This window comes from Cetorhinus maximus, chromosome 2, assembly GCF_964194155.1.
Source record: "Cetorhinus maximus chromosome 2, sCetMax3.hap1.1, whole genome shotgun sequence".
Classification (NCBI taxonomy): Eukaryota; Metazoa; Chordata; class Chondrichthyes; order Lamniformes; family Cetorhinidae; genus Cetorhinus; species Cetorhinus maximus.
This window is the reverse complement of record NC_135880.1, coordinates 35,700,658-35,772,746: the sequence shown is the minus strand read 5'-3', so window position 1 is coordinate 35,772,746 and position 72,089 is coordinate 35,700,658. Positions and strand designations below refer to the sequence as shown.

Below are 72,089 nucleotides of genomic sequence, written 5' to 3'. Positions count from 1 at the left end.
AATCATAAGAGCAAACAGCAGGCAAATGAGGCATGATTTAAAATGGGTGAATAAGGGACTCAATTCTCCCACATAAAAAGAGTTATTTAAGCCTTGTTGGAAAATTAAAGAGTGAAATTGATTTGATGAGCTAAAGAAGTTGGGACCAAGTTTTTTGTGCTTGTGCCCTAAAAAGTAATCAGCACATTTCCACAAACTAACAGAATCACAGAAAATCACAGAGCAGAAGAGGCCCTTCGGCCCATCGAGTCTGCACTGACACGTGAGAAACACCTGACCTACCTACTTAATCCCATTTACCAGCACTTGGCCCATAGCCTTGAATGTTATGACATGCCAAGTGCTCATCCAGGTGCTTTTTAAAGGATGTGAGGCAACCCGCCTCCACCACCCTCCCAGGCAGTGCATTCCAGACCGTCACCACCCTCTGGGTAAAAAAGATTTTCCTCACATCCTCCCTAAACCTCCTGCCCCTCACCTTGAACTTATGTCCCCTTGTAACTGACCCTTCAACTAAGGAGAACAGCTGCTCCCTAGCCACCATGTCCATGCCCCTCGTAATCTTGTACACCTCGATCAGGTCGCCCCTCAGTCTTCTCTGCTCCAACGAAAACAACCCAAGTCTATCCAACCTCTCTTCATAAATTAAATGTTTCATCCCAGGCAACATCCTGGTGAATCTCCTCTGCACCCCCTCTAGTGTAATCACATCCTTCCTATAATGTGGCGACCAGAACTGCACACAGTACTCCAGCTGTGGCCTCACCAAGGATCTATACAACTCCAACATGACCTCCCTAGTTTTGTAATCTCTGCCTCGATTGATAAAGGCAAGTGTCCCATATGCCTTTTCCACCACCCCACTAACATGCCCCTAACATCAGAACTGGGGAAATTGTAACCCTCTCTCACCCGCTCTCAAACTTGATTGAGTAGGAAAAACATAGGCCGGAATTTTCCGGTCCAGCCCACAACAGGACCAGCCACTGGTGGGACTAGAATATCCCAGCCATGATATTGGTGAAAAAGGTGATACACTCCACTTAATAATTGAGTGAAAGGGAAAGTCTGCTCAGTTATTAACTGTACTTCCATATATTCCATCTTGTATCCACTGGAGTTTAGAAGAGTAAGAAGCGACTTGATTGAAACATATCCTGATCCTGAAAAAGATCCTGAGGGGCCTTGACAGAGTTGATGTGGAGAGGATATTTCCTTTTGTGGGAGAATCTAGTACTAGGGGCCACTGTTTTAAAATAGTGGGTCGCCCATTTAGGCAGAGATGAGGAGAATTTTTTTTTCTCAAAGAGTCATGAGTCTTTGGAATTCTCTTCCTCAAAAGAAGGTGGAAGCAGAGTCTTTATACATTTTTAAGGTAGAGGGAGACAGATTCTTGATAAGCAAGAGGGTGAAAGAGGGGTAGGCAGGAATGTGGATTTGAGGTTGCATTCAGATCAGCCATGGTCCTATTGAATGGCGGAACCAGCTTGAAGGGCCAAGGGGTCTACTCCTGATCCTAATTTGTAAGTTCGAATGTCCGTATATAGGAAATAGGAACAGGAGTAGGCCATTCAGCCCTTCAAGCCTGCTCCTCCACTCAATAAGATCATGGCTGATCTGGTTATGGTCTCAAGTCCACTTTGCTGTCTGCTTCCTATAACTCTTGACTCTCTTGTCTATCAAAAATTTGTCTAACTCTGCCTTGTATAAAGTCAATGACTCAGCCTCCAAAGCTTTCTGGGGAAGGGAGTTCCATGGGCAGAATTTACCCGTTGGCGTGCGGGGGCGGGACCCGCACGCCGACGCGTAAAATGATGCGCGGTGATGTTGGGCGTGCGTCCCGATGTCACTGCATGCCATTTAAATTTTCAGTTCGGCGGGCGCACAGCCAAAAAGCCAATAAAGCAATTTACTAAGCTGCCCGTCCAACCTTAAGGTTGGCGGGCAGGCAAAGAGCCCAGGCGGCCTTCGCATTTTTCATGGAACCTCATCCACGGGCGGGATGAGGTTTCATGAACGATTTTAGAGTATTTGAAAATTTTTAAATAAAGTTAATGGACATGTCCCAGCTCATGTGACAGTTTCACATGAGGGGACATGTCTTTAAAATTTTTTTTATTTTTTTTACCTTCATTTAATGTTTTATAAGTGAAAGTAATCTCCCTGAGGCACTCCCCGACTCAGGCAACCCCCCACACCCCCACCGCACGCACAGGGAGCGCTCAGCACTTCCGGGCGTGTGTCACGCTGGGCAGGCCCTAATTGGCCCACCCACATAAAATGGTGGCGCCCAGGCGATTGGGGGCGCCGATGGCTGTGCGCCTGCCCGCCATCCCCCCCCTCCCCCTCCCCCCCCAACCCCCCGCCCCCCCCAACCCAACCAGCCCCCACCCAACCACCACCCCCCCTAACCCAACCAGCCCCCACCCAACCACCCCCCCCCCTCCAACCACAACCCCCCCAACCCCCCCGATGGGGAGAAAAACAACTCTCTGAGAGAAAAAAAATTCTCCTCATCTCAATCTTACTCTAATATACATATGCAGTGAATTGAGTGATTTGGCCAAGAAAGAACACGCGTTATTGTAAAAAAAATTTAAAGAATGATTCCACAAGCTGTGGTTGTAATAAAATAGTTCAGTATGTTTTATGCTGGAATAGGAAAAGTCAGCTTGATTAAATCACTGAGCTGTACTTTAATCAGCTGTCAAATGATGCTGCCAGACCTGCTGAGATTTTCCAGGTAATTCTATTTTTGTGTCTAATGGTAGCCTAGTATTGTAATTTAGAACGTTACCTCAAATGGTGAACAAGGGGTAATTTAAACCTACCCCCACCCAAAGGAAAGTGTTGGAATCCATTCTGCCAGCTGTTTTACACTCAGCCCAACTTAACTTCCCATCTCTGTTGCAACTCACTTTATAGAGTTGGGATGGCAAAGGCAGTTTTCCTCAGACACATCCAGAGACAGATGTTAGGAGTAGGGTGACCAAGATGCCTGAAGAGGCTTTGCGTCTGCATTGGCTGACCCCCTGATACATTTCTCTTTTTCATTGCAGTTATGCAGAGTGTTGGGAATTGGCACAGGGTTATATCCAGCCTCACCTCCTCCTCAAAACACCAAAACCAAAAGACACCAAGTTAAAATATTAGTGGGAAGGGAAAAAAGAAAAATTGGAAAACCGCCCGGCAAACCAGCAAGTGTATGGAGCAATGGATACAAGGAAACAGCAACAACAAAAGAATTCCATGGGCAGAATTTTCCCGTTGTCAAAAAATGACACGTGGTGTCGTCGGGCAAGCGTCTCAACGTCACAGCGCGTCCGCCATTAATTAACGGGCCACTTAAGGCCCTTTAGTGTTCAATCGACGCCTGTGCAAACTTCCGGTCGGCGCTCGGGCGCAACGAGCAGGCGGGTAGGACACATTTGTATTAACCTCATCCACGGACGGGATAAGAGGGCTCACTGGGGTTGTGAATGTTCACAGTCAAGTATTTATATTTGAAAGTTTTTCAAACTTGCCTGTGTGATCCACACTACTTCAAAACGCACACCAGCTGCTTTTGCTGGACTCTTAACCTTCAGGTCAGCACTCTGCAGTGAGGAATCTTTTCTGGGCCTGCAGGTTTCAGGAAGCCTTCCCTTAGCTTGGGAATGGGAGCTGAACTCTCCACTGGAGGCACCTCCTCTGAGGAGGAAAGGAGGGCTAGAAGGGGGAGGAGGCCAGGAGTGCACATTCAGCCTCCAGGGGGAGCCACCTTTGGGAGGACAGGCGCAGGCACAAGGGGCGCAGGGCCAAGAGGTAGGGGGCCACAGAAGTCGCCACTATCCTGCTGCCAGGGTATACAGGCAGCGAAGAAGCTACCCGAATATGTCTGAGGTGCAGTGCCGAAGGAGGCTCCGTCTCTCAAGGGAGACAGTCAACTATATCTGTCAGGTGATTGGGCCTAAGATCTCCACTAACTGTGTGGGTGGACACCCCATGCCAGTGGCTCTAAAGGTCACAGCTGTCCTCCACTTCTATGCCTCTGGCTCTTTCCAGGGGTCGGTGGGTGATCTTTGCCGTGTCTCCCAATCAGCTGTCCACACTTGTGTCAAGCAGGTTACAGACACTCTGTTCAGGCGTGCATTGACCTTTATCCACTGCTGTTGGGACCAGGCAAGTCAGACACAGTGAGCCAGAGGCTTCGCGGTGATTGCTGGCGTCCCCCGTGTCCAGGGTGCAATAGAGCCTCCTTCGGCACTGCACCTCAGGCATATTGAGGTAGCTGCATGGCTGCCTGTATACCCTGGCAGCAGGATAGTGGCCATCAAGGCACCAGCAGGCGAGCCCAGTGCCTTCATCAACAGGAAGGGCTTCCACTCCATGAATATGCAGATAGTGAGTGATCACAGGATGCAGATTCTGCAAGTCTGTGCAAGGTACCCAGGCAGCTCCCATGACGCCTACATCCTCAGACACTCCCAGGTGCCGGGGCTCTTCAGTGCTCCAGCCCGGCTGGATGGTTGGCTGCTGGGAGATGAGGGCTATCCCCTCAGAATGTGACTCATGATGCCTCTCCGACGTCCAAGAACAGAAGCTGAGAAGCAGTACAATAGGAGCCACGCCTCCACAAGGGCTGTGGTGGAGAGAACCATCGGTCTTCTCAAGATGCTCTTCCGATGCCTGGACAGCTCAGGGGGTGCACTCCAGTACCCCCCAGACGGTGTGTCACTGATAGTGGTTGCATGCTGCAGTCTCCATAATCTTGCGCTGGAAAAGAGCGATGCTGTGGACGATGAAGACATCAACGCAGTGGCTGTGGCTGCAAACGATGAGTCCAGCAGTGAGTCTGAGGATGAGCACAGACAGGGAAATGCTGAGGGAGTAGACGCTGACCCAGGCATACTGCAGGGAGGCAGGGACACTCGTGAGGCTTTAATCCAACAAACCTTCAGCTAGCACAACACACATGGTCCACCAGGACAAGCCTGGGCTGTCAGCTCGACACTCGATACCTAAGTGCAAAATCTGCCAGGTTAGCAACAGTAACTAAGGGCCTTGTTAATAAAGCTGAGTGTCCAAAAAAGCACTCATTACATTTTTGGAAACCATCCACATGCAGAAGAAAAGAGGCACCCTCAGCCATGGTAACATATCTGAATTTAATGTGTCAAACAAAGCAGCTTATTATATAAAAAAGACAATAATGTTGCAAATCAAATGAAATCATAAGGGTCTCATCTCGGGCCAACACAAAAGCACCAGTGATAAACCCGTGGTGTGCCTAAGGTGCCTTATGTTTACATTGCCGGGTGCTACGTCCTGGTGCTGCCCCCTCGCTGGGACTGGCATCTGAGACAGCCTGCTGACTCTGCTGTCCTGTTGGCCTCGATGACCTTGGCTGTCATCCTCTGGCCCGTGGAGCCTGTGCTGGCCCCGCCTGGGAGGGAGCTGCCAGTTCCACAGCTGGCAGCTCCCCAGTCATCACAGCCTCACTGGATGCTACAGTCACTGGGAGAGGGGCGGAGGAGCTGCCGCCCTCATCTGGAGCGCCCTGAGAGGAGCCCGCAGAGACGACAGGCAGCTGCTACACTGACGTGAGGTCGCTTTAGACCTCCCTTCTCACTGTGGATGGATGGGCACCGAGCTGGGAAACTTAGTGCCCAGACCACTTCCCACATTGGCAATGACCGGCTGAGGTCAATGCCGATCTGAGGGCTTGCTGGTCCGAGGGCATCCCCAGGAAGCCCTGATTGTTCTCCTGGAGGAGCCTCTCCACGAGAGTCGCCACTCTCTCCATGGCGGACACATGGCGCTCGGACATGTGGCTCATTGCTTCGGCGATGGTCTGCGTAGACTCCTCCACCATGATCACCAAGCCAAGTATAGCCTCATGTATCTCCCCCAGATGGTCCCGCACACCCGACCGCATTTCCTGCCCCTGCTGCTTCACGGATGACTCCAGAGGCACATCATCAGGCACCGACTGAGCATGTGCCTGGTCCCCTGCAGTCCTCCGACCGCTGGTGCCATGGGCACTCGCTGTCTGTGCCAGCTCCTCCAGCGACTGTGAAGTGCTCTCATTGCTGTGCACTGGGACACTAGTCTTTGTTCGAATTCCCACCGAGGTGCTAGTATCTGTGCTAGTGCCTGCCTGGCAGAGATGGTGCGATGCTGGTGAGACTTCAGGCCCCTCAGGTGTGAGAGGGGGGCCTCTGCTGCTACTCCTCCCAGCCCTGCTCCGCTGATGCTGAAAGGAAGAACAAGGACATTGGATCAGTTAACGTGGAGACAATGCCAATGTGCATCCCTGTCCCCCGGATCATTATGCACTCATCCTTCCATAAGCAATGGTCAAGCCATGTTGCAAAATTAAATCAATTAACATTCAGCATTGCTATGGCTGTTGGAAGAACAATGCTGACCTCACTGTTGGGCATAAATACCTGGCCGTGGCACCCCAGCCTCACCGTCACCAGTGGACCTGGGCACATGGCGCCTCTCCAAATCCAGGGCCCCCTGCTCAAAGCAGATAAGAATGGCGATCTGCGCCTGCCCACCGCCAGTCCTCACACGCTCTGCAGCGTTATGAGCATTCGTCTCCTGAAAATGTGAGTCGAGCATTGATTTGTGCAAATTGTACCTGGACTCACTTCACGGATGGCCCATCCCAACCAGAGTGGGACATATCAGGGCTCCAGTGCCTCCTCACCCCACTGCTGCCGAACACTCACACAAAGATGCTGGGCCTGCTCCCCACCCCACCCTTGGACACATGATGCCTACATCACATTAGCCATGAGGCGCAAGCACATGGAGCGCAGAGCACAGCAGATGGTTCGTTGCCACGCCACCTTGAAGCTCCCCTCCCAGCATCTCATCACCCTGACTTGGACATGTCCTGGAGTTCAAACACAGCGCCCAGGTGCAGCTCCTCCAGGTTGCCCCCAAACCAGTCATGTGGGACTCGGTGTGACACATGGGGCAAAACACATCTCTTCATCACCCTCTCAGGCTGACCTCAGCATGGGAAATATCTGCTGGCCCACCCAACAAAGGACACATGCCGTCAATGATTCAATGCAGTCACTACACTGAGACTTGAAGGGGTGGTGGGGGGGCAGCAGAGGGTAAGCCGACCTGCTGGGTTAAATGCCCAATGCCAACATGATACTCACCCTGCCAGAGTGCAACAAGTTGTTGAAGAACTTGTGACACTGGATCCAGGTGCACCGGACCACGTCGTGGGAACTCACCATCTCTGCCATCTCCTCCAAGGCATGTTTCATCATGCGGGGGGCCTCCTCCAGGGGAACCAGCACCTCCCGCCGTGCGGCCAACTCTTCGAGGAGGGCAGCAAGGCAGTCAACCGAAAAACAAGGGGCACACTGGCCCCCGCCCTACCCTTTGGCCTGGCCTGTCCTGCTGGCAGCCTGGCCTGCTCAGCAGAAACCCTCTTCTGTGGCCTGGAACTGGCCATTGTGAGCAGCCTAGAAAAGGCTGCCAGGCCTTCATTTAAACAGGCTGCCGGGTCGCCATTGGACCCGGTGGTCTGTGCACACCCACCGTCGCCCGCCCACTCTCGCTATCTACGTGAGTTGGGAAATACGCTGGGTGGGCCTTAACTGGCCCGTCCACGTAAAATGGCAGTGCAGACCCGATTGCGGGTGGTAATTGCGTCCATGCCCACACACGCCCGCTCCCGTTCCGCACCCCTCCCCACCCCACCTCCCCCACCAACCAGGAAATTCAGGCCCAAATGTGCCTTTTGCCATGAAGAAGCCTGATTCAACAGAGTGGACCTTGGGATTGCAGTGGGCCCAGTTTTTATGTATGAAGTTTGCAGTGTGTAAAATTCAGTGAATTTCAAAGTGAATTTTAATATTTAAACGAAGCCATGTTAGTCCAATTTTACTTAAAAGCCAGACACTCATTTTAATTAAACTTTTAAGGGTGTCTTGAGATTCTGCAATTCTTGCAAAATGTGACTAATGGACAATTTATTTGCAACAAGTGTGGAAAGTTGAAGGTAACCCCTTTCACTCCTATGCTGTCTAACCTCCAGGGCCTTCTCAATATTTTTGCCATGTGTTTGGGAGCTCTGAATCAGAAGGATTGAAAAGCTGAAATTCTGGAAGGTTTAGTTATACCATGACGAATGAGTACCAGATTGTATCATCCTGTGGACTCTATTACTATTAGTTCATATGAAAAACATTTGCTGTAAGAATCCTAAAGATGATCTTTAGAAGATTCAATTTGTAACACTCACTGAGATTCTCATCGTTTCATGCCTTTTTTTTCTGGGAAATTCTGTTGTCTGAGAAGTTCCATTGTACTAAATCCTTGTGTGAATGGATGTGGCTCTGGCTCAATATCATTCTTCAGTCTCAGGTCTCACCCATTACCGTTGCCAGAGCAACTGCAGCTTCTTCTGCTAATTTAAAATGTCAACTAGTACAGCATTCTGTGTATTAATGGGTTATTGTAGAATCAGGAAGCATAGTAGACTAATGTATACTGACTGCACTTACCTTATATTCTCTCTGTGTCTTACAAATGTTAAACTTTGTACACAGGAAGGAAAAATGAAAAAGAGGTTGAGAGGTGATATAATTGCTGCTTTTAGGATTCTAAAGAGACTGGACAATGTGGACCATGACAAGATGTTTCAGTTTGTGCAGAACAGCAGAGCCTGGTGACACAGTCTGCACTTGAAGAGAGAATAAATTCAAAACTAATCTTCGGAAATGATGGGTGGTATTTAATGGAGGCGATGGGGGGTCTCACCCGCCAGCTGGGGAGCTGATGAGTGCTCCATGTTGCCTGTTTTAGGGAAGGCCTGCTGCATTAGGTACCCTCAGGCACTTAACTAGGCAGCAGCAGACCTTTCCTGGGATCAATCACCTCAGGGGTGGGAGTCAGAGGCTGGCAGCTCCATTGAACAACAGTGCCAATGGGGAGGTGGTGGCTGCTGCTGGTATGACACCCACCCAAAGCCTAAGATCATTGCTGGATCCCAGGCCATGGGTGAGTGATGGCAGGAGGGGTTTTGCGGGGTAGGCGTTGTAGGGGTTGTGAGGGGGGTCAGCAGCAAGGCCAGGGGGATGGCTGTCAGTAGATCTCCCTTCCCAATGCACAATTCCGCCTTACATTTCAGTAAATGAGTGGTGAGTCTATGGAACAGGCTCCCTTCCTGAACCGCTGAGGTTGACCTGATGGGTACACCCACAGTGCTGTTAGGAAGGAAGTTCCAGGATTTTGACCCAGTGACAGTGAAGGAATGACAATGTAGTTCCAAGTCAGAATGGCGTGTGGCTTGGAGGGTATCACATATGGTTGTGTTCCCACACATCTGTTACCCTTATCCTTCTAGCTGGAAGATACCTCGGGTTTGGAAGGTGCTGTCAAAAGAGCTTTGGTGAGTTGCAGCAGTGCATCTTGTGGATAGTACACACTGCTGGCACTGTGCATCAGTGGTGGAGGGACTGGCTGTTGAAAGTGGTGGATGGGCTACCAATCAAGCGACTGCTTTGTCCTGGTTGCTGTTGGGCTTGTTAAGTGTTGTTGGAGCTGCACTCACCCAGGCAACATAACCAACCAATACTCAACAAAGCCTATAGAAAGGTGAAGTTCAAAGCCAAAACAGTCAGAGGAAGTGATCAAGCATACATTATCTTGGTCAGCCCACACTTTGTGCCCAGTTGCGAAGGAACAAAGGAAGCATTCAAGCATTTAGAGACAGTACAGGTAAAAAGCCATGAGACTGATCCCTAGAAGTAAATTTTCAACTTTACTGACTGACCCATAAAGAAAAAGGAAGGTCTGCATTTGCGTAGCACCTTTCACGACATCAGGATGCCCTAAAGTACTTTGGGTTCACAATCTGTTCCTGTACAATCTCCAAATGTGTGCATTTTGCACAGTAGTTCACTGTTTTTGATTTTGGATTTGTTCACATCATCAGCAGATCAAAAGCAAATAATTAAATCCTCCAGAAAACAAAAGGTTTTAATATGGTTCACCTTATTGGTCCTGACTTGACAATGTGCTTTTGGTTCACAAGCAATAACAGCCCAATTTAGGAACATAGGAGCAGGAGTAGGCCATTCGGCCTGTCGAGCCTTCCCCACCATTCAAATAGATCATGACTGATCATCTACCTCTTCGCCACTTTTCCCGTTATCGCCATATGCCTTGATGTCATTGGTATCCAGAAATCTTTCGATTTTTGTCTTGAACATGTTCAATAATTGTGCTCCCACAGCCCTCTGGGGTACAGAATTCTAAAGATTCACCACCCACTGAGCGAGGAATTTCCTCCTCATCTCAGTTTTAAATTGCCCACCCCTTATTTTGAGACTGTGTACCCCGGTTGTGGATTTACAAGTCAGTGGAAACATCCTATCCACATCTCTGAAGAAGAGTCACACAGACTCGAAACATTAACTCTGTTTCCCTCTCCAAACCTGCTGAGTTTTTCCAGCACTTTCTGTTTTTATTCCTATCTACCTCTACCCTGTCACACCCTGTAAGAATTTTGTAAGTTTCAATGAGTTCTTCAAGGATTCTGTCTCCTGTATTTTCTGGAAATTTCCAACTTAACTTAAGGGGTGGAACCTTTAGCTGTCCCATGCAAGACAGGTACTGTCAGGCAGGTGGGGTCAAATTCATTTAGGCGAATTAGCTGCCCTGCCAATGACCCTATATACTCCAAATTTCAATGATTTATTTCTGTACACCCTCCGAACATGCCAGGAATTCCTGCTCCATTCAGTCAGTTGAGTGGAGGCACATTGGACTTCCAGTGGAGTCCAGGCTAAGGAAGCACCCCAGATTCTTAAAAAATCACATAAGACCATAAGACGTAGGAGCAGAAGTAGGCCATTCAGCCCATTGAGTCTGCTCTGCCATTCAATGAGATCATGGCTGATCTGATAATCCTCAACTCCACTTTCCTGCCTTTTCCCCATAGCCATTGATTCCCTTGCTGATTAAAAATTTGTCTATCTCAGCCTTGAATATACTCAACGACCCAGCCTCTACAGCCCTCTGCGGTAAAGAATTCCACAGATTGACTACCCTCTGAGAGAAGAAATTCCTCCTCATCTCTGTTTCAAGTGGGTGCCCCCTTATTCTGAGATTATGCCCTCTGGTCCTAGACTCTCCCACAAGGGGAAACAACATCTCAGCATCTACCCTGTCAAGCCCCCTAAGAGTCTTATATGTTTCAATAAGATCTCCTCTCATTCTTCTAAACTCCAATGAGCACGGGGAACTAGTGAGAACATGGCCAATCAGGAATGGGGAGAAGTTTCCAGTGATATAGGGCAGGCCACCTGTACAATACAAATGAGTTACCTTTCCACTGACCCCCAAACTTTGGCACAAATGGGCGTAGTCCCAGCATAACTGCAACCATCATGTGCTGGGGAAGTCAGACTTCCTCAGAGCACGAGTGCTCTGTCCAGAAGCAGGTCCTTAGCTCATTGTCTGCCAACGCTTCATTCTGACCTGTTTTTCTTGGCAGTGTTTGTCAGTTGTGGTTTTCCATTGCCTTCCACTCTCAGAAGCCAAATCTACCTCAGCCAAAACAGGAATTGAGAGCCTATAGTGTTAGCGCTATTCTGAAGCACACTCTAGCCAACTAGACAATTGAACTAACCAGCCTCCTGCTGAGGAAGTAACAGAAACCAAACTCTTATTTGAATAAAGTCTGCATGGAATAGTTAGTGTTGGTTAAAGCAACTAATGTGCTTTCTTAGTCAAATTTGAAAGTTGCATTTATATAAGAGGCTTTCACATCAAATCTCAAACTGCATCACAGAATGAATGAAACGTGCAGTATCTGTTAGTATGTAGACTATTGAATAACTATTTCAGTGACAAACATTCAAACGCGTTTTCAACTTTTATTTTCAAGGTGTCAGGAAAGCAGAGTGCTTTTCTGAATACCACTTCTGTACAGACAAACCTTCCTGATCTTCAGCCACCTCAGTGAATCTTTTCTCCAGTATCCTGTAACTTAAGTAGAGTTCTGTTCTACAGAACATATATTGATTTTTAACAATAGATATTTATATATTTGCATTGAAACAAGTTTGGCAATGAAAAACAGAAGGTAACAAGCTAGGGAGAAGGAGACATGGGAGGGAGGGGTGGTGATGTCCATTCCGTGGGTTCTGATGTCCATGTTTTCTATAATGATATGTAGAAGACCATTCACTGAAACTATCTTGTCGAACTAGTGTTTGTAGTACTAAATTTCTGCTAGAACTTGGGCATGAGGTCAGTGGAAAGCCCAAGAAATACATTGGAATCCAGATATTTCCTGTGCTCCTATTTTCCAGAGGTGCAAACTCCACCTACACCCAAAATCCTCAACGAGCCAGAATCCAAAAAGATAATTGACATCTGCTTTTTAACTAACCAGTTTCTTATAAAATGCCATTGACACAATGCCAACCAGAGACAAACTGATGGAAACCCTTCCTCACAATGTGGACATGGTTAGAACTTTATACCATTTCTGCTTAAATAGCCTGATTGCTCATTTGATTAATGATATTATTGGTGCCAGCTTTTGGAAATTTTACAAAACAAGGCTAGTCAACATATATTTTTTTTATTTTTATGGATTTTTCAGCCCATTGCGTAATATTCACCAAATGAGAACTTCACAGAAAAATGGGACTGTTACATTTTTTGCTACATACTCATTTTTTCCTGTCTAATTTCTAGCCACTGAGCAGCTTATTTAAACCATAAAGAATTGAGTCAGCCAAGTAATGTAAATGATGTAATGAGGAAATTCTTTCTTTTATTGCAAAAACCCAGCATATCCAGATGAATTTCTTTCCTTTGCATTATTTGAAGACACCCTTCTCCATTTTTGTTGCTTCACAGGTATCCTGTGCCAGAAGTAGGAGTAATGGGGTTTGTTTAGTGGGGTTCCAGAGAGAATGGTTGTGATGGCTAATGGCTTTGCCACCAGTCGTGGTGGAGCAGGGGAATAAGGACTGCATAGGAAACAAGGCCAGACAGTGCGAGAGGGGGCATAAGACTGCAAGATACCGCCAAGGTAGAGTTGGGGGAAGCCATGGAAGGATGTGAAGATGAGGCTGAGGGTTTTCAATTTGATTTGTTGGGGTACAGGAAACCAGTGTAGGTTAGTGAGGACAAGGGTAACAAAGTAGGGCTGAAGTGCACTAACCGTTGCAATAAAAAAAAGAATTTTGACCTGAAACGTTAACTTTGTTTCTGTCTCCAGACGCTGCCTGACCTGCTGAGTTTTTCCAGCATTTTCTCTTTTTTTTATTTCAGATTCCCAGCATCCACAGTGTTTTGTGTTTGAAATAATAATCTTCTTTGGCCATCTGTTTTGGCTGATTGGTTATCATCCCTAAAGCTGAAAAAAAGATGACTAACAAATGTGTAGTTCCAAAACTTTGCTTTTGACGTGGCCAATGAAACAGTCTAGAACATTTCAAAGGAGCTCCTCATTCTGAGAACTTTTTCATCATTTTTTCATGGGATGTGGGCATCATTGGCAAGGCCAACATTTACTGTCCATCCTTTTTGCCCTTGAGCAAACGATGGTGAGCAGCTTTCTTGAACCGTGAGGTGTATGTCCATCCACCTTTGAAAGAGTAGCGTGCTTACTCCTACACCCTGGCTTTTTGACAATAATGCTGTAAGCTCATCGACTATCTTTTCAACTCCATTTTAAAAGTCTCTGTGGAGTCAGCTTCTACCACTCTTTCAGACAGAGCGTGCCAGATCCCAGCAACTCTGAGCGAAAACGCTTTATCCTCATTTTCTATTTAGATCATTTGCCAAATCTTTCATTGACCCACTTGCCAGAGGGAACAGCCTTTCTCTGTCTGCTCTGTCAAAAGGAGTGCAGCTGAGCAAACTGGGTGCAGACTTGGAGTTTGGTAAGTCAGGGCATTTAAAGCATTCTTCTTAAATTTTGCTCTTAAAATTTAATCTAGTCTGTAATTAGCAGTAACTGGATAGTACTGTGCAAGCAGGCTAAATTCTTTTTTCGCAGCTTAGACAGGGTAAACTCACTCTCTGCTGAGAGAGCTGAGTAGTTAATCAGCTAACTGGTTGAATCTGGTTAGTCTAGCCCCAGTTGCCTATAAATAAAGGCCACTTTAGTGCAGCTAAGGTAAATGGAGTGCAGCTGAGGAAACTGAGTGCAGACTTTGGTGAGTGGAGAAGTTTGGTGAAGGGTGGGGGAAGGAGATGTACGTTTCCCTTTCTATCCTTCTCACCCTGTAGTAATTGTTTTTTATTCTACTACAGGAAAAGGAGCTAGCTGTTTGGTGAGCATCTGGTAAGTGTTTAAGGCCTATTGGTGATAAAGTTAATAAAATAATTTTACAAAACAAATAAATAAGTGAATAATATAATTAAGTAATTAATTAAAACACATTAAGGGTGGCAGGACAGGTGATGTGCCAAGGCTGCAGCATGTGGGAGCTCTTGGATAACATTGTGATCCAGGGCAAACATGTCGGCAGTAAGTGTTTGCGGCTTGAGGAACTTTGGCTCAGAGTCATTGAGCTGGAGGCTGAGCTGCAGACTCTGTGACACATCAGGGAGGGGGAAAGTTACCTGGATGCTTTATACCAGGAGGCAGTCACACCCCTTAGGATAGGGTCTTCTGATTTGGTCAGTGGTCAGGGCCAGGAGGGTGTGACTGTGAGTGAGGCAGGTAAGGGGACCCAGAGAGCAGGAGTGCAGGAGTGTGAGCCTCTGCAATTGTCCAACAGGTTTGAGGTTCTCTCAGCTTGTTTGGATGAGAGCGGGAGCTGCAGGATGGATGAGCAAACTAACCATGGCACCATGGTATAGAAAGCCATTCAAGTAGGGGGAGCAGAAACGAATGTAGTGGCAGTAGGGGACAGTATAGTGAGGGGGATTTATACTGTTCTCTGTAGCAAGGAGTGGGAGTCCAGACAGCTGTTTTGCCTGCCAGGTCCCAGTGTTCAGAACATCTGCTTATGGCTGGAGAGGAACTTGCAGGGGGAGGGGGAGGATCCGGTTGTTGTAGTCCACATAGGTACTGATGACATAGGTAGAACTAGAAATGAGGTTCTGCTTAGAGAGTATGAGGAGCTAGGTACTAAATTGAAAAGCAGAATCTCAAAGGTTATAATCTCTGGATTATTACTTGAGCCACATGCAAATTGGCATAGGGCCAATTAGACAGATGAACATGTGGCTCAAAGACTGGTGTGGGAGGAATGGGTTCCAATTTGTGGGGCTCTGACACCAGTACTGGGGAAAGTGGGAGCTATACCATTGGGACGGTCTACATCTGAACCAGTCTAGGACCAGTGTTCTAGCAAACCACATAACTAGGGAAGTAAAAAGAGTTTTAAACTAAATAGTGGGGGCAAGGAATCAAATATGGAAAGATGTGGTATATCAAAGAGTAGAGACAATGTAAAAGAGGAAAATAGTAATATGGGAAATGAAGATCGGAGAATGGCAGGACGGGACAGCGAGAAAAAACTAAGAATGCACCAAGAATCAAGACTAGATGTTACAAAGATAACAAAAAGACAAATTTAAAGGCTCCATATCTGAATGCACGTAGCATTCATTACAAAGCAAATAAATTGATAGCACACATTGAAGTAAATAAACGTGATCTGATGGTCATTACGGATAGGTAGCTGCAGGATGACAAGGATTGGGTCCTTTAATATTGGGTATATGACATTCAAGAAGAATAGGAAGCTAGGTAAAGGTGGTGGGGTAGCACTGTTAATCAAAGATGGCATTTGTGCAATAGTTAGAGATGACCTTGGTTCAGGAGATCAGAATGTAGAATCTGTTCAGGTGGAGATGAGGAATAGTAGGGGAAAGAAGTCAGTAGTGGGAGTGGTCTACAGGCCCCCTAACAGTAACCATGATGTAGGACAAAGTATACAAGAAGAAATATTGGGTGCTTGTGATAAAGGGATAGCAATAATGGTGGGTGACTTTAATTTACATATAAACTGGAAAAATCAGATTGGCTATAATAGCCTAGCTGAGGAGTTCTTAGAGTGCTTTTGAGATAGTTTCTTAGAGCAGCACATTATGGAACAACCAGAGTCCAAGTTATATTAGACTTGGTATGGCATAATGTGATAGGATTAATTAATTACTTCAGGATAAAGGCACCCCTAGGTAGCAGTGACCACAATATGATTCAATTTTATACCCAGTATGAAAGGGAGAAGAGTGGATCTAAGACTTGTATTTTAAACTTAAATAAGGGCAACTACGTGGGCATGAAAACTGAGCTAGCTGAAGTTAGCTGGGATACTAGGCCAGGGAATAGATCAATCGAGAAGCAGTGGCAGGTACTTAAGGGGATATTTCAGAATACTCAGAATAAATATATTCCTACTCTAAAGAAAAATTCTAAAGGGAGGGCCCACCATCCGTGGTTAACTAAGGAAGTTAGGGAAAGCATCAAATTTAAGGAAAAAGCGTATAACTGCGCAAAGATGAGTGGCAGGTCAGATGACTGGTCAGAATATAAAGAATGGAAGAGAATGACTAAAAGGTTAATCAGGAGAAAGAAATTAGAGTATGAGAGGAAACTAGCAAGAAATTTAAAAATGGATAGCAAGAGTTTCTACAGGTATTTAAACTGGAAAAGAGTAGGTAAAGTAAGTGTTGGTCTTCTAGAGAGTGAGAATGAGGAGTTAATAATAGATAATAAGGAAATGGCAGATGAAATGAACAAATATTTTGCTCCTGTCTTCACTATGGAGGGTACTAAAAACATTCCAGTAATAGCTGTAAATCAGGAGGTGGAGGGAAGAGGGGTTAAGAAGGCACATGGGATACTTGCCTTTATTAGCCGAAGCATAGAATATAAGAGCAGGGATGTCATGCTGGAACTGTATTAAACAACTGGAGTACTGCATGCAGCTCTGTCCACCACATTATAGAAAGGATGTGATTATACTGGAGAGGGTGCAGAGGAGATTTACCAGGATGCTGCCTGCGCTGGAGGATCTGAGCTATGAGGAAAGATTGGATAGGCTGGGGTTGTTTTCCTTGGAGCAGCGAAAGTTGAGAGGGGACCTGATAGAGGTGTATAAGATTATGAGAGGTATAGATAGAGTGGATAGGAAGGCTTTTCTTCCATTTGTACAGGGGTCAATAACCAGGGGGCATAGATTTAAGGTAAGAGATAAAAGACTAAGAGGGGAGTTGAGGAGAACTTTTTTTCACCCAGAGGGTGGTGGGAGTCTGGAACTCACTGCCTGAAAGGGTGGTTGAGTCAGAAACCCTCGTAACATTTAAAAAGTATTTAGATATTCACTTGCGTTAGGCTATGGGCCAAGCGCTGGAAAATGGGATTAGTGTAGTCAGATCTTGGTTGACTGGTGTGGACATGATGGGCTGAATGGCCTCCTTCGGTGCTGTAAATGTCTATCAGTCTGAGTCTGTGGGGTGCTGTTTTAAAATTAGAGTTAACCTTTTAGGACAGAGATGAGGAGAATTTTTTTCTGAGGGCTGTGTGACTTTGGAACTCTCTGCCTCAGAAGGTAGTGGAGGCGGGGTCACTGAATATTTTTAAGGCAGAGATAGATAGATTCTCATTAGACAAGGGAATCAAGGGTTATCAGAGGTAGATGGGAATGTGGAATTCAAAACACAAACTGATCAGCTTATTGAGTGGCAGAGCAAGCTAGAGGGGGAAAATGCCTTACTTCTGCTCCTATTTTGTATGTCCGTAAAAGCTCTCATCATCTTGAAAACCCCTACAAAGTCACTTTTAACCTTCTATGTTCTAAGGAGAACAGTTGCAAATTTTCCAACCTCTTCTCATAATTGAAGTCCCTCATCTCTGATAACATCCTGGTAAACCGCCTCTGTTTTTTTTACATTCATGGGATGTGTCTGTCACTGGCTAGGCCAGCATTTATTGCACATCCCGGCCCATGAGAAGGCTGTGGTGAGCAGCCTTCTTGAACTGTTGCAGTCCATGTGGTGTAGGTACACCCACAGTGCTGTTAGGGAAAGGTTTTGACCCAGCTACAGTGAAAGAATGGCAATATATTTCTAAGTCAGGATGGTAAATGGCTTGGAGGGGAACTTCCAGGTGATGGTGTCCTTGTCTTTCTAGATGGTTGAGGTCATGGGTTTGGAAGATGCTGTCGAAGGAGCCTTGGTGGGTTCCTGCAGTGCATCTTGTAGATGGTACACACTGCTGCTACTGTGCGTTGGTGGTGAAGGGAATGAATGTTTGTGGATGTGGTGCCAATCAAGTGAGCTGCTTTGTCCTGGATGGTGACAAGCTTCTTGAGTGTTGTTGGAGCTGCACTCATCCAGGCAATTGGAGGGTATTCCATCACACTCCTGACTTGTGCCTTGTAGATGTTGGACAGGCTTTGGGGAGTCAGGAAGTGGGTTACTCACTGCAGGATTCCTAGCCTCTGACCTGCTCTTGCAGCCACAGTATTTATATGGCTAGTCCAGTTCAGTTTATGGTTAATGGTAACCCCCAAGATGTTGATAGTGGGTGATTCAGCGATGGTAATGCCTTTGAATGTCAAGGGGCGATGGTTAGCTTCTCTCTCGTTGTTGGAGATGGTCATTGCCTGACACTTGTGTGGCACAAATGTTACTTGCCACTTGTCAACCCAAGCCTGGATATTGTCCAGATCTTGAGGCATTTGGACATGGACTGCTTAAATATCTGAGGAGTCATGAATAGTGCTGAACATTGTGCAATCATCAGCGAACATCCCCACTTCTGACCTTATGATGGAAGGAAAGTCATTGATGAGGCAGCTGAAGACGGTTGGGCCTAGGACACTACCCTGAGGAACTCCTGCAGTGATGTCCTGGAGCTGAGATGTCTGACCTCCAACCATCACAACCATCTTCCTTTGTGCTATGTATAACTCCAACCAGCAGAGAGTTTTCCCCCTGATTCCCATTGACTCCAGTTTTGCTAGGGCTCCCTAATGCCACACTCAGTCAAATGCTGCCTTGATGTCAAGGGCAGTCACTCTCACCTCACCTCTGGAGTTCAGCTCTTTTGTCCATGTTTGAACCGAGGCTGTAATGAGGTTGGGAGCTGGGTGATCCTGGTGGAACCCAAACTGGGCATCAGTGAGCAGGTTATTGCTAACCAAGTGCCTCTTGATAGCACTGTTGATGACCCCTTCCATTACTTTACTGATGATGGAGAATAGACTGATGGGGCGGTAATTGGCTGGGTTGGATTTGTCCTGCTTTTTGTGCACAGGACATATGTTGGCAATTTTCCACATAGCAGGGTAGATGCCAGTGTTGTAGCTGTACTGGAATAGCATGGCTAGGGGTGTGGCAAGTTCTTCAAGTCTTCAGTACTATTACTGGAATATTGTCAGGGCCCATAGCATTTACATTATCCAGTGCCTTCAGCCATATCTTGATGTCAGTGAATCGAATTGGCTGACGACTGGCATCTGTGATGCTGAGCACCTCCAGAGGAGGCTGAGATGGATCATCCACTTAACACTTCTGGCTGAAGATTGTTGCAAATACTTCAGACTTATCTTTTGCACTGATGTGCTGTGCTCCCCCATCATTGAAAATAGGGATATTTGAGGAGCCTGCTCCTCCAGTGAGTTGTTTAATTGTCCACCACCATTCACAACTGGATGTGGCAGGAGTGCAGAACTTAGATCTGATTCATTGGTTGTGGAATTGCTTAGCTCTGTCTATTGCTCACTGTTTATGATGTTTGGCACACAAGTAGCCCTGTGTTGTAGCTTTTCCAGGTTGACACCTCATTTTTAGGTATGCCTGGTGCTACTCCTGACATTCTCTCTTGCACTCTTCATTGAACCAGTGTTGATCCCATGGCTTAGTGGTAATGGTAGAGTGGGGGATATGCCGGCCCATGAGGTTACAGATTGTGGTTGAGTACAATTCTGCTGCTGATGGTCCGCAGCACCTCATGGTTGCCCAGTCTTGAGTTGCTAGATCTGTTTGAAATTTATCCCATTTAGCACGGTGGTAGTGCCACACAACACGATGAAGGGTGTCCTCAGTATGAAGACGGGACTTTGTCTCCACAACGACTGTGCAGTGGTCACTCCTACCGATACCATCATGCACAGGTTCATCTGTGGCAGGTAGGTTGGTGAGGATTAGGTTAAGTATGTTTTTCCTTCTTCTTGGTTCCCTCACCACCTGCCACCTGTACTCCTTCAAAGACCTTTTCACCTTTCTAAAGTGTGGTGCCCAGAATTGTCCCCATTTTTAAAGCTGAGGCCTAACCAATGATTTATAAAGTTCTAGCTTGATCTCTTTCCTTTTATATTCTATGCCACTTTTCAGAAGCCCAAGTAACCCATTTTTAACCACCTTAGCAACTTGCCCTACTGGCTTTAAGGATTTGTCTATATGGAAGCCAAGATCTCTCGGTGCATCTGGACTTTTCAAAAATCAGTATACTGCCTTTCCACATTTGTCCTTCCAAAGTTCATCACTTCATACTTCTGCGTCTAAAACACCACATGCTATGCTTCTGCCCATTTCATGATCCTGTCTTATTTCATCCTGAAGTCTACAACCAACCTCATGACTCATTATTATGTTGCCAAGTTTAATCTGTATCATCTTCATACTTTATAAATGCTGCTCCGTTCCTCCAAGTCTAGGTTGTTTATAAAAAAATTGAAGAATAACAGACTTAAAACTATCCCTTAGGGAACACCACTGCGAACTACCTCCCACACTGAAAAACATTTATCTACCACCGCCTTCTGCTCCCTGTTACTGAGCCAATATATCCATAGCCACACTTTCTCCTTAATTACATGGGCTTCCACCTCCTTAAAAAGTCTCCTCTGTGGAACTTTGTTGGATGCATTCCAAAATCCATAGGATCATAGAATGGTTGCAGCACAGGAAGGGGCAATTCGGCCTGAAGTGTCAGTGTCTGCAAGAGCAAATCACCTGGCCCTCTCTCCTGTAGCTCTGCAAATGTTTTTCTCTTTAGACAGTTATTGAAATCTCTTTTGAAAGCCTTGATTGGAATCTGCCTCCACCACACTCTCAGGCAGGGCATTCCAGATCCTAACTACTTGCTGCATAAAAAAAAGGTTTTCCTTATGTCACTCTTTTGCAAATCACGTTAAATTAGAATCCTCTTGTCTTCTGGTTCTCCCTATCTATTCTGGCTAGATCCTTCATGATTTTGAATCAAGCCTCCTCTCAGCCTTCCATATATACATTCATTATACTGCCTTGATCAACTTTCTCTTAACCTCAAGGAATTATAGACTCCTGGGAAGTTTACGGCACAGAAGGAAGCCACTTGGCCCATCATGTCTGTGCTGGCAGAAAATTAAAGCCACCAGCCTAATCCCACCTTCTAGCATTTGGTTCATAGCCCTGCAGGTTACGGCATTTCAGGTGCACAAACAGACACCTTCTAAATGAGTTGAGGGCTACTTCCTCTACTGCCCTTTCAGGCAGAGAGTTCCAGCACCCTACAACCCTCTGGGTGAAACATTTTTTTTCCTCATCTCCCTTCTAATCCTTCTACCGATCACTTTAAATCAATACCCCCTCCCTCGGCAAAGAACTCAACCAAGTTCATTAAACATAGGCCTGAATTTCACCCATGGCTCATGCGCAGGCCCGGAATGGGATGTGATAGCCAACTCCACCCTCGAGCGGCTCCCAATCCCGATTTTACGCTGGATAGAAGGTGAAACGCGTGCTGAGACTGGCTGAGCATTGCCGTTGGGGGCCAGAGTCGGGCGGTTGCCAGTTGCAATGGGGGTTTGGTGGTGGGGGGGTGTTGCAGGGTGGGGGTGGGGGGATGTGTGGTGGTGGTGGTGGTGGTGTTGGGGGCGGGAGGGGTGCAGTGCGTAAAAGTGCTCAGTGATCTCCCTGAAGGCTGACAGGTGGTGGCCAGGAGATTCAGGGAGCTGTCTGACAGTGCATGGGCTGAGTCCCTGCAACAAGTATGGCCTCAGGGCCTGCTGCCCATGCCAGGCAGGAAGGCAATGCCCGTGGGCTATCTGCCCCCTGTTTCTCGGATGAATGCCCACGGGTTATTCTGGAGGCAGTTGCTGCCCGGCAGGATATTTTCATACTGTGGAATGGTGAGAGGTGGCCACCTCGTCAGATGGAGAGGCCATGGACTGAGGCGGCTGCCCCAGGCTAGCAGGCATGATGTGGTTCGCCGCACTTGGCTCCAGTGCCACAAAAAGGCTCTGCACTGCCAGGGTGAGTACTGAGTTACTATGGCAGTGTGTATAGATGTCTGAGTGGGTGACAGGACTTCATGGCGCACACGGATGTACAATGCAGAGTGCCAAAGGGCACATATCCCTGTGCCATGAAAGGCTGGAAAATGTGCCCGGTTCCTTGGATGTGTGTAAGGGTGAGTTATACCAATTTAATGGGCACCTGAACCTGTGTCTCATGGGGTGGGGAGGTTCTTATGGAATGGCATGAAGAGGGGGGAGTAACGAATGTACTTTTCTCCTTGAAGCAGAAGAGAAGACATAATGCACAGGGTCACAGAAGAAGAGGTGGTGGGGTGCCCAGCCTTCTGATCCTGATGGGCGCCGAGGAGCAAGCCCTTGAGTTGGAATGGGAGTGTGGAGCCAAGTCCACAGGTCAAGGAGAGGCAGGGCTGTCAGAGGAAGGTAAGAGTCCAGTGGACAGGGAAGAGTTTTGGAGGATTTAAAACATGGAGGGCAGTGGGATTTGGAAAGTGCTGTTTAAACCAAATTGTTTGCCCATCTACGATGAGGCACTTGTCCATTGTGAGAAGCAGCTGGAGTGCATGCACTGTGGTTTTGTCATGAAGTTTGCCATTGACATTTTCTCTTCATCCCTCAGACGTGCCATCCTCACAACGCCACAGAGGCCCCGAGGACTCTCCTTTGACCCATAAGGAGGAGATGCGGACAGATGCACCTGCATCACATTCTCACTCTACAGCATGCACCAGCCCAGTCGGTGGGCAATATCATGCTGGATCAGATGGTCGTGCACAGTGGTGAGGGCACATCACATTTACCTGAACAGCTGACAGATACAGGGAGTGCCCAGGGCGTTGGCAATTGGAAGAGTGCTGGAGACCAGGACAATGCCGAGCCTGAGGCAGATGATGAGCCTCTGGAATCGTCCATCAGGCGGCAGATGCTGGATGTCCACCGGGATCCACGGGAAAATCAGGTGGAGATCCCAGAGGGTGCCACGGTCTCTGTCTTGGAGAAGTCCAGTGTGGAGCCTGAGCTTTGTTGACCTGGAGCTCTGGGCGCACAGCTTCCTCCATTGATAGAGTGGCGACTCTCAAGGAGAGGCAGCTCCAGGAACTCAATTATTGGTTTCTGGGGTTGTGCTCGGACCTGCAAGCCCACACACTGGCAGTGACCTACTGAGGTTACTGCCAGTGTGAGAGATGGATGAGGCACCTAGTGACTCTGCAAACTGCCCGTCCATCTACGGTGAGCAGGGAGGTGCAAACCAACCTCATGTTGGCGGATGAGCTGCAGGTCACATCTGCGGACACCTCTCAGGGCGCTCTGGATGGTGGCAGCAGCTCCTCCCGCCCTCTGCCAGTGACTGTCACATCTGTTGACACCGCAACGACTGATGAGGGCCCAGCAATGGCGCTGGACTCTCTCACCCAGACGGGGTCTACACAGACTCCGGCGACCAGAGGACAGCCACCAAGTTCATCAAGGCCGTCAGGCTGTCACAGTCAGTAGGCTGCCCCTAATGCTGCTGCCAGCGAGGGTGGAGGGTGAGGGGGTGGGTGGGGTGGGGGGGGGGGGGGGGCATCAAAACCTAGCAATCGGAAATGCAAACTTAAGTCACTTTGAGCACAAGGAGGGTTGTCACGGGTGACGTTATTTTATTTGAAACATGTGTTCTGTCATTTTGTTATTTTGAATCCACCGTATAAATGTCTCATGATGTGCAATGGCCTGATATTGTGCTTCACGGTTGTCATATGTGGTTGGCCTGGGAGTTGCGATTGACACAGGGGAAGGACTGCAAACCTTACTTCAGAGTTCGGCCCTTGACTAGAATGACAGGATGGCCTCATCAGGGGAGATCAGTAGGGATCCTCACATTGGGATCCTGTTCCTCACCTTGGGGCCCTTCAGACCCAACATTTGAATCGTCCTCTTCAACCTGTGGAGCTGCATCACGGGGCCTTCATCCTCCAATGGGTCCCGCCTTGACAGATCCAGATAGTCTGCTGCGCACTGTACAATCTCACAATATGTGAGATGCTCTCAGGAGGATATTGAAGTGCTCCCCCTGATCGGTCCAGGCAGCGCAACCTTATCTTCAGTAACCCTATGGTCCTCTTGGCACGATGATGTCAGGATGCCCTTCCAACATCACCACGTGCCATTTAACGCTTCATTGGGACCACCGCACGCTCGGTCCTCAGGTGAAATCCTGGCCGTAATTTGCCATTAGCAAATACATGCTGGTCCTCCATGATTAACCTGTGTCTTTCCAAATGAAAGCTTAGTTTGTCCTGATAATGTTTTCCAACACTTTTCACCACTAACTATGTTAGACTGACTGGCCTGTAGTTTATCTCTCTCCCCTTTCTTGAATAGTGTTACTGTATAACATTAGCAACCCTCCATTCCTCCAGCACTACTCCTGTATCAAATGAGGATTTTAAGATTGTGACCAACGCCTCCACTATTTTTTATTTTCAGCCACCTAGGATGGATTTGATGTACCAGGTGACCTAGTAACTTTCAGTCATGCAAATCTTTTTAGTATGTCTTCTCTATCTATAATTTCCTACTCTTACTATAACCTTCACATCAAGCACTTCCTCTGTGAAGATGCAAAGTACATTTAAATACTTCCGGCCTCTATGTGACGATTTCCATTTGGGTCCTTTAATAGCCTTTAATAATCTCTTACACTTTACGGCCTGGATTTTCACCACAATGAAGAGCCTCCCTGGCATGGCAAAAATGGTGGGTGAGCCTGCGCACACAGCACTTCCCATTTTCGTGGAGGCGGGAAAGGGAGTGGTTTGCCTTTCACGCATGTGCAGCTCACAGAGGCAGCTTCCTGTTTAAGCTGCCTCCACTCAAGTCAAATTTTGGTAGCCCAGGAGTGTGAAACCCAAGGTTTGTAAGAGCAGCTTTGAACTTAGTGCATTTCTTTGGATAGCCAAGGTACCCCTTTGGAGAGGTAAGGTACCTTGAAGTGGGTCTAAAGGGTTAATATGATTAATATGCGCTATAAAGTGAGTTACGTTCATGAATGCTGCCTCTCTCATCATAACCCTTGGACTACACACCTGCTGTTGTTTTCCTATGCGTACAGAGATGAAGTTACTATAGCTGATAAGTCCAAGCTGTTTTCTGTTTTTCTAGCCTGCTTATCTGTGAGAATGATTGTACATGTTTACGAGGGACACATGAAGCTATGAGCAGATAAAACACACTCAGGCATGGGGGCCAACTGAAACTGTACTGTGTATAAATCTATGTTATTGTAACTATTTTGAGAGATTCTGCAGCTTGAATCTTTCCCCTGCATGCTTGCAATAAAGAATATCTTTCCCTGACTAACTCCAGACTCTGAATGACATTTGTCCCACAACATACCCCTTTGGATCTGGCCCTAGGACACCTGTGGGGGAAGTCAGGGACCCTTTGGGGGAGATAAGGTGCCCTTTAGAAGCATTAAAAGTAGGGATGAATGTGCACAAAAGTGCATAAACTCATTTACTGACAAGCTCATGGGAACAGTCAACACACCTGTCAAAATCAGCTGTCAAAACTGTCAAGAGGATCTGTCAGAAGCACCTGTCTAAGAGACCTGTCAAGCTGTCAATGCATTTAAATGTCCTGCCCTTTAAATTGCCAAAAAGACTGTCTGGAGTAAAAAAAAAAAATCATTGCTTGCTATTTCACTCTGTTGAGGTAAGCCTGAGGGCTTCCATTACTGGATTATTGCTGCATGACTGATCTCACAACAATCCATTATCACAGTAGGGTGCTTGCCATTTCACAGCTTGATGTAATAGACTCTTGGAAGTGGGGCTATGAATTCCAATGCTTGTTGTTATAAGGGATTGTGCACATGAATGAAATGTTTGTTGTTATAAGGCTTGATTTTGTTGAAGGAATGTAAATGTGGTAAATGGGTTTTCATGAATGAGTTTTTTTTTCAGTTTAATTTTATCTCATCTCTGCATGGGTCCTGAGGTCTGCCATGGTGGATACTGGGTGATTTGGCTTGGTAGGTATAAGGGCAAAGGTTGTTGGGTAGGGGGCATGGGTTGACATGGAGGGTATGAGGGGCCATTGAGGTGGGTACATGAGCATAGGTTAGTATGGAGGGTATGAGGGTTTATGGGGATGGGTTGGATGGATATTTTATGTTCTATTCTCTTCTAACATTTTTGGACACAGTGCTGGAGCCCTGAAGCAGGCCTTCCACACACCCGCCTCTGCACCCAGCAGCCTCCTCACTACTACTAGGGTCGCCTGCCCCAACTCCTAATATAGCCCAATCCCCAGGTCGAAAATCTGACATCCGGGCAGACATTTTTTTAAGAAGTCGGGTTCGTAGAGCCAGGAATTTCCCTGTCTCTCTATACCCGACTCAGATGAAAATCTAGACCTATAGGTTTATGAATGGTTTTATGGTTCAATTTAATGTTGCCTGCTAAATCTTTGCTCCTAACCTCTCTTTGGCACCCGTATTAACTTTTTAAAATTCTCCCCTGTACTTTTTATAATCTTCCTGGTTAATGACTGACTCTTGATCCTGACATTTCTCGTAAGATGACCGTTAGCTTCGGGTGCTCTCCCTTATCTCTTTTGAGAAACATGCCCAGTTTGTACCCGAATGATCTCTTCCCTGAATGCCTTCCATTGCTTTGATGCTGCTTTACCCTGCAGGGCTACTGGCTTAAGGTGAAACAATTAGAATAGATAGGTGCTTGATGGCTGGCACGGATACGATGGGCCGAAGGGCCTGTTTCTGTGCTAGTAGGTACATGCCACTATTGTAGGTCTTGGATTCCACAATTCTATCGATTTTTCCCAGTAAAACATTTAAAAGAGTGGCCTTGATAATTAGTCTTTACTTCAGCACACCCTCCCTGGTGAAATAAACTGTTTCTGACTATGCTACATGCATATTAAAACACTTTTTTTGGAAGACAGCCAAAGGGCTGAATGTTAAACACTGCCATCTGACAGATGCCTCTTGTTGACCTTTCACCTCAAACACCATGTGCCGAGTTGTGAAACACAAGATCAGGTGTCAGGCATTTTAACAGCCAAAGTTTCTTAATTCTGCAATTAGCCATGCTCTGTTCATTATGATAGAATCAACAGATACAGATAATTATCCCTGCCAAAAAGTTCCAAATGCCATGTAAAATGCAGCAAATTTGATAGCCTTATTTTAATTAAATTGGGTCTACTGCGTTACATTCATCCTTTATCTGTGAATGAGACAATGTGAGCAAATTGCAATCTTGTTACTGTTGTGTGATAATTAGCCATTTAATAGGGAACAGAGTTGGTCAGATTCACAAAATTAAATATCTGTGCTCTACCTTTGTCCCATGTTGCAGACTCTAGGGCTGCTGATCAACTGTAGCGTGGGAACATAAACATGCCCTGAAGAAAATCGTATGTTCCAGACACATCATGGGTGGTGAGTTCTGCACGCAGCCTGCCTGAAACAATTAATTCCCTCACCTGTTTGTTGGAAGGGTACTTTCGACATGAAACATTTCTGAGCTGCCCCTGGTCCAGCAGATTTTGGTTAAAAAAAATTAAGAGAGGGGAAAGCGGAGATCAGTAATGGCACATCTGTGACTAAAAACAACTTGCCTATATACATGGTGCTTTTCATGTCCTCAGTGCGCCCCAAAGCGCTTTACAACCAATGAAACTCTTCTGAAGTACCAACATTGTTTTCCAGGCAAATGCAGCAGTCAATTTGTGCACAGGAAGATTCCACACACAGCAATGACACAAATGGCTAATTCATCTGCTTTTTGTTAAAGTGGTGTTCGTTGATGGATAAATGTTGGCCAGGGCTATAATTATGTAACAATTCAAAATGGAAGCCTATACAGAATAATAAATGTACATTTCTAGAAAAGTTGATATATATATATCTGCTCACATTAGATCGATTGTATTGAATATCCTCACCTGAATTTTTCTCTGTTCCCCCAAGAAATCAAGCAATATAGAGGAAGGAAACAGGGTGGCGGCCTACACCACATCTGAAGCCCCACCAGCACGGCGATAAGATTTCCCAACCCCACTAACTACCACAACTTTTGCCAATGGCATATAAATGATGGCAGGTATACACGCACTGGACGCAGCCAGCCAATATTCCTGCCTTAGACTGCAAATACCACCCACCCTGCCAGAAGTGGGTGCTGGAAATTCTACACTGGAAAATTTTGGGAGGGGGCTACTATCCCTCTGTTAAGGCCCTCTCATCTCTGGTTAGAGGCTCCTCAGCTCAAGCAGAGCCTGCTATAAATGCTTCCTTTCTCTTTTACAATGTCTCCTCCTCTCTCTGGTTCGTTTGGTAGGTGTTCCTGCTGCAACACATCAACCTTTGGCCCCTCACAGCAGTGAGCTCCATCTTGCTGGCAGAGACCCTGCTGGGACCCACCTTCCCTCAACTTGAGCAGGGGTTAGCTGAAGGTGGTGGGTGGAAGTTTCTTTTAACTCTTCCCCCAGCAAAGGTCTACGTTCCTGGCATGGTTCTTTGTCTCCCTGATTGGTTTTTTTTTTAAGGCCTGCATCAATGAATAAAATGACAGAAGTGTCGCAGTAAAAACAAGAATCAGCTGTGATACATTACACAAAAAAAGGACCTTTTAAAATCTTTATTTGGTTTTGACGTTTTTTTGTACATTCAATGTTGCAATAGCTGCAGAGGCTTAGAAAAATACATTACAATAAAAGATGTGCAACCTTCAAAAACAGTTTACATTCCAAAGTTGCAAACAAAACAAATAGCTCCTGAATCAGCCCTCTGTTGTCATCAACACAATATAATTATCATAGAATGATACAGCACAGAAAGAGGCCATTCAGCTGCCTATGCCAGCTCTTTGAAAGAGCCATCCAATTTGTCCTATGCCAGGCCTGCTCTTTGCACTAGCCCTACACAGATTTTTTTTCTTTACACGTATTTATCCTATCCCTTTTGAACGTTATCAATGAATCTACTCTGCCATCCTTTCAACTAATGCATTCCAGATCAAAGCAACATGCTGTGTTAAACTCATCTCTCCACTGGGTCTTGCCAATAACTTTCAATCTGTGTCCTCTGGTTACCGACCCTCCTATCAGTGGATTAGCGAAAAAGCAAATGACAACGGAAAGAGAAGCAGTGACATATTAGAAACTCAATAGTTACAGATAATTAAATGACAATTTTTTTTATGTATAAGACAATAGCATAAAAAAGATGAGAGTGGCCATCTTGATTAAAAACACATGTGCCAAGTGGTACAATTGGTGAGATGGTGACGTTGTGGTCATGTCACTGGATTAGTAACCCAGAGGCCCAGGTTAATGCCCTGGGAACATGGGTTTAAATGCCACTATGGCAGCTGGCGGAATTTGAATTCAATTAATTAATAAAATTTGATCTGATTAATTTTAAAAAACTAGTCTCAGTAACATGAAACTATCATTGATTGTTGTAAAAACCCATCTGGTTCACTAATGTCCTTCAGGGAAAGAAAGCTGCTGTCCTTACCTGGTCTGGTCTTCATGTGACTCCAGACCCACAGCAACCTGGTTGACTCTCAAAGTGGCCTAGCAAGCCACTCAGTTCAAGGGCAATTAGGAACGGGCAACAGCTGAATGGCCTTGTCAGAAATTCCCACATCATGTGAAAGAAAAAATAAAATTGCAAGCTGGAAAATGTGAAATTAAAGTCATTCTTGAAAAAAAAACACTTCTTGGATTGATGGAGGGTAGGTTGCAAAATATTCAATTGAATTTGTTTTAATACAAATCATCAAATATGAGCATTAATTTCTGCATATTTCCCAGTTTTGATTAATTTTCTGGGTACAGGTACCTCAAATCCAGAAACCTCAGGACCGTGTCCATGTCTGATATCAGAACTTACCAGCTTTTGGAAAGAAAATTGAAACCCTGTAATTCAGTGAATAGGGGACACAATGTGACCTTTCTCTCCTCTCTGGGTCGAGTGGGGTCAATGTTCACTAAGCCACTTGGGAGTGTGGGAAAAAATGTCAGGTGTTTGGACACCCATAGTTTTCATGTAGCCGAATTTGAGGTACTCCACCTACAATACATGTCTTAAGTATGTCGATGCATGTTTTTAAGAAAATTATGCCTGTCTAGATGTGAACTTATATTTTGCAACACACAGGGAGTCTATACAGAGCGATTCCCCCTTGGCACAGAAAATATTATAGGGATCAAAATATCTAACTCCTAACTGATCTTAGCAACAATATTTGTTAAGAGAGAAAGCCAAACATTGATTTCAAGAACACGTTGTAGTTACATCATGTCATTTTAAGAAGGTTTACATACCTATACTTCAGTAGCAAACTAATGTATTAATGGGCCCAAAATTGCTGTGCCTGACAGGGAGCTTAAAGAATGCAAGTTTGGAGAGGGCTGGAGCAGAACTTGGGACAGGACCTGGTCCCACAGTATTTTAAAGTCGAGAAAAATAAGTTCTGACAAAGGTGGGTATGGACCTTTCTGAACCCCTACCAATTTCAACATCTTAAGAGGCAGAACCAATGGGAGAATGTCACTGCCAAGAATCCCACACAGACTTGTGTTCTAGGTCAACATGCTGGCAGAAGTGAGTTCCACAATCCTGATCTCCTAACGGCAATTCTAAAATTCCAATTTATTTTTTAAAGTTCTAAAATCTAAAGCCCCAAATTCTGCTCTAAAATTCCTGGCTCCCAGCAGGATGGACACTCAGTAGGTGCTATAAAATGGCACAGGCACTTCATCCCATCCAGGAAGTACAAGATCATCATTGAGTCAGATTCCCAACCTTCCATTAGTGCATTGGCTCTCCAGGAATTTCAGGCCCACTGTTTGACATGGTATAACGTTGTTATTCGTATAGGATACCACATGTTCTGACTTACCAAGATTAGTGTATACTTGCAATATAAACAGAGAAATAGTGAGGGAAATTTCCTGACCTGGGAATTGGAGTGACTGTAAAAAAAAAGTCAGGCATCTTATTTATGGTTCTGACTTCCAAGCTTTTGCAAACCCAAGAGAAACTAAACTCAAATTGACCTCACCTTTAACTGTGAAACGGGTACAAATTCACTTCAGCAGCATTGTATAATAACACACTTCTACAACCCAGCACATTATCCAACTTGCTACAGGCAACTACAAGAGTCAGCCATTAATATACGAACATAGAGCAGGAGTAGGCCTCTCGGTCCCTCAAGCCTGCTCCACCATTCAATAAGATCATGGCTGATCTTATTGTAACCTCCCACCTACCCCCGATAACCTTTCACCCCCTTGTTAACCAAGAATCTATCAAGCACTGCCCTAAAAACATTCAAATATTCTGCTTCCACCGCCTTTTGAGGAAGAGAGTTCCAAAGACTCACGGCCCTCAGAAAAAATTTCTCCTCACTTCTGTCTTAAATGAGCGACCCCTTATTTTTAAACTGTGACCCCCTAGTTCTAGATTCTCCCACAACAGGAAACATCCTCTCCACATCCACCCCTCACGATGTTAAAAGTTTCGATCAAATCACCTCTTACTCTTCTAAATTCCAGAGGATACAAGCCTAACCTGTCCAACCTTTCCTCATAAGGCAACCCACGCATTCCTGGTATTAGTCTGGTAAACCTTCTCTGAACTGCTTCTAACATATTTCCTTAAATAAGGAAACCAGTACTGCACACAGGACTCCAGATGTGGTCTCGCCTGTGTCCTGTATGACTAAAGCATAACCTCTCTACTTTTGTGTTCAATTCCCCTCGCAATAAACGATAACATCCTATTAGCTTTCCTAATTACTTGCTGTACTGCTTACTAACCTTTTGTGATTCATGCACTATGGGACTGCGGGGAAAGAGCAGAGGAATGGGACTAACTGGAAAGCTCTTTTAAAGAAGCTGACTTGCCTCCTTCTGTGCTGTATCATTCTATGATGCAGCATTTCTTCTGCAATTTCTTATTATTCTACAAGACACTGAATTCCTAATTTCCTCTGCATCATTAGCCCTTTACTTCCCTGGCAGGATCAAGGGCAGCTGTCTATTAACTCTTCTTTTGTTGATAACCACAGTAATGAAGTGATTCTGCTCCCTGCATTCAAACAGGTTTTTTTGGAATGTTAATGTACCCACAGTGCCTAAATCTAAGACACATTACTCAGTTTAGAACAAATCACAGCCAGAAGTCCATTATCTTTATATTAAAACTAGATTAATCAGAATATTTTACTATCTGCCCTCCATTGCAATCAAATTTTTAAAAAAGATTTTCTTTCTAATTCCTGGCTATTGCACATTATGATGGCTGCACTGTGAGCTGTAAATCTGCAGGTCTGAGTCTACTTTGGCTCTCTAGACCTTTCATAAGGTCTCTGTGAAATTTTCAACATATCACTTCAAAGGACAACCAAGGCCTGTAACACAACGAACTCAATTGAGGTAACAACACCCTGCCTGTCATATTATCCTGATTGAGGTTAGATCATTGTCGGAGAGAATACGTGGGCATGGTACGAGTGGTCGTTACTGGACTAGAAATCCAGAGGCCTGGACTAATTAAATCAGAAAAAAAAAATCTCAAGGTGTCGGTTTGAGAATAATGAACTCAGTTTAAAAGCAAGCCACTCAGTTGTATCAAATTACTACAAAAATAATAAGAATCCCACATGTCCGGCAGTGGTTTTAGGTGGCCACCCACTCAACTAGAGATGGGCAACAAATGCTGGACTTGCTGGAGACGCAAACAAAAGATGGATACTTATGATACCTGGCTGGTCAAGAGCAGCCCCAAAGAGTGCCGAGGCCTCAGCTATTTGCGAGTTACAATAATGACATGGATGAAGGAACCGATTGTATGCTAGCCAATTTTGCTGATAATACAAAAATAGGTAGAAAAGCAAGCTGTGAGGAGGATACAAAGAGTCTGCAAAAGGATAGATAGGTTAAGCGACTGGACAAAAATTTGGCAGATGGAGCATAATGTGTGAAAATGTGAGGTTGTCCACCTTGTCAGGAAGGCTAGAAAAGCAGAATATTATTTAATAGAGACTACAGAATGCTTAAGTATAGAGGGATCTGGGTGTCCTTGTACATGAATCACAAAAAGTTAACATGCAGGTACAGCAAGTAATAGGAAGGCAAATGGAGCGTCAGCCTTTATGGCAAGGGGAATGAAGTATAAAAATGAGCTGTCTTGCTACAACTATACAGGAAACTGGTGAGACCACACCTAGAGTATTGTGTACAGTTTTGGTCTCCTTACTTAAGGAAGGATAACCTTGCGTTGGAAGCAGTTCAGAGAAGGTTCACTAGGCTGATTTCTGGGATGAAGGGGTTGTCTTATGAGGAAAGGTTGAGCAGATCGAACCTATACTCATTAGAGTTTAGAAGAATGAGAGGTGATATTAATGAATCATAAAAGATTTTGAGGGAGCTTTACAGGGTAGATGCTGAGAGGATGTTTCCCAGCATGGGGAAATCTAGAACTGGGGACACAATTTAAAAATAAAATATATCCCATTTAAGACAAGATTGAGGATGAATTTCTTATCTCAGAGGGTCATTAGTCTGTGGAATTCCCTGTGCAGTGGAGGCTGCTTCACTGAATATATTCAAGGCTGCGTTAAATAGATTTTTCAATGACAAGGAAGTCAAAGATTATCAGGGATAGACAGAAAAGTGGAGTTGAGGCCACAATCAGATCAATTGTGATCTTAGTGACTGGTGGAGCAGCTTCAGTGGCTTGAATGCTTCTGCCCCTATTTCTTATGATCTTATGAGTAGTGTGTGTATACGAAGGCAGACAAGTAACTCTGTAGAACAGCTGTGCATTTGCAGCTTTGTCACAAATGGTTGTTTCATTACTTCAACCATGTTACAACATGAGGGCAGAACCAAAGCATTCCACCTGTTCCAGGACTGATCTTTGGAGGTGTAAGCACCTTTTGAAACTTTCAAAATCGCCCCATGCTGTTAATAGTAGGTCTTCAAGTCAAGTGCTATGAGATTTAGAGATAAAAATCTCAAATAGAAACTGGGGAAGGGTGCAAAAGTAATGCCGAATAAATGCTTATTCTGCAGTAAGAATGAAGTTTTAAAAAGCATCCAGTGGTTACTGTGCTTTAGAAATTCTACTGTCAACAGCTTCAGAATTAACTTCTTTAAGCACAAACATTGGAGGAGTCAAGTATTATTTCCTCATCATGAGCAGAAAACAAGCTTATTTATATTTTACATCTCAATGCACCAAAAACTTATAGACAGTATTCCTAGTTTTATATTAAACCTGATTATACCCTACGAATGCAAAATTTATAAAAATTGTGCTTATTTACAAGCCCCATGCAACATCTGCTTCTTCAAACTGCTTTGTAAGCTTTTTAAATTAATTCTTAGGATTGAGTGTCGCTGGCAAGAGCAACATTTAAAACCTATTCCTTGCTGCCCTAAAGTTGGTGGTGGGCCTTCTCCTTGGACCACTATACATACGTATTTATACATCTTGTTTCTCAGAGCAACTTTTCCCCAGCTACCATGGCATACCTGTTCCTCAGAGTTACTTGCCTGCCTTCATACGCACACACTACCCTTGGGAGCTGCTCTTCTCAGCCCAAGTATGCGCACATAATCCTCAGAGCAACTTCTGCCCGCCTTTTTAGCTTGAATGCTCTTTCTATGTCGGTGCACAGATCTAGGCAGGCAAGAAGGCCATTTGAAAATGGAAATTTTGTTAACATAAAAAAATCCCCACCAAATTTGATTACACCAAAGAAACAGGAAATAAACACAAATTCAGACTCTGGCTGGGAATTCCAGTATTTATGACTACTTTAGAATACAAAAGGTTTTCAAGTTTAAAAAAAACCAGCAGTTGCATTGTACCTGATCAGGAACTATTCAATGACCGAGGAAAACCTCCTCTTAAATACAAATTTGAAAAATGTACACAAACATTTAGAGGCAGTCAGTCGAAGTTCAAGCCACCCAAAAGATGCTTTAGCTAAATGATAAAGTGCAGTATGCAGCATTAATATCCTGACTGTATAAGAAATATAGGTACCGAAACGTTAAATCAACAATATAAATATCAACCAGATTAGCTGTTACACAAGAAACAGAAGAAACGCCCACTCGGTTGCTGTAACACAAGAACAAACTGTGTTCCCACCTGCTCAAGTTACACCAAGAACGCACAAAACATACATACAAGCCATTAGTGGATTTGAGCAGCACCAATCAATTGAAAGTGCAACACTCAGTTACTTAGATATGAACTGAATACTATAGAAAGATAAAAGCAAAATACTGCAGATGCTGGAAATCTGAAATGAAAACAGCAAGCGTTGGAGATATTCGTCAAGACCAACAGCAGCTGTGGAGAGAGAAACAGAGGTAATGTTTCAGGTCAAACACGAGTTGTTCAGAACCGAAGGGAGTTAGAAATGTGACGGGTTTTATGCCACTGAAAGCTGGAAGGGGAGGAAGAGCAGAAGGGACTATGTGGGATAGGGTAGGGGGCGGCAGAGATTAAATGACAAAGATGTCATGGAACAAAAGGTAAAGGGGGTGGTAATGGTTGTAGCAAAGAAACAAAGTGTTTGTCCAGAGCGAGCGTGAATGGCATTGAGCTTCCCTGAAACACTGCAGCAGGACAAGGACAGAAACACGAGCGGACCTCTACTCAGTCTACAAGCATGACCCCCAGCTTCCGGCGGCTTGCCACTGAAATGCGCTACCTTGCTCTGACACTCACATTTCTGTCCTTGGCCTGCTGCTGGGTTCCAGTGAAGCTCGATGCAAGCACGAGGAACAGCACCCCATCTTCCAACTAGGCACTTTACAGCCTTCTGGATTCAACATCGAGCTCAACAATTTCAGACCATGAACTCCATTCCCCATCTTGATGCTGTTTTGTTTGCCATGTGTCAGTCCGAATTTCATTTCTCATGCTTTTGCTTTCAGACAGAGCTGTTCGTTACTCTGCCATTCACACTTTTGTTCTTCCTCCCGCTCCACCCTTTCAACAGCATAAAACCCATCATATTTCTATCTTCCTTCAGTTCTAAAGAAGTCATATCGACTTGAAACATTAGCTCTGGGCGGGATTTTCCGGCCCCAACCGCTGCTGGGATCGTCCGGTCCGGCCGAAAGTCAGCGGGCTTTTGGCCGGGCCGCCGAATCTCCCGCTGCGGCAGCGGGTCCCACCCACGACAGGGCCAGAAAATCCTGGCCTCAGTTTCTCTCTCCACAGATGCTACCAGACCTGCTGAGCACTTCCAGTACCTTTTGTTTTTATTATGGAAAGGCAGGTGGCTAATGGAAACTGGTTTGGTGTCTAGATCTAACTCAAAAATCATACTCAGAGCCTTGTGCAAATATTCTCAATCCTCAAAAATCTTAGAAACTGAATTTCTCACGGATATAGAAACGTACTGAAAACAATCATTCTTGCATTTAAACTGCTATTAGCAACATTTCACAGTACACTTGATATGAGGGCGTCCACACTGCAGATTGTGATTTTGCAAATGAAGTATTCTTGTGGAGAAGATTAAACATAGGACAGTATAAAACACAAAATGTACTAAACATTCAAAGCATATTTATGTACACAAAGACCTTTGTTAACATAATAATATGAGTTCTTTCTTTCAGCATGGGAACAATTCTTTTTAAAATAGAGCTATACTATATCAAGGCAGAATCTGAGTTTAACAAAAACATAATTAAAGGCACAATAATGTCCTTTTTCAAAAAGTTAGTTTTATCGTACTAGAATTGCAATTGAAGCATATTGTTCAAACTGACATTTCACTTATTCATGTACCAATTACAGTTTAACACACCTTTAAACCAAGTTACAACTTCTCTTGAACAATTGGGGTTCAAAAGATTTGGTTATAAACAGCCCATTAAAAATACTTATTCGGGTTCCACCCAGAAGATACTTCCCATTGCGCAAATCGAGATTAAATTCGACACAGTAACCCAAGTTAACCGATTCAGTTTTAGCTGCACGAAGTTTTCTGACTTCAGTTCACTGCAGCATCTGAACTAAATTTGATAGGGTACAAACCTAAACCAATTGATTGTTTTCTCATGTACTTCAGTTAGTTAGTAACCATTACATACATTCATGTAATAGAACAAAGTTCAAAAGCACATTTTTCTCCAAAAGCATTTGCTGCTTCTAAAGCCAAAAATGTTTTAAGTGCATTCTGATATTGCCCTTACTTTCTTACTTGATCTATGGAATTTTAGGAAAATAATATCCTAACATTATTTACAATACTTTAGCATTCTGTACTAAAGGTGACTCCACTAAAACCATGGAGTTAATAATGCATTGATCGAGGCCAAATAACTGCAGCCCTTTAGAAACATTACTTGAGGTACAACTTTTTCAGTTCAAACAAACTACTAATGAGAGCTATTAAAGAGTGATTATTCACTCGCTGCAAGACAGACAGCTTCTGTATAGCGTAGACAGCAGGACTAAAACAGTACAGTATTCTAGGAAATGCTGCTGCTTCCAGGTGACAATTGCCTCCAGAATTGGCAGCCACCTGGTCAAACCTTCAAAAACTGGCACATCTTACCTCCATCTATAATAAGTAGAGCTAGAACCCCGCCCCCCAACAGCAGTTGATTATCTGTTGGAGTTTGAAACATTTAAAACTTTCTAACGTGTGTTTCAAAAAAATTCAGAAATGTGCGTCTGAAATGTTATGTCTGAAAGGGCACTGTTTCCTGAGCTCTAGTTGCTGAATTGGAAACAAGAGCTGGTGAGTTCGCTGTTTTACGTGAAGCTTTCAGATATCCATCTTGGAAACATGTTCAGAGCAGCACATCAGATACCTCACCTCAAAATGGCGCTTCTTATTTCTCTCATTTCCCTACTCTTAGATTCATGGTCATGTTAAAGTTCTGTTAATTCAAAGACTTGCTGCAAATATATAGGCAATAAAAACAGTCAAGACAATCAATGGTGTGACGAGCAGGTTTCACTGCTCGCGGGGATCAGTTTTGAGGAGGTTGCACCTTGAGGTTTGTGTTGGGGGCTGTTGCGAAGATTGTCATCCATCTACAGAGGGGAAAAGAAAAACAAAAAAGATGTGATAGGTGTGTTTTCATGCTTATTATTGGATTTAACTTATACATTTAAAATTATTTTTAGATAATTTACATTTCTTAAGTTAGCATTATTGCTTCTTTCTACTTCAACAATTTTTTTTCCTAAACACTGTTCTTTCACAATCTGTGTCAACACTTTACTAGATCATACATGACTACAAGATGATGGGAATAGGGCATTATCCCACGTACTGCTGCAGATCAATACAACTATTATATTGTCAGAATGCCAATTAGATTTCAAAGCTGACTATTTGTAAGAATTAAAATATATTGTATGATTCTGTGAAAACACAGGTCCATTTACTTCAAGGTAGGTTATTTACACCAACAAATTTTAAATATATAAATTTAACCCTGCCATAATTGAAAGCTAGATACAGAAAGTGTACTGTTTAAGATACACCAATTTACTCTCACAACCCTCAACTCCTAATTCAGAATGCATAAAACATGGCGAGTTATTATAATCAGCAGAATTAGCGACTCTTTCCAGAAAGAGAGGCAGAGCGTGAGAAAGGATCCGCTTTGCAAGTAATTGAAATATGTGTTGGAATTTCCTTTTCCATTTTCCTTCCCTCTTCCCATGAACGTGTAATGCCTGCTGGCAGTTTTGCTTTCTAAACCAGCACCGCGTGAGAGTTTAGATAGTGAATGAGTTAGCAGGATATTCAACTGCTGGGGAGTCACAGCCAAGTTGGGTTCTGCCCTCACCACACTTGCAGGCAAGGGTTACTAGATAGTCATCGGAAACTGGAACTTTTGATGAATGTTCCCTTCTCTAGTACATGAACACAGGACAATCGTGGTGCTCGTACTTTTAATTCAGCACAAACGACACAATTAACCTGGAGCCTCCTTTGCCTCTATGACTCAGCATGCCACCAGGTAGTACATTAAAATTCAATTGTAATGCACTATGCAATAGACTCATAGGAAAAACTTAATCTAATATGCGCTAAATATGCTAAGTAGAATACGATGAATTATTATTCAAGGCACTTTATAGAACAGACTGGTTCAATAGAAAAAGCAATTAAAAGAATCAACCTTCTCAATCAGGTTGGATTCCTTGTTTACAAGCTGCGTCAGCTTCTGTAGTTTTGCATCCACCATATCTTCTAAGAGGCCAGCAGGAGAGAAAAAACAGGACAAAATAGCAGGAAGAAGAGTATTTCAGCAACAGTGAGACAAAGGAGTATGTATGCAATGAACTACTACAATCCCAAAGATTGGGCACATATAGAGCAACAATGTTTGCAAGTCCATGAGTGCAGGCTACATTTTTGATATAATGATAAAATATTTAGAGCACAGAAGGAGGCTATTTGGCCCATCATGTTCATGCTGGCTCTTACAATAGCAACATAACTTAGCTAGTCCCAGTCCCCTGTCTTTTTCCTGTAGCCTTGCTGTTTTCTTTCTTCAGATTCTTATCCAATTCCCTTTTGAAAGCCACAATTGAATCTGCTTCCACCACACTCAGGCTGTGCATTCCAGGTCCTAACAACCATCTGCAGAAAGCAAAGTTATTCCTCATGCCACTGTTGGTTCTTTTCCCATTCACCTTAAATTGCTGTCCTCTGGTTGTCAATGCTTCCACAATGGGAACAGTTTCTCAATATCTACTCTGTCTAGGCTCCTCGTGATCTTACCTCTATCTAGTCTCCTCTCAATCTTCTCCTGTCCAAGCTTCTCCAATCTAGCCACATAACTGAAGTCCCTCTTGAATTAAGTGCATTCAAAAGCAAACTATATACATAAATGTCTGATCTATCCCAAAAGCTCTTTCTATGCATTTCAGATTCTGCAACACCATCAATGCACTTTGGGAGTCAACAGAAAGAATCCTCAAGATTACACATAGGTATGAAGTCCATGGCCCGATTTCTATCCCTGTACAAATATACATTCTAAGAGGAAAGGAGAGAGAAGACAAGGTTTTAGAATTATGGAGCTCTTCTTTGGTAAGTCATCTCATTAACACTGAATTAAAATGAAAATTCAAATACAAACTTGCACTGCATCGTTAAAACTCTTGTCTTGAAAGGGATTATAGAATTAAATAAAAGAACTCTTGACAATTTGAATAAAACAAAACTGCTGAGAGAAGCAAGGGTGGAAACAGTGGAGGCTCAGGCCATAATCTTTCAATCCTCCTTGGAGATGGGAGTGGCACCAGGGGTCTGGAGGACTGCAAATGCTACAACCCTGTTCATAAGGAAAAGGGGAAAAGGGATAGACCTGGCAACTGCAGGTCAGTCAGTTTACACATCTGTGGTGGCAAAACATCGAGGCACAATAATCTAGGAAAAAGTCAACCAAAACTTCTGAAAAATAAAGGCAAATAAGGTAAAAGGCTAATAAACTAAAGGTAAAAATGTTTAACTTGATTGGGTTCTTTGATGAAGAAACAGAGAGGGTTGATGAGTGTAGTGCAGTTGATATTGTGCATATCAGCTTTCAATAGGCGTTTGATAAAGTACTACTACAAAACAGACGTCACCTAAATTGAAACCTATAGGATTAAAAGGGACAGTGGCTGGGCTGACACAAAATTGGCCAAGGAATAGAAACAAGAGTGTAATCATGAACTGTTGTTTTTCAGATTGGAAGGTATCGTATAATGGTGTTACCCAGTGGTCAGTTTTGGGACCACAGCTTTTTTTGATATATGTTATTAACCTGGACTTGGGTATACATGGCAAAATTTCAATGTTTGCCGATGACACAAAACTCAAATATAGTTAACAGATTATAACAGATTTTACGAGGTAAAATAGACAGACTGGTGAAATGAGCAGGCAATGGCAGGTGAAATTTAACGCAGAGAAGTGTAAGGTGGTTCAATTTTTGAGGAAGTACAAGGAGAGACAATATAATCTAAATGATCAGCTTAAAGGGACGCAGAAACAGGGAGACCAGGGGAGGGGTGTATGTATTCGTGCCTCTGAAGGTGGCAGGGCAAGTTCAAATAAGAGATTCTTGGCTTTTTAAAGAGACATTGAGCACTAATGCAAGAAAGTTTGCTAAACCATTATGAATCAATGGGTTTGGCCTTAGCTGGAAAATTCAAGGCCAATTCTGGGCACTAAACTTTAAGATGTCAAAGCCTCAGAGAAGGCACTAGAATGGTATCAGGGATAAATGACTTCAGTTACATGGAGAGAACAGAGAAACTGGGGGGAACATAATGGGTGTTCAAAATTATGAAGGGTTGTTCTAGAATAAATAAAGAGAAACTGTTTCCACTGGCCAACTGATTTGGTAACTGGAGGGCACAGATTTAAAAGGGAATTTGCAAAAGAACCAGAGACAACATGAGGAGGAAAACAAGGTTATGCAGTGATCTGCAGGGATGGTGGGAGCAGATTCAATAATAACTTCCAAAAGGGAATTGAATTAATACCTAAAGGGAAAAACTATGCAGGTTACAGGAAAAGAACTGATGGGATAGCTCTTTCAAAGAGCTGGCAGTGACATGATGGGCTGAATGGCCCCCTTCAGTGCTGCATTATTCTATGATTCTCTGAAGACCATTTCCTTTATATACAGTATGGGCACAGCCTCGCAACAAAATGGACTGAGGATACTAGTCTGTGTACAATACAAAGTGCATAAGCAAAGGTAAAGGAGCACAGTACCCAAGAAGACAACTTGAACAGCTGCAGGGGAGACTGTGGCGTAGTGGCATTGTCACTGGGCTGGTGATCCAGAGACCCAAGGTATTACTCTGGAGACCTGGGTTTGAATCCCATCATGGCAGATAGTGGAAAATGAATTCAATAAAATCTGGAATTAAAAGTCTAATGATCATTAAAAAAACTCATCGCTGATCAGGTTCACTATTGTCCTGACATTTTTAGTTGGTGCAGCTTGGAAGCTTTCTGGAGGAGAGAGAGAGAGATTTGTACTACTTTGCGTGTGAAGAAGTAATTTCTGATATCACCTGAATGGTCCCATTTTAAGGTAATGCTCCATTGGTTTGGACTCTCCTAGAAGAAATAACTTCTCTCTATCTCCCCTACCATAGCCATTAATCATTGTAACTTCAACTAGATCACTGCTTAATCTTCTTTATTCAAGGAAATAGAAGTCTAATCTGTGAAATCTGTCATCAATAATTCAATCCTTTTAGCCCAGGTATCATTTTGGTTAATTTACACTGTACCCTTCCTGAGGTGAAATACCCAGAATTGAATGCAGTACTTCAAATATGGTCTAACCAGAGCTCCTTTTGTATTCCAGCCCTCTTGAGAGGAAGGGCAATATTCCATTGGCTGTTTTCATTATTTTTTGTGTCTGTCCACTAGCTTTTAGTGATTTCTGCATTTGGGCCTCTAACGTGCTCTCTGCTCATTCATGTTCCTAACTTCTCACCATTTAGAAAATTCTCTGATTTACGGTGTCTTATGTCTAAAGAAAATGACCTCACATTTTCCTACACTGAACTCCATCTGTCACCAGTTTTGCCATGACTGATGCTTTATTCAAAGTCAAAAATGATACCATTAAAAACTGGCTTACAGTAACATCTGTAACCGTTTCTAGTGAAATCCACGGATATGTAACTTGAATACAAATACATGTATGATGAAAGCAAGTAGTTACCAAATCCCCCCCTTCCCCCTAACAAATTCCTACTGCGTCCATTCCTTATATAAATTATTTCTGGACTATTTTACACTTTGCACGTAACAGGAAGCCACAGTACTTTTTACAGAAATTGCTGCAGAGATCTTGATTAAGTTGCTGTGGCTGCATTCCACCCACTATGTCCAATGACTCACCTGTGGAGCTTTGTATGAAATACTGAGTCAGGATGTTTTCACAGAATTGGCAGAGATTATGAAGCTGATGTAAGTGCTTCTGGAGGTGGGCATTAGGCAGCTCTGCTTTACACAGAGGAGCAAGAAATCCAAATGCAAAGGCATCAAAACTAGTTGGTCTAAATATAAAACAACAAAGACGCAAGTTATAAAACAACACCAATTCTGACAAAGCTGCTATTGCTGTTATTTCTGGTGTCCTGTGTTATTGATTCGTCAAAGGTGGGAACATTTTCAATTTAAGTCTATACATTGCTGCAAGCAGCAGAATGCTGGTGGTTTAATTATAATGCACAGCATGCATCAGACTTGCTCCTTAATAGTAAAGTGCTTACTGCATTTTAAGATTTAAAAAATCACCAGTCTTTCAGCTGTGCTTCACTGACCACATTAATAATTCAAATGTCCTTAATCTATATCATTCCCTTCCAAAAAAAGTGCAATAGTGTTAAATGTAGTAATTATTTTGCAGCAGTTACCAGGTTGCTCACTACCAATTTGCGTGCACTCCAGTGCTGCTGTTTCTTACTCCCCTGCCTTGCAATTACATTTCTTTTCATCGTCCTCATACTTACAGTGACACGCCTTTTCTTAAGCCTTGTGCCTACCCACTCCACGTCCTTTTCCAATAATGACTGCTGGCTTTCCTCTACTGTCAGGCAAAACCACTTCTAAAAACCTCTGTCCCCATTTTCCAGGATCTTTTGCTTTTAGTAGCTGTTCATTGTTACCTTAATTTAAACTTTAAACAGCCTGCTTGGTCCGTGATACTTAGGCCATTATAGCTGCCAATTGCTGCAGATTGCACTTCATCCCCCAACATTTTTCTCTTGTGTTAATTCAGCGCCACGTTTGAAGAGAAAAGACCCTTTTAAAAGATATTTCATACCGCAGGACTCTTGAAATAAATATGCAGTCTTGCGAATGCTGTATGCAGATGACTTCAAATTTCCAGCTCACCTACAGGGATCAGATCATTTGACAGAACCAAAGAAAATGTCCCAGTACTTAAGCTGTCCAAAGACATCTGAAGTCAGATCCATGAAATCATTCCCGATTAAAGACACAAGGACGTGTACTAATTTACAGAACAAGGATGAGCAGGGAATGCCTACACATTACCTTATTTGGAAGGTCTGTTAATGGCTTGGTTTTTTTTAAATTTTGCTCATGGGATGTGGGCATCACTGGCCAGGTCAGCATTTATTGCCTATCCTCTAATTTGCCCTTGTTCAGAGGGCATTTAAGAGTCAACCCCATTCCTGTGGATCAGGAGTCACATGTAGACCAGATCAGGTAAGGGCGGCAGATTTCCTTCCCTAAAGGAATGGGTTTTTACAACAATCGACAATGGTTTCACGGTCATTATTAGACTTTTAATTCCATTTTTTAATTGAATTCAAATTCCACCAACTGCCGTGGTGGGATTCGAACACGGGTCCCCGGAGCATTACCCTGGGTCTCTAGATTACTAGTCCAGTGACAATACCACTATGCTATCCCCTCTCCTGTAATTGGCACCTATGAAAATCCTCCAGATACAGATTAATTTTCAAGCCTTCATTTGGAAATTGAGCAAGATACCCTTCATGCCAACTCTAGTTAATTCAAAATTGCATGAAGTAAAATACAGAAGTCTAACAGTTTTGCCATTACAGTATCCCAATTTTCTTTTAACATACCTAAAATACTGACAAAAATAATCACTTTACAAAAGCAAAGCCTTCGTTCTGATAAAAGGTCACTGACCTGAAACCTTAATTCTGATTCTTTCTACATAGATACTGCCTGATCTGCTGAGTATTGCCAGCATTTTCTGTTTTTATTTTAGTTTACAGAAGTGCACCATTCTAGGAACATATACATATGTAATTTAAGAAGTCCTTGAACAGTAGTTGTGAACAATGCACAGTTGTTCTGCAGTTGACTTGCCTTTGAAATATTATAAACACAGTGGCCTGAATCTTCAGGTCGGCGAGTAGGGGCGTCAGGCGTGTGTCCTGACGTCACCGCGTGTTATTCCGATCTTCAGTTCGACGGGCGCACACCGGAGTCGGCTGCGGACCCACTGAACTGTCAAAGGCCTGTTAAGGCCATTTAAATACCAAGTGAACTGATGAACGGAGCTGCCCATCCAACCTTAATGTTGGCGGCAGGCGAAGAGCCCAGGCGGCCTTCGCATTTTTCATGGAACCTCATCCACAGGCGGGATGAGGTTTCATGAAGGTTTTATAACTTTAATAACATTTTTTAATAAAATTCATAGACACGTCTCAGCTCATGTGACACTGTCACATGAGGGGACATGTCCAAATAATTTTTAAAAATCTTCTTTTCAGTTTTTCACAATGAAATTAGACTCCCTGAGGCACAGATTTCTGCGCTCTTTCGTGCACATGCACAAAACAGCGCAGGCCCCGACTCTCCCTCCTTCTACCGCCTGCATAGGGAGTGTTTAGCGCTTCCAGGTTCACGTCACACATTCTCTCCAGTATTTTTTTTATTTATTCTTTCATGGGATGTGGGTGTCGCCGGTAGGGCCAACATTTATTGCCCATCCCCGCTTGCCCTTGAACTGAGTGGCTTGCTGGACCATTTCAGAGAGCAGTCAAGAGTCAGCCACATTCTTATGGTATGGAGTCACATGTAGGCCAGACCCAGTAAGGATGACAGGTTTCCTTGCATTAGTGAGCCAGATGGGTTTTTACAACATTAGATGATGGTTTCATGGTCACCATTACTGAGACCAGCTTTATATTCCAGGTTTATTAATTGAATTTAAATTCTACCAGCTGCCGTGGTAGGATCTGAACCAGTGCCCCCGCCAACACCCACCCCCCACCTCCCCCACCGCTCCCACCTCCCACCCCACACCCCCCACCCCCCAGAGCATTAGGCTGGGCCTCTGGATTACTAGTTTTTTTTTATTCGATTATGGGATGTGGGTGTCACTGGTTAGGCCAACATTTATTACCCATCCCCAATTGCCCTTTATTTCAAAAACTAAGATTTCACTTCAGAATCTCAGTACTAACAGACTATCGAACAGTTTCCTATATCAGGAAGCTGTCCTATGCATGTACACTACAAAGTAAACTATTATTCTTTTACCGCTGCCCCATCCAAAACATGTTTTTCAATCTCAAAGCCTTTTGAATCCTTACCATGCACCATGACCATACTACAAATGGGGATAAATATGAGGGACAATTTACTATCATCATTCTTAATCTTAAAGAGGTTTTGCACAACAAACTTTTCTAAGACAGCGAGGTTACCTGCTAAGAACATAAGAAAATCCATGGCAAGGAAAAGTCTTTTGGTCTCTATAGTGAACTTCCCTCTCACACCATCTCCCGATTCCCTACTTTAGGGAACAGAACTTTTTAAAAATCATTTACAGGATGTGGATGTCGCTGGCTAAACCAGCATTTACTGCCCAACCCTAATTGCCCTTGAGAAGATTTTGGTGAGCTGCCTTCTTGAACCGCTGCAGTCCATGTGCTGTAGGTACACCCACAGTGCTGTTGGGGGCGGGGGGTGGGGGGGGGTGGGGGGGGGGGGGGGGGGGGGGGGGGTGTGGTGAGTTCCAGGATTTTGACCCAGTGGTAGTGAAGGAACGATGATATATTTCCAAGTCAGGATGGTGAGTGAGTGACTTGGTGGGTGAACCAGCAGGTGGTGCATCTGCTGCACATAACCTTCTAGATGGTAGTGGTCGTGGGTTTGGAAGGTGCTGTCTAAGGAGCCTTGGTGAGTTCCTGCAGTACATTTTGTAGGTGGTACACACTGCTGCTACTATGCGTCAGTGGTGGAGGGAGTGAATGTTTGTGGATGGGATGCCAATCAAGCGGGCTGCTTTGTCCTGGGTGGTGACAAGCTTCTCGAGTCTTGTAGGAGCTGCACACATCCAGGCAAGTGGAGAATATTCCATCACACTCCTGACTTGTCCCTTGTAGATGGTGGGCAGGCTTTGGGGAGTCAGGGGGCGAGTTACTCGCTGCAGGATTCCTAGCCTCTGACCTGCTCTTGTAGCCACAGTATTTATGTGGCTAGTCCAGTTCAGTTTCTGGTCAATGGTAACCGCCCCACCCCCCCCCACCCCGGGATGTTGATGGTGGGGGATTCAGCGATGGTAATGCCATTACATTCTCTCTTGTTGGAGATGGTCACTGCCTGCCACTTGTGTAGCGCGAATGTTACTTGCCACTTGTCAGCCCAAGACTGGATATTGTCCTGGTCGTGCTGCATTTGGACATGGACTCCTTCAGTATCTGAGGAGTCATGAATGGTGCTGAACATTGTGCAATCATCAGCGAACATTCCCACTTCTGACCTTATGATGGAGGTGTTGGCATAGTGGCATTGCCACAGGACTAGTATTCCAAAGACCCAGGGTAACGCTCTGGGGATCAGGGTTCGAATCCCACCATGGCAGATGGTGAAATTTGAATTCAATCTGATGATGACTGCAAAACAATTGTCGTAAAAACTAATGCCCTATAGGGAAGGAAATCTGCCGTCCTTACCTGGCCTCCTGTGGGTCTTAATGTCTTTAATGTCCTCGGCAATTAGGCATGACTAAATTTTTTTTTTAAAAATCTAGCATTCTCTCTTAAAGCAGAGCCAGTTTTGGTCCCTTAATCAAAGGCTGAATTACCTGGAGGGGTGGTTATGCTGATTCAGAATCAGGAGGAACCCTGGCACTGATTTAATTGTATGTCATTATATCTTCCCCATCAATACTCACGTTTTCCCAAAGAAAAAATTTGATGTTCCCAATCTGTAGGACAGAAGGTTCAGACACTCCTTGGCATCTCTGTAGACCTGTTTGAAACATGCCACGTGTATCATAATCGAGCCAGTTATACAGTTACACTCATCAACAGAAAATCAGAATGGTACGGGATAGTAATGAGATATTAAACAGAGCAGTCTCTTGATGCCAAAATAATTTGTACGTTGTCAGCTGCAGATAGGATATTATCCAGGTCTTGCTGCATTTGGACATGGACTGCTTCAGTATCTGGGGAGTCGCGAATGGTGCTGAACATCGTGCAATCATCAGCAAACATCCCCACTTCTGACTATTCACATGCAAAGAGGATTACGGTCAAACAAATCCTCTCCACACCAGTACACTTTACCCCCAGGTGTCCATGGGCAGCGATCAAGATTAATTGTGTTGGTTTATTCTCCCCTACCTATCCCAGGCACTGATGCCAATTGCAGTATCCTTACCACCAATTTATTCAGCATTCACCGGGAATTAAACATGAGATCTTCCTACTTTCAAGATGCATTCCTTAGCCATGTGACTTTTGAATTGTCCATTTATCGTATGAATTATTAGATTTTTTTTTATTGACTGCAGTTCTTGTCTAAAAAACAAAAAGACAGAAAGGAAGGGAGGTACGTCCTTTTGAGAGTGCCCTGTGTGCATTGCGGGCAACCACCACCCGCCCCACAACCCTTGTTCCCTCGGGCCTAGCCTCCAAAACCAGCACCCACACCACCCCACCCCACCCCCTTCCCTCGGCTGCCTAATCCCTCCCTGTCCCTGGCTCCGGCGTCCATCTTCTCTTCTTCCTGGGTCTGTTTGAAGACCCGGCAGTGCCCACCACTGAGCTCTGGCACTGCCAGGACTGCTAGAGCTGGGAGCCGATCAGATCGGCTGGCAGCTTTCGAGGATGGGACTTCCTCTCACTGAGGGGCAGAAGTCCCACTATCGCCTTGGTTAACCCGTCCGCCACTTGTTGTGGCTGTGAGGCAGGCTTGTCTCGGGCGCGTTGGCTGACGGCTGAATTACCATCGGGAAGGGGCCGACTAGTCCACCATCCCTGTAAAATCCAGCCCACGAAATCAGATACTCACAACATCGTGTCTTAATTAGGATGCAAGCTGTTCCATGGCCCACTGAGATTGAACAAGGGCCTGGGCTGTATAGTTGATTTTATAATGCTTTGGACTGTTTAAATTGATTAAGTTGTGGTAAAGAATCATATTGGTTTACAGACTGAAACTCAGTTAATAATAAAGTAGATGTACATGTTCGTCGGGCAACACTATTGTCAACAGTGTACCTTATTTTTCCTAATAGATTTCTATGATAAAAGCTTGGGGAAGGGAAGACGTAAAATAAATGACTTCCAATAAGAAATCAAATTTCAATGGATTGACATTTCTAACTTTAACTTGTTATATGAAATGGTTTTATACCTTTCCCCTTTTAAAAATCGATGGTCAGAAACCTCCTATTAAAGATCAGAGATTAGAAAGCTCCCTTACCTGTCCTTCGACCTCCTTAAGATTGTAGAAAGGTGGTTCTCCCTTGGTCAGAACAATCTGATTCATTGCAGATCTTGACATCTGCCCTGGTAAGTAGAAGTTCAATGGGAAGGGGATTCTTGAAGCAAACCATGGTCGGGTCAGATTGCAGTAATTCTCAATATCAACCCAGAAAGTGTGCAGCTGTACAGAGATGTCATAAAACACTATTTATCTGCAAATTCATGTATAAAACATTAAAGTCAAACTTGAACGCTAAAGTGGCAACCCTTAGATAATCCTGGGTTACACAGTGAACCAATTCTCCAAAGAATATTTTAAAGCCTAAATCAAGTTATCCCAGAATTTGATCAGGCTGAAGTATTATTATTACTGACCTATTTGATCTTGCCATATTCACAGTACATGAAGAAAACATTTCATTTTAAAAATCAATGGTCATTTAAAAATACTTGAGTAATACTTGTATAAATTAACTGGTGAAGAGGTCAGAAAATAAAAAACGTCACTGTTATTTAAGTCCACCAGATTTAATGCAGAATCACATAGGTACCTTCTCATGCCCAGTGGCTTGTCACTCCTTTAAATGTTCTAAGTGTCTCACTTTTACAGATGTTGATTCCTAATATCTACATGCCCTATGTTTGCATGCATAATATAATAATCTGATGCATAAGAGTAGGCCATCACCAACCCCCAACCCACAACCCCAGCATGTGACCCGAGCTGAATGTCTGGGCCTTTTACATATTTATTTCTTCAATTACCCTGATATGTGACCACATTGTCAATGGAGATGAGGATATTTTTGGTTCAAATCACTAAGCTGCTTTGATCCACTGCAGGGTTTTTGTACAGCACAATAATATTGTTTAAATTCACTCATTTAATCTCAGCCATGGTATAACAAAAATAATTAACATACTATATTGATAAAGGCAAGATACTGCAGATGCTGGAAATCTGAAACAAAAACAAAAAAATGCTGGAAAAACTCAGGAGGTCTGACAGCATCTGTGGAGAGAAAGACAGAGTTAACGTTTCGAGTCCGTATGACTCTTCTTCAGAGCTAAAGGGATGTAGAAATGTGGTGAAATATATATTGTTTAAGGCGGGGTGGAACAGGTGAAGCTGGATAGAAGGCCAGCAATAGGTGGAGGCAAAGGAGAGATTGCAAAAGATGTTATAAACTAAAGGTCAAAGGGTTGTTAATAGTGGTGGTACTGGCTTAAGGAGGTGCTAATGGTGACATTAAGAGTGGTAAGCAGAATGTGATAATGTCCGGACTAGGGTAAGTACTCTGGAAAGTGACAGATGGCCCTAGTGGGGGTTGGGTGGGGGATGGGGATGGTGGTGGGAAAAAAGATCAAAAATAGGCTAAAAGCTGGGGATAAAACAAGGAATAAAAATGGAAATAAATTTTAAAAATAAAAATAATCAAAATAAGTGGAAAAAAAAATTAAATAATAAAGATGAATACAGGAAAAAGGCTGATCAAAAAAGGGGTGGGGATGGAGGAGAAAGTTCATGGTTTGAAGTTGTTGAACTCAGTGTTAAGTCTGGAAGGCTGTAAAGTGCCTAATCGGAAGATGAGGTGCTGTTCCTCTAGTTTGCATTGAGCTTCACTGGAACATTGCAGCAGGCCAAGAATGGACATATGGGCATGAGAGCAGGGTGGTGTGTTGAAAGGGCAAGTGACAGGAAGGTCTGCGTCATGCCTGTAGACAGACCGAAGGTGCTCCACAAAGTGGTCACTCAGTCTGCATTTGGTCTCTCCAATGTAGAGGAGACCGCATCGGGAGCAGCCAATGCAGTAGACTAAATTGAGGGAAGTGTAAGTGAAATGCTGCTTCACTTGAAAGGAGTGTTTGGGCCCTTGGACGATGAGGAAGGTTGGGGGAATGGGGGGGGAGTAAAGGGCCAGGTGTTGCACCTTCTGCGGTTGCATGGGAAGGTGCCATGGGAGGGGGTTGAGGTGTTGGGAGTGATGGAGGAGTGGACCAAGGTGTCCTGGAGGGAATGGTCCCTACGGAATGCTGATGGAGGGGTGGAGGGAAGATGTGTTTGGTGGTGGCATCATGCTGGAGTTGGCAGAAATGGAGGAGGATGATCCTTTGAATGCGGAGGCTGGTGGGGTGAAAAGTGAGGACAAGGGAGACCCTATCATGGTTCTGGGAGGGAGAGGAAGGTGTGAGGGCAGAGGCGTGGGAGATGGGTCAGATACGGTTGAGGGCCCTGTCAACCACCATGGGTGGGAAACCTCGGTTGAAGAAGAAGGAAGACATGTCAGAAGCACTGTTTTGGAAAGTGGCATCATCGGAACAGATGTGACGGAGGCAAAGGAACTGAGAGAATGGGATGGAGTCCTTACAGGAAGCGGGGTGTGAGGAGTTGTAGTCGAGGTAGCTGTGAGAGTCGGTAGGCTTGTAATGAATATTGGTGGACAGTCTATCACCAGAAATTGAGACAGAGAGGTCAAGGAAGGGAGGGGAAGTGTCAGAGATGGACCGTGTGAAAGTGATGGAGGGGCGGAAATTGGAAGCAAAATTGATAAAATTTTTCTCAGTCCAGACGAGAGCATGAAGGGGCACCAAAACAGTCATCGATGTACCGATAAAGATTTGTGGGAGGGCTCCTGAGTAGGACTGGAACAAGGAATGTTCCACATACCCCATAAAGAGACAAGCATAACTGGGACCCATGCGGGTACCCATAGCCACACCTTTTATTTGGAGGAAGTGAAACAAGTTCAAGGAGAAATTGTTCAAGGAGAAATTGTTCAGTGAGAGAACAAAACAAAAATAAAAATACCTGGAAAAACTCAGCAGGTCTGGCAGCATCTGCGGAGAGGAACACAGTTAACGTTTCAAGTCCGTATGACTCTTCAACAGAACTAAGTAAAAATAGAAAAGAGGTGAAATATAAGCTGGTTTAAGGGGGGGGGGGGGGGGGGGGGAGACAGGTAGAGCTGGATAAAGGGCCAGTGATAGGTGGAGATAACCAAAAGATGTCATAGACAAAAGGACAAAGAGGTGTTGAAGGTGGTGATATTATCTAAGGAATGTGCTAATTACGGGTAGAAAGCAGGACAAGCAAGGTACAGATAGCCCTAGTGGGGATGGGGTGGGGTGAATGGAAGGGATTGAAATAGGCTAAAAGTTAGAGATAAAACAATGGATGGAAATACATTTAAAAATAATGGAAATAGTTGGGAAAAGAAAAATCTATATAAATTATTGGAAAAAAAAGGGGTGGAATCGGAAAGGGGGTGGGGTTGGAAGAGAGAGTTCATGATCTAAATTCGTTGAACTCAATATTCAGTCCGGAAGGCTGTAAAGTGCCTAGTCGGAAGATGAGGTGCTGTTCCTCCAGTTTGTGTTGAACTTCACTGGAACATTGCAGCAGGCCAAGGACAGACATGTGGGCATGAGAGCAGGGTGGAGTGTTGAAATGGCAAGCGACAGGGAGGTCTGGATCATGCTTGCGGACAGACCAAAGGTGTTCTGCAAAGCGGTCACCCAGTGATATATACAAATCTATATTCATATAGATTTTTCTTTTCCCACCTATTTCCATTATTTTTAAATGTATTTCCATCCATTGTTTTATCTCTACCGTTTAGCCTATTTCGATCCCTTCCCTTCACCCCACCCCCAGTTGGGCTATCTGTACCTTGCTTGTCCTGCTTTCTACCCTTAACTAGCACATTCCTTAGATAATATCACCACCTTCAACACCTCTTTGTCCTTTTGTCCATGTCGTCTTTTGGCTATCTCCACCTATCACTGGCCCTCTATCCAGCTCTACCTGTCCTACCCCCCCTTAAACCAGCTTATATTTCACCTCTTTTCTATTTTTACTTAGTTCTGTTGAAGAGTCATACGGACTCGAAATGTTAACCGTGTTCCTCTCTGCAGATGCTGCCAGACCTGCTGAGTTTTTCCAGGTATTTTTATTTTTGTTTCGGATTTCCAGCATGCACAGTTTTTTGCTTTTATCTCAGTGAGAGAACAAGTTCAGCCAGACGGAGGAGAGAGGTGGTGGATGGGGATTGCTCGGGCCTATGTTCAAGGAAGAAGCGGAGAGCCATCAGACCATCCTGGTGGGGGATGGAGGTGTAGAGGGAGTGGATGTCCATGGTGAAGAGGAGGCGGTTGGGGCCAGGGAACTGGAAATTATTGATATGATGTAGGGCATCAGAGGAATCACAGATGTTGGTGGGAAGAGACTGGACAAGGGGAGGGAGTACGGAGTCAAGAAAGGAAGAAATGAATTTCATGGGGCAGGAATAGGCTGACATGTAGGACTACCGGTACAGTCCTGTTTGTGGACTTTGGGAAGGAGGTAGAAGCGGTCTGTCCGAGGTTGGGAGACTATGAGGTTGGAAGCTGTGGAGGGAAGATCTCCAGAGGAGATGAGGTCAATGACAGTCCTGGAAACAATGGATTGGTCTTCGGCGGGAGCAGGCGGGGGGGGGGGGTGTGTGTCATGATCCAGGGGGAGGTAGGAGGAAGTGTCTGAGAGTTGGCGCTCAGCCTCTGCGAGGTAGAGGTCAGTGCGCCAAACAACAACAGCACCACCCTTGTTGGCAGGTTCGATAACAAAGTCAGGGCTGGACCTGAGAGAACAGAGTGCAGCAAGTTCAGAAGGGGACAGGTTAGATTTGTTTTTGTAACATGTTATATTGCCTCACTTCAGTGAGTCATCTTGTTTGATTTAGACAGATTAACTCCTCTGGATTCTGATTTTTTTTAAAGTCTCTTCTAGGTCCTTCCTGTCTCAGCATCTCTTCTGCTGCAAAAGCTAAAATGCCTTTTTTTAGGCATCTGTCTCTCTTCTTTACTGGAGATCAAAGGGTTTTCCAACACAAAAGGGGTGAGAGGGTGATAACTTGGACAAGCTAATGCCTTTTTGCTTTTGTTTTGGATTTCCAGCATCCGCAGTTTTTTGCTTTTATTTTAATGCCTAATGTTAATCCCTGGTGAAACAAATTTTGTTCAGCATTTTAATTATCCTTTGTCTTGTGCCATTTTATAAATATGAATTTGTGAATATATAAGCATTTTATTTTTCCAGCATTAAAAGTAACCATTTCCACCACCCCACCCCCCCCCCCCAAAATCCTCTCCGTGGAAAAAAGGAGTTAAAAAATAACTCCTAACAAAAGGGTTAAATGGCAGATGCATCATAAGATTTGACAGAGAGGGATCCACAACTGAAGCTCAGTTTTATTCTAGGGTATCAGATGGGAGAAATAAAGTTGACATTTTAAACATCAAGAATCATAATTTTACAGAGAGACAAACTGAAGAACGCCAGTAGAAAATATACTGCTCGAATCATTTACCAATGCAGGACGTAGCTTCTCTTCTATCAGTGCAATGAACGCTAGGGTGTCAGCTCCCTCTTTAGCTGTTAATTCATAGTCTGCATTGTATTTCTGTCAAATTAAGCAAATAAAGTAAATTAATTGTTGAATGAATAAATGGGGTTTTAATTCGTGTATTTTGTAGCCTACAATGTGACAAATAGAATTGCTGTGTGTACTCAATAACCTTCCTAACAGTCAACACTGCTCTGTGCCCTCCTATCCATTGCCACTCCTGGTCAATACATTTTACAGCTGGAGTCAGGTGCCTTCTTTACACCCAGTACCAGCAGTACTCTCACTCATGCCTTACAACCAGCACTGTGCAGGGGTACGGGGAAAAGGCAGTGCAATGGCACTAGGTCAGAATGCTCATTTGGAGAGCCGGTGCCATCGTGTCGATGGGCCGAATGGCCTCCTTCTGTGCCGTTAAAATTCTGAGATTCTCTGCGCCTTCTCTTGTGCTTCAATATTCTTTCTGTATTATGGAAACTAGACTGTGTATTCAAGTGTGTTCTAAGCAAGATTCTATACAGATTTAACACCTCTCCCCTTTTCTATCCTAATCTTCTAGAATACAAACTTAATCACATTATCAACTTACGATGCTACTGTTAGCACATTATGTTTCTGCATTCTCAGATCACTTTACCACATTGCACCATTTTGTGTAACTTCCAATAAGTGGCCTTATTGTTTATCCTACCAAAATGAACCATCTCATATTTCAAAACATTGGACTTAATTTGCTATTTATCGAAAAAGGGGGGAAAAAAAAGCTAAAGGTTCTTCTTCTATTAGTCTCCCCCACTGAAATACTGGGCAGAATCTTACCACCTCTAAATTTATTCTGCTATCAGGACCAAAAGTGGATCCACACCCCAATTGTGTTAGCAGGTCTGCGCAGTGTCGCGGTTTTATGGTAACTAGCCGCGTTTGCATTTGTCATTCAATGTGGGACAGCGGGAGGTTCCTGAGGCAGCAAGTCCAGAGAGCCCAAAGCTGTGGACAGCCAGCAGCCCCACTGGGACAGGTGGGCACTGCTAATCCACGTAGGTGACTGGGAGGGCGCAAATTTTAAAATAACGAATCGCCACAACTGTCAGGCCATCATGAGGGGGGGGGGAACCAATGCCAAGAAGATTTGGGCAGCAGCATATTGTCCCAATTAGTCCCTAAAGTGGCCAAATTGGCGACCTGGCATTGCCAAGCGGGTAGACGCTGCTGTGTTGACACCATGTGCTTCAAATTTTACTCATGGTCCCACCACCAACCCTGTCTCCACAGTACCAGGAAGGTTTCACCATTGTTTCTAACTTTTTTTCAACACAAGTATTCTGGTCACCACTCTGACACATCGCCCACTCTCAATTTCTAGTTAATTTTAAAAAATTCATTTATGGGCTGTGGGCTTCGCTGGCTGGGCCCGCATTTATTGCCCATCCCTAGTTGCCCTTGAGAAGGTGGTGGTGAGCTGCCTTCTTGAACTGCCGCAGTCCATGTGGTGTAGGTACACCCACAGCACTCTTAGGAAGGGAGTTCCAGGATTTTGATCCAACGACAGTGAAGGAACGGCGATATATTTCCAAGTCAGGATGGTGAGTGACTTGGAGGGGAACTTCCAGGTGGTGGTGTTCCCATGCTACCCTTGTCCTTCTAGATGGTAGTGGTTGTGGGTTTGGAAGGTGCTCTAAAGGAGGTTTGGTGAGTTCCTGCAGTGCATCTTGTAGATGGTACACACTGCTGCCACTGTGTGTCAGTGGTGGAGTGAGTGAATGTTTGTGGATGTGGTGTCAACAAGCGGGTTGCTTTGTCCTGGATGAGGTGAAGCTTCTTGAGTGCTGTTGGAGCTGCACTTATCCAGGCAAGTGGAGAACATTCCATCATACTCCTGACTTGTGCCTTGTAGATAGTGGACAGGCTTTGGGCAGACAGGAGGTGAGTTACTTGCTGCAGGATTCCTAGCGCGTGTCCTGCTCCTGTAGCCACAATATTTGTATGGCTAGTCCAGTTCAGTTTCTGGTCAATGTTAACCCCCAGATGTTGATAGTGGGGGGATTCAGTGATGATAATGCCATCGAATGTCATGGGGCGATGGTTAGGTTATCTCTTGTTGGAGATGGTCATTGCCTGACACTTGTGTGGTGCTGATATTATCCAGGTCTTGCTGCAGTTGGGCATAGACTGCTTCTGTATCTGAAGAGTCGTGAAAGGTGCTGAACTTTGTGCAATCATCAGCGAACCCCACTTTGATGGAAGGAAGGTCATTGATGAAGCAGCTGAAGATGGTTGGGCCAAGCACACTACCCTGAGGAACTCCTGCAGTGATGTCCTGGAGCTGAGATGACTGACCTCCAACAACCACAACCATCTTCCTTTGTGCTAGGTATGACTCCAATCAGCAGAGAGTTTTCTCCAGTTTTGCTAGGACTCCTTGATGCCACACTCAATCAAATGCTGCCTTGATGTCAAGGGCAGTCACTCTCAACTCTGCTCAGGTTCAGCTCCTTTGTCTATGTTTGAAGCAAGGCTGTAATGAGCTCAGGAGGTATGGCCCTTGCGGAACCCAAACTGGGCGTCAGTGAGCAGGTTATTGCTAAGCAAGTGCTGCTTGATAGCACTGTTGATGACCCCTTCCATTACTTTACTGATGGTCGAGAGTAGACTGACAAGGCGGTAATTAAATGTGAGAGAAACAGCGTGGTCATTTACAGGGTGAAAGTGAGAGAGAAACAGCGGGGCCATTTACAGCAAGAGAGTGAGAGAAACAGCAGGGCCATTTACATCGAGAGTGTGAGAGAAACAGCGTGGTCATTTACGGTGAGAGAGTGCGAGAGGAACAGTGTGGTCATTTACAGTGAGAGAGAAACAGTTGGTCATTTACAGTGAGAGAGTGCGAGGGAAACAGCGTGGTCATTTACAGCGAGAGAGTGAGAGAAAAACAGCGTGGTCATTTACCGTGAGAGAGTGAGAGAAAAACAGCGTGGTCATTTACATCGAGAGTGTGAGAGAAACAGCGTGGTCATTTACAGTGAGAGAGTGAGAGAGGAACAGTGTGGTCATTTACAGTGAGAGAGAAACAATTGGTCATTTACAGTGAGAGAGTGAGAGAAAAACAGCGTGGTCACTTACAATGAGAGTGAGAGAAACAGCGTGGTCATTTACAGTGAGAGAGTGAGAGAAACAGCGTGGTCATTTACAGTGAGAGAGTGAGAGAAACAGCGTGGTCATTTACAATGAGAGTGAGAGAAACAGCATGGTCATTTACAATGAGAGTGAGAGAAACAGCATGGTCATTTACAGTGAGAGAGTGAGAGAAACAGCGTGGTCATTTACAGTGAGAGAGTGAGAGAAACAGCATGGTCATTTACGGTGAGAGAGTGAGAGAAACAGCGTGGTCATTTACAGTGAGAGAGTGAGAGAAACAGCGTGGTCATTTACAGTGGGAGAGTGAGAGAAACAGCGTGGTCATTTACAGTGAGAGAGTGAGAGAAACAGCGTGGTCATTTACAGTGAGAGAGTGAGAGAAACAGCGTGGTCATTTACAGTGAGAGAATGGGAGAAACAGCGTGGTCATTTACAGTGAGAGAGTGAGAGAAACAGCGTGGTCATTTACAATGAGAGTGAGAGAAACAGCGTGGTCATTTACAGTGAGAGAGTGAGAGAAAAACAGCATGGTCATTTACAATGAGAGTGAGAGAAACAGCGTGGTCATTTACAGCGAGAGAGTGAGAGAAACAGCGTGGTCATTTACAATGAGAGTGAGAGAAACAGCGTGGTCATTTACAGTGAGAGAGTGAAAGAAACAGCGTGGTCATTTACAATGAGAGTGAGAGAAACAGCATGGTTATTTACAGTGAGAGAGTGAGATAAACAGCGTGGTCATTTACAGTGAGAGAGTGAGAGAAACAGCGTGGTCATTTACAGTGAGAGAGTGAAAGAAACAGCGTGGTCATTTACAATGAGAGTGAGAGAAACAGCGTGGTCATTTACAGTGAGAGAGTGAGAGAAAAACAGCGTGGTCATTTACAGCGAGAGAGTGAGAGAAACAGTGTGGTCATTTACAGTGAGAGAGTGAGAAAAACAGCGTGGTCATTTACAGTGAGAGAGAGAGAGAAACAGTGTGGTCATTTACAGTGAGAGAGTGAGAGAAACAGCGTGGTCATTTACAGTGAGAGAGTGAGAGAAACAGCGTGGTCATTTACAATGAGACTGAGAGAAACAGTGTGGTCATTTACGGTGATAGAGTGAGAGAAAAACAGCGTGGTCATTTACAGCGAGAGAGTGAGAGAAACAGCGTGGTCATTTACAGTGAGAGAGTGAGAGAAACAGCATGGTCATTTACAGCGAGAGAGTGAGAGAAACAGCGTGGTCATTTACAATGAGAGAGTGAGAGAAACAGCGTGGTCATTTACAATGAGAGTGAGAGAAACAGCGTGGTCATTTACAGTGAGAGAGTGAGAGAAACAGCATGGTCATTTACAGCGAGAGAGTGAGAGAAACAGCATGGTCATTTACAGCGAGAGAGTGAGAGAAACAGCGTGGTCATTTACAATGAGAGAGTGAGAGAAACAGCGTGGTCATTTACAATGAGAGTGAGAGAAACAGCATGGTCATTTACAGTGAGAGAGTGAGAGAAACAGCGTGGTCATTTACAGTGAGAGAGAGAGAGAAACAGTGTGGTCATTTACAGTGAGAGAGTGAGAGAAACAGCATGGTCATTTACAGTGAGAGAGTGAGAGAAAAACAGCGTGGTCATTTACAGCGAGAGAGTGAGAGAAACAGCGTGGTCATTTACAATGAGAGTGAGAGAAACAGCGTGGTCATTTACAGTGAGAGAGTGAGAGAAAAACAGCGTGGTCATTTACAGTGAGAGAGTGAGAGAAACAGCGTGGTCATTTACAATGAGAGTGAGAGAAACAGCATGGTCATTTACAGTGAGAGAGTGAGAGAAACAGCGTGGTCATTTACAGTGAGAGAGTGAGAGAGAAACAGCATGGTCATTTACAGTGTGAGAGTGAAAGAGAAACAGCATGGTCATTTACAGTGAGAGAGTGAGAGAGAAACAGTGTGGTCATTTACAGCGAGAGAGTGAGAGAGAAACAGCGTGGTCATTTACAGTGAGGGAGTGAGAGAAACAGCGTGGTCATTTACAGCGAGACAGTGAGAGAGAAACAGCGTGGTCATTTACAGTGAGAGAGTGAGAGAAACAGCATGGTCATTTACAGTGAGAGAGTGAGAGAAACAGCGTGGTCATTTACAATGAGAGTGAGAGAAACAGCGTGGTCATTTACAGTGAGAGAGTGAGAGAGAAACAGCATGGTCATTTACAATGAGAGTGAGAGAAACAGCGTGGTCATTTACAGCGAGAGAGTGAGAGAAACAGCGTGGTCATTTACAGCGAGAGAGTGAGAGAAACAGCATGGTCATTTACAGTGAGAGAGTGAGAGAAAAACAGCGTGGTCATTTACAGCGAGAGAGTGAGAGAAACAGCGTGGTCATTTACAGCGAGAGAGTGAGAGAAACAGCATGGTCATTTACAGTGAGAGAGTGAGAGAAACAGCGTGGTCATTTACAGCGAGAGAGTGAGAGAAACAGCGTGGTCATTTACAGTGGGAGAGTGAGAGAAACAGTGTAGTCATTTACAGTGAGAGAGGAATGGAGCCTTTAACAGTGAGAGTGTGAGAGAAGGGGCCATTAAAGAGCACGAGAGAGAAAAGAGCGCGGAGAGCAGCTGTTTGGTGAGTAGGATTGGTGAGTATTTCTAGTCTTTAAAGTAAAGTAAGATCTTTTGTTTGTGTTTAGATCTCTTGTTTTTTTTTCTTAAAGATACCTTAAGTATAAGATCGATACTGGTGTATATAAAAAAATAATTATAATAAAGCATAAAGAGTGGGGATACTAGAGTAATTAATTAATAAATGAATAAAATACGATAGCAATGGCAGGACGGGTGATGGTGTCCATGCAGCAGCAGCAACACAAGGTGAACCAGAGCAAACACATCTTTACCAAGTGTTTGCAGCTCTAGGAACTTTGGATCCAAGTTAAGGAGCTGGAGTCCGAGCTGCAGGCATTGCACCACATCAGGGGAAAGTTACCTGGACACTTTGCTCCAGGAGGCGGTCACACCCCTCAGATTAGGTCATTCAAATTTGGTCTGTGATCAGGGACAGGAGGGTGTGACTGCAGGTGAAGCAGGCTTGGGCACCAAAGGGTAGTGTTCGAGGAGCCTCAGCCCCTGCAACTGTCCAACAGTTACAAGGTTCTTGCAAGCTGTATGGATGAGAGCAGGGACTCTAGGGAGGATGAGCAAACTGGCCACGGCACTGTGGTACAGGCAGCCATTCAAGTGGGGAGAAGAAATGGGAATGTCGTAGCGGTACGGGACACTGTTCCCTGCAACAGTGAGCATAACAAATTTATTAGAATTCTTTGAGATGGTAACAAGCAGGATAGATAAAGGGGAACCAGTAGATGTAATATATTTGGATTTCCAAAAGGCATTCGATAAGGTACCGCACATAGGGCTAATTAATAAGATAAGAGCCCATGGTGTTGGGGGTAGTATATTAGCACGGATAGAGGATTGGCTAACTAACAGAAGACAGATTTGGGATAAGGGGGGCATTTTTGGGATGGCAACCTGTAACTAGTGAAGTGCCACAGGGATCAATGCTGGGGCCACAATTATTTACAATAAACTTAGATTAGGGAAGTGAATGTACTATCGCCAAATTTGCAGATGACACAAAAATTGGTGGGAAGGCAAGTTTTGAAGGTGACACAAGGATTCTACAGAGGGATATAGACAGGTTAAGTGAGTGGGCAAAAACGTGGCAGATGGAATATAATGTGGGAAAATGTGAGGTTCTGCACTTTGGAAGGAAGAATAGAGGAGCTGAATATTATTTAAATGGAGAAAGACTGCAGAAAGCTACAGCACAAAGGGATTTGGGAGTCCTTGAGCATGAATCCCAAAAAGCTAACATACAAGTTCAACAGGTAACAGGGAAGGCAAATGGAATGTTGGCCTTTATTTCAAAGGGAGTGGAGTATAAAAATAGGGAAGTCTTGCTAAAACTATACAAGGCACTAGTTAGACCACACCTAGAATACTGTGAACATTTTTGGTCCCTTATCTAAGGAAAGATATACTGGCATTGGAGGCAGTCCAGAGAAGGTTCACTAGGTTGATCCCGGGTATGGAGGATTTTCTTATGAGGAGAGGTTGAGTAGGTTGGGCCTGTACTTATTGAAATTTAGAAGAATGAGAGGTGACCTTATTGAAGCATATAGGATTCTTAGGGGGGCTTGACAGGGTAGATGCCGCGAGGTTATTTTCCCTTGTGGGAGAGTCTGGGACCAGAGGGCGTAATCTCAGAGTAAGGGATCTCCCATTTAAGACAGAGATGAGGAGGAATTTCTTCTCTCAGAGAGTAGTCAATCTGTGGAATTCCGCACCAGAGAGTGGTAGAGACTGGGTTGTTAAGTATATTCAAGGCTGAGATAGACAGATTTTTAATCAGTAAGGGAATGTAGGGTTATGGGGAAAAAAGCAGGAAAATGGAATTGAGGATTATCAGATCAGCCACAATCTTATTGAATGGCGGAGCAGACTCAATGGGCTGAATGGCCTACTTCTGCTCCTACGTCTTATGGTCTTATGTTATGGGTTGGATTTGTCCTGCTTTTTGCATACAGCACATACTTGGGCAATTTTCCACATTACCGAGTAGATGCTATTGTTGTAGCTGTACTGGGATAGCTTGGCTAGGGGCGCGGCAAGTTCTGGAGCACAAGTCATCAGTACTATTGCCAGAATATTATCAGGGCCATAGCCTTTGCAGTATCCAGTGCCTTCAGCCATTTCTTGATATCACGTGGAGTGAATCGAATTGGCTGAAGACTGGCTGTGATGCTGGGGACCTCCGGAGAAGGCCAAGATAGATCATCCACTCGGCACTTCAGGCTGAAGATTGTTGTGAATGCTTCAACCTTATCTTTTGCACTGATGTGCTGGGCCCCCCATATTTGTGGAACCTCCTCCTTCTGTGAGTTGTTTAATTGCCCACCACCATTCACAACTGGGTGTGGCAGGACTGCAGAGCTTAGATCTGATCTATTGGTTGTGGAATCACTTGGCTTTGTCTATTGCTTGCTGCTTATGCTGTTTGGCATGCAAATAGTCCTGTGTTGTAGCTTTACCAGGTTGACACCTCATTTTTAGGTTTGCCTGGTGCTTGAACCAGGGTTGATCCCCTGGCTGGATGGAAGAGTGGGGGATATGGCAGGCGATGAGGTTACAGATTGTGGTTTGAGTACAATTCTGGTACTGCTGATGGCCCACAGCGCCTCATGGGTGCCCAGTCTTGTGCTGCTAGACCTGTTCAAAATCTATCCCATTTAGCAGAGTGGTAGTGCCACACAACACGATGGAGGATATCCTCAATGTGAAGGCGGGTCTTTGTCTCCACAAGGACTGGGAGGTGGTCACTCCAACTGATACAGTCATGAACAGATGCATCTGTGGCAGGCTGGTCAGTGAGGATGAGGTCAAGTCTATTTTTCCCTCTTTTTGGTTCCCTCAGCACCTGGCGCAGACCCAATCTAGCAGCTATGTCCTTTAGGACTCGGCCATTTTGGTGCTACCAAGCCACTCGTGCTGATGGACATTGCAGTCTCCCACCCAGAGTACATTCTGCACCTTCGGTAGGAACTAAATATGTAAATGGTATTTCATTTTTGTTTTTGCCAACCCCATATTTGTCATGAACTGAATTCCATCACAATGTTTAAGAGCCTCTAAACCAAGCTACTGAGAAATCATCACAGCCATAAATTCTGCTTGTTGATACAGAGTGCACGTTCTATTGTCTTAGAGATACATCTCACATGCCCAAGTCCAGCCGACCGAGGAGCCGGCAGAGCCAAGGTTCAGAGAGCGCCAAGTGTGCACAAGGGCACCTGCTGTTTAACCACCTAAACTCACACAGTTTACCAGTGTAGAGTTTCAGCAACAGCTAGCCCCTTTACAACTGAATGATATATCCAAGTGCTAAGCACATGTTCTCAGCCCCGGCCTCCAGAGTGCTCCAGCAGCTATCAATGAAAATCTCAACAGTTTCTTCATTGGCATGGAATGGACATCTACCTTCTGCATGAGAAGGGCCTGCAAAGGACTCCTTTCATCATGCCTGTCATTGGACATTTAAACACTCCTGAGCCACACTAGGTGATACTTAATGCAAAGCCAACCATCACAGCACAAACCATCTTCTTATGAGATGGAAAGCTGCCATATGCCAGGCTTACCCATCACCAACTATTTAATGCATGCCCACCATGAAGACGACTTCACCTTTAGGGTACTCAGTGATACACTGACAAAAATTGGAGTCGCCTCTGTTTGTTATAAACCCATTTCTTTGTCTGGTCCTGTATCTTCCAAATGGGCCAGGAGAAATCCTTTCATTTAATGCCTAGAGGTTCTGAACCATGAGAAAAAACTGAAGACGTCTTAACCAAAAATACACTTTGAAGATTTCCTTCCTACTTGCAGCACAGTTCTGAAGGACCTGGCCAGGCTGTAGTTGGCATCAGTCAAGAGCCTCAGGGACTGTTTAGATCAATAATTGGAACATATACACCATGTATCCTTCAATCAATACTTCAGAGATCTCTCAGGGCTACGTACGACCATAATACTGCACACTATTGATACCACCCAGTAAGCCCATTGATTAAGATGTGGGTACAGCACAGCAGGTTCCAAGGTCTACCAATTACACAGTATCACGTAGAAAAGGAACACCACAGTACCTAGAAAACAGCTGGAACAGAAACTCCAAAACACATACTTTACAGTACAGCCCACCACATCATTAAAACATCAAATAGGATTAATGACTGTAGACAACCTTCGCCTCACACCTCATTTAAGATGGCTTAATGGTGGCATCTCCCCTTTGAGTCAGAAGATATTGGGTTCAAGTCCTACTCCAGAGACTTGAGCACATAATTTAGTCTGACATTCCCGTGCAGTACTAAGGGGGTCAGAGGTGTCACATTTCAGATGCTTTATTAAACCAAGGCCCCATTTGCCCTCTCAGTTGAGCATAAAAATTCCACAGTACTATTTCAGCAGTGACTTTTATTTATTTAGCATAAAGAAAAAACTGAAGATGTCTTAGCCACAAATACACTTTGAAGATCTCCTTCCTACTTTCAGCCCCAGAACTGAAGGACCTGACCAGGCTGTAGTTGGCATCAATCAAGAGCCAAGGTGCTTCACAGGCGCAATATAAAACAAGGAAGGTGTTCTTCCTAATGTTCTGGCCAAAACGCAGTGTTTAACCAACATTATTAAAAACAATAACTTTATTACATTATCACTTGCTGTTTGGGGGACCTTACAGTCACTGTTCCTATTTTTTAGGCCTTCACAAAGGAGGACACAAATAACATACCAGAAACGTTGGGGAACACAGGGTTTAGTGAGAGGGAGGAACTGAAGGAAATCAGTATTAATAGGGAAATGGTGTTGGAGAAATTGATGGGATTGAAGGCTGATAAATCCCCAAGGCCTGATAATCTACATCCCAGAGTACTTAAGGAAGTGGCCCTAGAAATAGTGGATGGTTTGGTGGTCATCTTCTGAGATTCTATAGACTCTGGAACAGTTCCTACAGATTGGTGGGTAGCTAATGTAACCCCACTATGTAAAAAGGATGGTAGAGAGAAAACAGGGAATTATAGACCAGTCAGCCTGATGTCAGTATTGGGGAAAATTCTAGAGTCCATTATAAAAGATTTAATAGCTGAGCGCTTGGAAAACAGTGGCAGAATCGGACAGAGTCAGCATGGATTTGTGAAAGGGAAATCGTGCTTGACAAATCTACTGGAATTTTTCGAGAATGGAACTAGTAGAGTTGATGAGGGGGAGCCAGTGGATGTGGTTTATTTGGACTTTCAGAAGGCTTTCGACAAAGTCCCGCATAAGAGATTAGCGTGTACAATTAAAGCACATGGGATTGGGGGTAGTGTATTGACATGGATAGAAAACTGGTTGGCAGACAGGAAACAAAGAGCAGGAATAAACGGGTCTTTTTCTGAATGACAGGCAGTGACTAGTGGGGTACCGCAGGGATCGGTGCTGGGACCCCAGTTATCCACAATATATATTAATGATTTAGATGAGGGAACTAAATGTATTATCTCCAAATATGCATATGACACAAAGCTGGGCGGGAGGCCGAGCTGTGAGGAGGATGCAGAGATGCTTCAGTGTGATTTGGACAACCTGAGTAAGTGGGCAAATGCATGGCAGATGCAGTATAATGTGAATAAATGTGAGGTTATCCACTTTGGTAGCAAAAACAGGAAGGCAAATTATTATCTGAATGGCTAAAAATTGAGAGAGGGGAATGTGCAACGAGACCTGGGTGTCCTCGTACACCAGTCGCTGAAGGTAAGCATGCAGGTGCAGCAGGCGGTAAAGAAGGCAAATGGTATGTTGGCCTTCATAGCGAAAGGATTCAAGTACAGGAGCAGGGAGGTCTTGCTGCAATTATACAGGGCCTTGGTGAGACCACACTTGGAATATTGTGTGCAGTTTTGGTCTCCTTATCTGAGGAAGGATATTCTTGCTATAGAGGGAGTACAGCAAAGGTTTACCAGACTGATTCCTGGGATGGCGGGACTGACATATGAGGAGAGATTGAGTTGGTTAGGATTATATTCGCTGGAGTGCAGAAGAATGAGGGGGGATCTCATAGAAACCTATAAAATTCTAACAGGACTAGACAGGGTAGATGCAGGAAGGATGTTCCCGATGGTGGGGGAGCCCAGAACCAGGGGTCACAGTCTGAGGATATGGGGTAGACCATTTAGGACTGAGATGAGGAGAAATTTCTTCACTCAGAGAGTGGTGAGCCTGTGGAATTCGCTACCACAGAAAGTAGTTGAAGCCAAAACATTGGATGTTTTCAAGGAGTTAGATATAGCTCTTGGGGCGAAGGGGATCAAGGAAAAGGGGAGAAAGCAGGAGCAGGCTATTGAGTTGGATGATCAGCCATGTTCATAATGATTGGTGGAGCAGGCTCAAAGGGCCGAATGGCCTACTCCTGCTCCTATTTTCTATGTTTCTATGTTTACAATAGTGAACACACTCCAAAAGTAGCTCGTAGCTGAAAGTGAATTGGGACACCCTAAGGCCAAGAAAGACCTATGGAAATGCAAATGTTTCTTCCTTTCCTTTTGAGCTAAATGGGTTCAGTGAGCACCATCCACCCTTACAAAGGTCTTGGAGCTGGCGTACACATCTCAGCTACAAATCTAAGATTTAGTCAGGTACTTTCATGTACTCATTATGAGAGCTACATGAGGCACTAAGTTGAAAGGCTTCTGAAAATCAATAATAACAATGCAAGTGGATTTCCCCTGATGCACTTCAACCTTGAATAAGACTGCAGCATGCCCCTCACATGCCCCACAAGAGTAAAATCCAAAATGCGCCTTTTCAATCACTCTGCAAGTATGCACTTTCATTTAATCAAAATGGCACAACAAACATACCTGCTTTCTCAGGAAATTCAGAATGTTTTCAGGTTGCACAACATTTGTATTGTCTGAAGTTAATACTGGAATGTGTCCTGTAAGGAGGGAAAATCACAACGTTATAAACTGATTTTCACCACAGACTCTGGGGACCGCTTGCAGTCCCAGTCCTGTCCACTGCAGCTTCTGGAACTGGAGAGCTGTTGGCCAATCAGATCTCCGAGGCGGGATTTCCTCCTGATTGAGCCCAACTCCAGCCAATTAAGTCTCCTTGGAGTGTTAAATGGCTGCGGGGCAGCCAGCATTGGCGAGGAAGTATGCCACTCTTCAGGTGGCAGGCTGGGAAACCCCTCTGTCTGAAAAATCCTGGCCCATCTTTTGAAGGGGAGTGTCAAAGTTATTCCAGGCAAATTGCTCAAAACGCTGTTGTAGGGCTTACACACAGGTTGAAAGTTAGAAATCAAAAGTAAGGAGGGAAGTCAGGTGGACCTTATTCACGCAAGGAACAACGGACCCATCAAATAAGTTACCAAGGAAGGCCACTGAATCAAATTATTTGTATGGATTCAAGAGGTACAACAGGTTTTGGAATTAGGAGAAAATGATTAATTTAACTACAAATTGAAAGGCTTGTTGGATTCAATGGCCTGTTTGACATTTTAAAAATTCTTACAGACTAGACTAACTACCGAAAACTCTATAATCTATATAGGACTATCTAAGTTTTAGGTCACCCACAAACAATTATACCCAAATAAATCAATTCATACATCACAGGGGAAATTCATCCCCGATCACGTCAATAATTACATTCATGATGCACTTGGTCACATGCCAGAAGTAAAGCAAAAGAAAATCTGGGAGAATTTTAAGATAGAAGTGTGAGGAATATTGTTGCGAAGATGAATATTACTGGTTCAGAATTGTATCTTTTATTTGCTTATTCCTGGGTTTTCAGCTTCTTCTTTAGCTTCTACAATCTCAGCTTTGGGGAGGGCCACACAATCCACAGTTTCTCCACTGTCTTGATCAAAGTTCAGTGTTTCAGGCCCATTTGGGAGTTTATCTGGAGCCACTTGAGCCCGTCATTGGCCGGACACATGCTGGCCCATGTACAGACAGCTCTTGATCCTCTTTTTGAAGGGAAAAGTTATAAGTAGCGACCAATTTGTGCTTCCCCCCCTCCCCGGTCATGATCTATATTTTTAAGTCTAGATTTTCTGATCAGATTATAATGGAAAAGCATCAGTGTTAAAACAATATCAGTCAGAAAATCTAGGCTCTGGTGTAGTATACAATGTAAGTATATAATCTCACAAGGGATTCTGCCCATTTTTCTCCATTCACCATACATTCAACGAAAAATCCAAAGATAATTTAAAATGCCTAATAAATCCAATATTAAAAGCTACATGCAAATTTCTTTTTTTATTTTCGTTGTTTTCAGACATTTGACCTCTAGAATAAGTAATAAAATCCTGGATCTTTGAATTTTCTTCAAATTTCCTTTTGTAGTGCTATTAGAAAATTACAGGGAATAATTTTCTCAACTGTGAAAGAAGTAGGTGCATAATTTGAAAGGACTTTCAGTTTTGCATTGTCACTATGCATCTTTAGCACATTTCTTACCAATTAACTATGAGGAAAAAGTGCATTTAAGCCTTTCGTGTAATGTTCTAAATGAATCACCTCACATTGTTTCTGTGATCGCTTCACTTTAATGTAATGGAACTCAAAATCATCTTGCAATATAAGTGTGTAAGGAAATAATATATGCTGCTGACAGTATTTAAAATTCAAATGGACAGGGGATAAAAAAAAATCGCAAGGTTACCAAGATATGTTACTAGGATCCTAGTGACAATACTGGTACTCCGATTAATATTAAAAGCTCCAGATACAGTGCAAAGCAATTTAAATACATTTAAAATGGTACCTGTAGGTGTTTTCCATGGATTATTAATAAAGTGCACTTTCAGAGGAGCCCGTGAAAATTTGGCATATGCCTGCAGTAGAAAAAAAAGTTAGAGATGTACAGCGTTTGCAAGAAAATGCCACTTTCATTTTTCTTTTAAAAGGTGTCCAGGGGTTTAATTTTCCACTCAGCCAACTGAGGAGCATTGTTATGTCTAAATCTTTGCACCCACTGCTGGTTTCAAGCGTCCGCTTGATACTAGCAGTGTGTTAGATACAGACTAAAGCTGTTTCTACTCTGCCCCAAATATGACATTAGGATAATAACTTCTTAAGGGCTAATTATCAGACCAGGTACCTTTATCTGGCCTGAATAAACCTGCCAGATTACAGCAGTCTTGCACCGTGAATGTTATGAACCTCTCATGTGTTACTGTTTACAATTCCATACTGGGGAGGGCTGTAAGTATTACTCAAACAACAACTTGAAGTTATATAGCACATTTAGTAGTAAAACATTCCAAGGTGTGTCACTGGAGCAGTAACAGATAAAATCTGACAACAAGCTGCATGGAGAGATATTAGGACAGGTGACCAAAAGCTTGATCACAGAGGGAAGTTTTAAAGAAGAGAAACAGATAGAATTGCAGAGAGCTTTAGGGAAGGAATTCCACACCTTCGGGCCTCTGCTGAGGTGGCTGTCAATGCTGCAGCAAAGGATACTGAGGATGCACATGAGGCCAGAACTGGAGGAGTGCCCAGGTCTCAGTGGGTTGTAGAGCTGGAGGAAGTTACAGTGTTAGAGTGGGGCGAAGTCATGTAGGGATTGGAAAACGATGTTGAGAATACTAAAGTCAAGACATTGCTAGACTGAGAGCCAACAGAGGTCAGCAAACACAGGGGGTGATGGACCAGCGGGACTCAGTGCAAGACAGGATACAGGAAGCAGATTGCAATATTCAGCGAAATAAAAATGGATTCTTACATCTCAAATCAAATATTACAAGGTTGCTGCTCAAACCATGTGCCTAGACTACAGACCCATATGTATGCCAGCTGTCTTTCCCACAAACTGAATCAAACCATCCACTTATATAGAATGACACCAGCTGTGGCTCATTCTAGGGCAGGAACCCATTCTGATGTTAAAACAATGTCATAAATAGGGAAGTGAAACTTGAGCTGCGTTGACATACCTGAGCCTCTTGTCACCTGACTGCCTTGTAACACATGTCATTCTACGTGGCTACCAAAAAAAAATGTTTCTTTGGCATTTTCAGTAAAATAGGAACTTGTTTTGGTGCTGGAGCAACGTTTTTGAATAAACTATAAGTTAATTTATAGAAATTCAATTTTGAGACCAAAAAATATATTTTAAAAAAGATAACTACAATAATATAGTCACAGGCCCGACTCAAATAATTTTATATAGGATTTTAAAATCAAGGTGTTGCTTCTAATGTAGGTTAATGAGCACAGGAGTGATGGGATAGGACTTGGTGCATGTCAGGACAACACAGAAGAGTTCTGGCCTTTAAGTTTCCAGAAGGTAGAAATTCCTCAAGTATGGATTGCCCTATAATGCACTACAGTTAATACCTCACCCTGTGTGCTATAAAGGTCCAAACCTGCTTTAATCTCTTATGCCCTGTGAAACAAAACAAATAGACAGTCCAGGGTCTATATTCCTGTGACAGCCATTCATTTTGGATTAAACATCTGGTTTATAGTAAATTAACAATCACCATCCTTATACTTTAGAAAGCGGCTATACTCTTCCTTATTTTAAAGATTATCTTTACTACTACTTCCCTAAACCTGGCAGCACAATCTAAACTTGACACGTCACAGTAAAATACAATAACTTTACAGTCAAGTTATATTTCCCAAACTCCAAAATGTCCTTCACTTTAATGAGTATATCAGCTCCGATTTAGGTTTCATTAATTGACTGCAGAATGCAAAAGCTGTATAAATTCTTCTCCCCCCTCCCCTCCCCCAGTTCCCCTGAGTTGGCAGCAGGGTTACACAGGAGGCAGACTGACCTTGACCTTACGCGGCCCTGGCTGCAGAAAATAACACACTTACACAGGAGCTTCATGAAAGCGGCGCTTTATTATTTTACTTCTTCTGTGAAAGGTTATGCATCCAGTAATTTTTTTTTTGGTCCAATCAGCGTCAGAAGTAAACAATTTAGGTTTTAACACGTACGCGAAGCATTTAACAAATAACCCGGCGCGCGTCTGTTATTAACAAATAGAACCATTTGCAGGATTAACCAAGACAAGCAACGCGCTCGCCCGCTGTTTGTTTTTACCAATACGATGAGAGAGTCGGTGTGTACGGAGGGCAAACCCCAGTCTCCTCCCCAGCACATCAGCTCCATGGGCGACGCCATGTCCCCACTCTGTTTGAGCCGGAACCACTCGCTCACTCTGGTACAGTGCAGCGCAGCAGCTCCGCTAATGCAGCAAGGCCGGCCAGCCAGCGTTAACCAGCGCTGCGCTAGGTGTGTCAGCCAGGACACACTCACCCTCCTCCACACTGCCACTTCCAACTCGCTCTCCTATTCCTCATCAATCACATTTGCCCTTACTACACATTGCTATTTTTTTTAGTGACTAGCTTGTTTCCTCCCTCCCCCCCACCAAATATTAAGGGTTATGCCCATCTAAAAAATAAAGTAACAAGTGTTATTCATATTATTCTTTTAAACCAACTATTTCTTCAGCGCCTCGT

General features: G+C 44.1%; 1 protein-coding gene across 2 annotated transcripts; it reads right to left on the bottom strand.

The window, feature by feature from the left end:
* Nucleotides 1–28,873: 28,873 nt before the first annotated feature.
* Nucleotides 28,874–71,860, bottom strand: mtx3 (metaxin 3). Of its 2 annotated transcripts, XM_078563345.1 has the most exons (9): nucleotides 71,668–71,860; nucleotides 69,373–69,442; nucleotides 67,455–67,531; nucleotides 54,858–54,950; nucleotides 49,511–49,693; nucleotides 47,973–48,049; nucleotides 43,184–43,341; nucleotides 39,444–39,514; nucleotides 28,874–38,343 (listed from the first exon to the last, which is right to left on the bottom strand). In XM_078563345.1, exons 1-9 carry the CDS (start codon nucleotides 71,746–71,748, stop codon nucleotides 38,242–38,244), a joined length of 912 nt encoding a protein of 303 aa, XP_078419471.1. In that variant the 5' UTR covers nucleotides 71,749–71,860; the 3' UTR covers nucleotides 28,874–38,241. The 2 variants fall into 2 exon arrangements, with proteins under 2 accessions (XP_078419471.1, XP_078419477.1); XM_078563351.1 differs by lacking the exon at nucleotides 39,444–39,514.
* Between the last annotated feature and the right edge of the window lie 229 nt (nucleotides 71,861–72,089).

Bases quoted from the DNA above. Each gene is read 5' to 3' on its own strand.
- mtx3 (XM_078563345.1), bottom strand. From the start codon at position 71,748: ATGGCGTCGCCCATGGAGCTGATGTGCTGGGGAGGAGACTGGGGTTTG. The intron at 49,694-54,857 runs GTAAATGATTCG...ATCTCTGTACAG, and splicing joins AGAAGCTACGTCCTGCATTG to CTGCACACTTTCTGGGTTGA. The intron at 48,050-49,510 runs GTAAGGGAGCTT...TGTTTCAAACAG, and splicing joins TTAAGGAGGTCGAAGGACAG to GTCTACAGAGATGCCAAGGA.